The sequence below is a fragment of the Benincasa hispida genome, chromosome 4 (assembly GCF_027475165.1).
Source record: "Benincasa hispida cultivar pf3 chromosome 4, pf3_genome.v1.1, whole genome shotgun sequence".
Classification (NCBI taxonomy): Eukaryota; Viridiplantae; Streptophyta; class Magnoliopsida; order Cucurbitales; family Cucurbitaceae; genus Benincasa; species Benincasa hispida.
In genome coordinates this window covers 21,188,637-21,260,725 of record NC_143481.1, presented here as the reverse complement: position 1 = coordinate 21,260,725, position 72,089 = coordinate 21,188,637, and the positions used below count along the sequence as shown (strand labels likewise).

General features: G+C 31.5%; 1 protein-coding gene, 1 long non-coding RNA gene and 1 pseudogene across 3 annotated transcripts; 1 reads left to right on the top strand and 2 right to left on the bottom strand.

Annotated features, from left to right (window-relative positions):
• The first annotated feature begins 39,473 nt into the window (after positions 1-39,473).
• LOC120076653 (uncharacterized) lies at positions 39,474-40,797 on the top strand. Its single transcript, XR_005481595.2, has 2 exons — positions 39,474-39,765; positions 40,560-40,797. It is a non-coding gene; the product is annotated as an uncharacterized LOC120076653 (long non-coding RNA).
• A 7,376-nt stretch (positions 40,798-48,173) lies between these two features.
• Positions 48,174-49,215, bottom strand: LOC120075977 (ethylene-responsive transcription factor TINY pseudogene; annotated as a pseudogene). Its single transcript, XR_016529241.1, has one exon. The product of XR_016529241.1 is annotated as an ethylene-responsive transcription factor TINY pseudogene (transcript).
• A 10,397-nt stretch (positions 49,216-59,612) lies between these two features.
• On the bottom strand, positions 59,613-63,754 carry LOC120075630 (uncharacterized). Its single transcript, XM_039029200.2, has 4 exons — positions 63,279-63,754; positions 62,822-62,950; positions 62,664-62,734; positions 59,613-60,072 (listed from the first exon to the last, which is right to left on the bottom strand). Exons 1-4 carry the CDS (start codon positions 63,438-63,440, stop codon positions 59,826-59,828), a joined length of 609 nt encoding a protein of 202 aa, XP_038885128.1. The 5' UTR covers positions 63,441-63,754; the 3' UTR covers positions 59,613-59,825.
• Between the last annotated feature and the right edge of the window lie 8,335 nt (positions 63,755-72,089).

Here is a 72,089-nt window from a genome sequence, read left to right as displayed (position 1 = left end):
AAATTTTCTTAGGTTTGTGCTTGCACAAAAAATGTATCCCATAAGTTTAGAAACAGTTCATGAAAGGAGCCTCGAATCAAATAGGAATAGAGAGTTAAAAATACACTGGGCAAGTGCAATGTTGTCTTAACATCCAACAGATTTTCTGCCAAGGGTGATTGGTTTTTTTAATAGTGGCAGCTTACGTCATATGAACGAAGAGAAACTATATTTCTGATCTAAAAGCTATAAGATCAAGGCGTGTCACTTTTGGAGATGAAGGTATAGGAAACATAATAGAACATAATAGGAAAAGGTAAATAAAACTACCTTGGTCTTCCTTCACTCAATGATGTGATGTTAATTGAAGGACTCACTACAAATCTGATCAGAATCAACCAGTTGTGTGATCAGAGCATGAATGTGAATTTTGTTAAGGACTAGTGTATTGTCACAGACAATGATACTCTTGTTATGACATATACTCGCTCATCTAATAATTGTTATTTGTGGTCTCCTAATGAATCATTTCAGGTTTGCAATCTTTCTCGCCGAGATGAGACAATATAATCAAAAAGGCTATTCCAAAGGATGCCATCAAAGATATTCCCCCATTGCAGACACAAATGGTACTGTTTGTGGAGCCTGCCAGGTAGGCAAACAAACACATGTCTCTCACAAAGCAAATTCTCACGCTATCACAAGTCACATCTTAGAACTCTACACTAGGATCTGATGGGTCCTATATGATCTAAAAGCTTAGGTGGAAAAAGGTATGTTCTGGTTTGTGTTGATGATTTCTCCAGGTACACTTAGATTTGTTTTCTTCGTGAAAAATTTGAAACTTTTACTATGCATCAAACTCTCTGTATTGAACTTCAACGAGAAACAAATGTGTATATTGTCCTGATCAGGAATGACCACGATTGGGAATTTGAGAATTCTCACTTTGTAGATTTCTATAGTTGTGCAGTATACATCATGAATTTTCTTCTTCCATTACTCCTCAACAAGCAAGAATTGTAGAAAGAGAGAATCACACCCTTCTAGAGATGGCTAGAGCCATGTTACATGTGTAACAACTGCCTGTTCACTTATGGGTTGAAGCTATCAACACAACATGTCACATTCACAAAAAAGTTGCTTTTCGTCCCGACACCTCTTGCATGAATTATGAAATATGGAGGGAAGAAAACCAAATGTTAAATATTGTAATATATTCAATAGTACCTGTATATCTTGGTGGATAAGGAATTGAGGAGGAATTGAGACTCAAAATATGATGAAGGTATTTTTCATAGTCAAGCCAACCGTGTGTACAACAAACGCACTCAATGCGTGATGCAATCAATAAATGTGGTGATTGATGATACTGTAGATCTGCCAACTCCTGTGTCTGAGGAAGAAGAAAATTGTATGTCTCCACTTGTCAATAAAGATGTTGATAATATGTCCTCTGACATGAACCATGAACAATAGGTTGAGAACTGTGAGACAATGTCAGAAGCAGTTGACACTCGTAAAAAGCATCCTTCTATCAGAGTGAGCAAAAATCATCCCTACAGAAATATCATTGGGAATCTTGAAGAAAGGGTGTCCACTCGAAAGAAAACAAAGTAAACTATTTGGAAATGATAAGGAATTTGTGTTTTACTTCTAAAACTAAACCAGAAAATGTCAAGGAAGTCTTGGTGGATGAATATTGGGTGCAAAAACTTGATAGGTCACTTAAGTGTACATATCGCAGCAATAAATACTGAATGGGGTATCGTCCTTAGAGATTGGTGTTGAAGAATTTGTGGTTAGCTATTGTGATATACTAGCTAATTTTATTTGGATAATCGACAAAGAAGGTTTGTTGTTGAAGCTATTTAAAACAAGAAAATTAATCTACCAGTTCAATGGGAAAACAATTCTAGGGTGTCGTTTCGCAATGAATTTCTAACCATCATTTGCAAATGAATAAATTAATTAGATTGAATAAGCCTATAAGTTTAAATTCATGATATTCTTTGGCAAGCTCAATCCGTTATTGCATGAATATACCAATTCGAATTTCTCCCTAATGGTTACACCAATGCTACATTGAGACTTTTCAATTTCAACTTCTATTATTATCTAATCATTCTTTTCATTAGCAAATAACAGTTTAATCACTCAGATCCGACAGAAATTCTCTTTCACAAACAGAAATTTCAACCTAAAACACAATTGTTTAATGGCCAATCAAACAAAGGAAATTGCACAGAGAGATTAAAATCCAATCATCAATTATTGATCCAAAGGCTAACAAACAGCTTAATATAAATTCATAATAAGAATAATACCCTAGAATTCAGGGAATTAGCCACTCATGGCAGTAAATAAAGTGAATTTAATATAGAAATTCATCATGGAAAACAAGGTAGAAAAGTTGAGAAGTAATTGAACTCCCTTTACCATCACTGTGTTGCAATCTTGATCTCTTGACTCTCGTTGTTGAGCTCTGGATAGATCTCCAACAGTGGTTACCTTGTTCAAACGTCTCTTTTCTTCTTTAGGTTGAAACCTCCAATGAAAACCCCTCCTCAATCGTGTAAGCAACGAGGATTTTGAAATAATTTTGTGTCAGAACGCCGCTGCGCTTGTAAGAAGTGCAACCACACTACGCTGATGTATTAAGCACAAAAGATCAGAGTGTTGCGATGCTCCAGACTAGCGCGCGATGCTCACTAAAAGTGTGCTCTCGAGTCTAGAGCGTTGACCTCAACGCCGATCTCAGCGCAGCTACTGTTGGATTTAGTGTCCTAAATCTTGTTTATCTTGTAGTTTTTAATTTGTAAAAAATACAAATTATTTATTTTAAAAAATAAGTATTTTATTTGACATTTAGATAGCATTAACTAAATCCATTTTGAAGATCCAAGGTTATTTAATGAAACTTGAATAGTTTGTGGTAGACATACATGATGATCATGTTAAAGTAATAACCTAAAAGGTCTGCGGTACATGATTAAGGTTCGATGCCTTATCTTGGTGACACTGCGGATACGACCCATTTTGTAATTCTTACACTAGTTGTAAGTGTTACAAAAAATACGATCCATATTGTTCATGTGGAGACATGTGAGTGGGGATATCCTGTATAAAGAGTTTATATAAGACTAGACCAAGAGATGATTAATTTCTCAGTATAACACTATTGCTTGAAGAAACTAACTTTCAACTTGGATGATTATAGGTAACTTGATCTTAATTATGAGTGATTTGTGAACTCCTATCTATAAGGGCAATCCTTTGATATGTATGGGTGAGAGTGGCCAGTTTCGCCGACTCAAAATATCTACCATTTTGCGAATTTGTTTGAGTAGGGAGTTCAAAATACAACTACACAAGATGAAGTTTACTCCTTCCCGTCATTAGAAAAAATAGATAAATTGCTCCCTTAATAGCTCATTCCGAGTCTTGAACAATGAGGTCCCACCCTCTCATTGCCCTGAGAGGGGTTAATTTATAGTTAGACTATACATTGTTTGTTAATAAGAGGAATTAGTGGAATTTAAGGAGTTATATGCAACTACAGGGGTAAAACTATACTTTTGATCCAGCTGTAGTTACGAGCAATTTGGGAAGAGTCAACCTACTATTAATTGGTTATATCCATGGACACAAAAATATATCTACAGTGCAAAGAGTACAGTTGTCGGTCTTTAGTGGAGTGACTGGTGGTCAATGAATGTTGATTAATCTAATTAAAGAGTAATTAATTAATCTCGTATCATTCAAGCTTCTAATCTGTAGGTCCATAAGGTCCCTTTGTTAGCTTGTTAAGGATAAAAAACAAGGAATAATTGATTTTGGAATGATTTGAATTGTTCGAATTATTTAAGGAATTTAAGTTATTAGTTATATTAATAGGATTCATATAATGTATAATGTATATAGTTACTAGATAATTATGAATATGATTTATAATTAAAACTATATATATGTGAGAGATAAATATTTGAATGAGATTCAAATATTATTTATATAAATAAGATTTACATAAATATTATAGGTTCAAATTTAATATGAATATGATTCATATTAAACTATAAGTTATGTGAGAGAATATTAGTTGAATGTGATTCAAATTATATTAAATATATGATATTGAATATAATCTTTATTTAATTAATTGATATTATTAATTTTTATATATATACATTGATATGATTTAATGTATATTTAATCAATATTATTATAATATTATATTAACATTATTAATAGGAATAAGACCCAAAAAGGAGTTATTCTTTTTACGTGGAGTGGGAAGTTATTGAGATAATTTCCCTCGTTCCTCTCACATATCTGATGGATTAAGGATTTAGCAGAAGGTGTGTTGATTTAGTATTCTAGAAGATCTTCTGTAAAAACCATCTCTATGCTTCCCATCTCAAAATTTCTCTCTACCAAATCTCTTGGAGGCCACACATCCAATTTCTTGTTCCTTAAGTATAACAAAGAATATCACATTGGAAGTGTCTTATATGCTCTTTTGGTTTTGTGGATGAAGTGCGTATAGTGAAGTGTTTGTGATAAAAAAAACCAAGAGGAGTTACATGAAAAAGGGAAGTGATGAATGAACACATGCACAACGAAAGTAATAAAGGATCTAAAGTACTCTAATTAAGTTAATCTGTAAAGAATAAGCATGCAATAGAAAATAGAGCAAAAAGATAGAAGAAATACAACCTTTGTAGCTTCAAATTTTTTCAAATCCGATCCAACCTCGTCACGAACCGTTAGTAGACCACCACAAGAGTCTTCTCGACTATTCTCCGGCCTTAGAACGAGATGGTGGGACCCCGTGAGTTACTATTTTGGAGAGGAATAGGTTAAGGTTTGAGGGAGAATTAGGCTCAAGATTTTTTTCCTAAAAATCTCATAAACGTCCACTTTGCCAAGAAGAAACATATATCATAGAACTCTTTTATTTATATGTCATTTCATACATGACATGCAATTTTGAGTTTGATGAGAATTTGACACTCCATAAATCACTAACTCAAAGTGGGATTAAGTGGGGCAACTGTCCTCAAATTGAAGACAATACTTAGCAATACAATAGTTGAAATTTCCCACTCAAAGTGGGATTAAGTGGGGCAAGTGTCCTAAAATTGAAGACAATACTTAGCAATACAATGGTCAAAGGTCAAAATTTTGATTTAAAAAGTCCAAAGTCTAAAATTTGACTTGTTGACTATCAAAGTCTACAATCAACATTTTGACTTCTTATTGCATATTTGACTTAGTCAACAACTTTAACTTTAGATGCAATTTTGACCGTTTTTTTTAATTTAAAATTAATTCTAATAGTTAATTTTCAAAAAATAAATATTAAATAATCAATTAAAAATTTTAATTAATTTAATTTAATATTAAATCCAACACTAATCCCATTAAATTTAAATGATATTTAAATCTTATTTAAAAACTTCTATTCTCTCTCTTTATATTTAATTTACAATTAAACATTAGGTTAAATATATCAAATATACTTAACGATTTTCTCCAAATCCTGAATTTGAACACTTCAAATTCGTTCGTCACACTATTCTAAGCTTTATTCCGATAAGAACTAGTAGGGGGACCTCATGGACCTAAAGATCTTGGGCTCCAACGATCTGAGATTAATAGGCTAAACTCTTTAAACCAATATGAGCTAGTAGGTGAGTGTATGTTGATCCTTCACATGTTGTTCGTATTTACAGCTAGGTCAAAATTATCGTTTTATCCCTATAAACACATCTTGCTCCTTAAGCTCCTATTGATCCTCCATTTGAACAATTGGTTTATTGTCCAACTTATAAACCATAACCTTCTCGATCATGAGAGGGCGGAGCCCCATTGTTCAAGACCATGAATTAGTGCTTAAGAGAATAACCTATCTACTAACCCTAAGTCAGGTAGAACTGAATTCCATCTTGTAGAACTATATCCTCAGCTATCTATCCGGTCTTAACCCAAATTGGGAGGCTTATTGAGCAGTGTTGTTGGACTACTCTCATCTATACAGATCAAAGAATAATCCCGAATAATTGAAGTTCACAGTTAGCTCAGGATTAACATCGAGTTACCCTAAGTCATTGAATTTGAAATAGTCAATTTTAACAGTAAACGGTTGTTATAAAGAGAAATGACTATTTTGAGGTCTGGTCTTGTGCAAACTTATTGTATAGGATGCCTCCACTCACATGTCTCCACATGAATGATTTTGGGATCACATCATTTGTATCAGTATATAAAATGGGTTGCATCCAATAGTGTCACTAGGATGAGGTACTCAATCTCATCCATATACTTATAGACCATTTTGGCTATATACTAAAACTTGATCCTCTTTTATGTCGCCACATAAAGTTAAAGTATTCATATTATAGTCATTGATTAGTTTATTGAATTTTTATAAATGAATGCAATATCAATAACAATTTATTGAAAAATACTCAATAATACTTTTATTGGTAAATAGAATATGTTAACAATATTTATGAACTGCGAGTTCCCAACAATCTCCCACTTGGACTAAAGCTCCAGTGAGATATAAGTATATAACGTTTACAATGTTGAGAAAAATAGAGAGAAAATACAATAAACTAGGGCATCCAAATACCCTTGATATTCTCCCACTTGCCCTAGATTAAGATGCTCATAATCCTAGTCCGACCAGGTGGCCTCGAACACTTTAGTCGAGAGGGCCTTTGTAAAAGGATTAGCAAGGTTGTCTTCGCAGACTATCACGTCTCCTCGATGTACTATCTCCCTAATGAGATGGTACTTTGTTTCGATATGTTTTCCACATTTGTGACTTCTTGGTTTCTTGGAATTGGCAATTGCACATATTGTCACAATATAGGGTAATGGGCAAATGCATATTTGGAACTACTTCCAAATCTGATAGGAACTTACATAGCCACACTGCTTCTTTAGCTGCTTCGCATGCAGCTACATATTCTGCTTCCATCGTGGAGTCAGCTATACAACTCTTTTTTATGCTTCTACACATTATAGCTCCTCTGTTAAGAGTGAAAACTGATCTTGAAATAGATTTCCTAGAATCTACACTAGTCTTAAAATCAGAATCAGTGTATCTTATAAGGATCAAATCCTTAGTCCCATACACAAGCATATAGTTCCTCGTTCTCCGGAGATACTTGAGGATATTCTTGACAGCTATCCAATGATTGTGTCCATGGTTAGATTGGAACCTCCTGACGATTCCTACTGAAAAACATATGTGAGGATGTGTACACAACATACGGTATATTAGAATGCCAACTACTGAAGCATATGGAATTATTTTAATTTATTCAACTTCTTGAGGCATCTTAGGACACTGTTTCTTTGATTAATGAATTCCATATTTAAAAGGTAACATACCCTTTTAGGAATTTTGCATATCATACCTTGACAACATCTTTTCAATATAAGATGCTTGAGATAGTGCTAGAGACCTGTTCTTGTGATTTCAAAAAATTTGGATCCCAAGAACGTATTGAGCATCTTCCAACTTTCATTTGGAATTGTGATACTAACCATCTCTTTACATCAGCAACGAAACTTGTCTCATTCCCAATGAGCAAGATATCATCAACATAAAGGACTAAGAAAGCTACAGATCTGTTGACTATTTTCTTGTATACATAAAGTTCGTCAACATTCTTTTCAGCGCCATAAGACTTGATTGCAGTATCAAATCTTATACTCCAGGATCTAGAAGCTTGTTTTAACCCATAAATGGATCTATTAAGCTTACAAACATTTTGTTCTTGACCCTATTCAATGAATCCTTCTAGTTGAGACATGAAAATACTTTCATCTAGACGGCCATTCAAGAAAGTTGTCTTAACATCCATTCGCCATATTTCATAGTCATAATATGCGGCAATGGATAAAAGTATTCTAATTGATTTTATCATGGCAACAGGAAAAAATGTTTCTTCATAGTAAACCCCCTCCCTTTGAGTAAAACCTTTTGTCATAAGTTCGCCTTTATAGGTTTTCACCTTGCCAATTTGGTCTCGCTTTCTCTTGTAGATCCATATATAACCCTATGTGGTTGATCTAGAAGTTCCCAGACAGAATTGAAGTACATTGACTCAATTTCTACGTCCATGGCTTTTATCCGTTGTTCCCTATCAACATCATCCATTGCTTGTTTAAAGGTCAATGGATCCTCTAGGCCATCATCAGGTATGATGTCTTGAGTTTCTGTTAAACCCATGTAGTGTTCCATCTAATGAACAACCTTCCCACTATGTCGAGGCATTTTCAACTCTTGAGAAGGATGTGATGGCGCAATAACTGTTGTTAATGGACCAGCTTGATCAACAACTTTTGTTGATTTGTCTGTAGTATATTTGGTCATTTCATTCAATACTAGTTTATTGCGAGGTTGATGATTACTAATATGATCTTCTTCCAAGAATGTAGCATTTGTTGATACAATTACTTTATCATCTCAGGTATCATAAAACAATCCACCTTTTGTTTCCTTAGAGTATCCTACAAATAAGCATATTTTGAACGCCATTCCAATTTCTTAGGATTTTGTACCAACACGTGAGTCGGGCATCCCCAGATATGGAAGTGACATAAACTACTTTTACGTCCTCTCCATACTCATACGGTGTTTTTGAAATATTTTTTAAGGGAACCATGTTCATAATATATACTGCAGTTTGTATCGCATACCCCCAAAAGGATTGAGTTAACTGAACATACCTCATCATCAAACAAACCATGTCTATTAAGGTTCAATTTCTCCTTTCTGCAACAGCATTTTGCTGTGGTGTTCCTGGTACTGTGAGTTGGGATTGAATTCCATGATCTACTAAATAGTTATGGAATTTAAAATCCATATACTCACCACCTCGGTCTGATCGAAGTGTTTTAATTCTTTTACCTAATAAGTTTTCAACATCTGTCTTAAATTCTCTTAACTTTTCGAGAGTTTCAGATTTGTGACTCATTAAGTAAATATAGCCATATCTTGAATAGTCATCAACAAAATTGATGAAATATTCATATCCACCTCAAGCTTTCACATTCATCGGACGACAAAGATCTGAATGTATAAGTTTTAGGGGTTCTTTGGCATGAAGATCTTTTCCAGAAAAAATATCTTTGAGTCATTTTCTTTTAAGACATGATTCACATGGAGGTAAAGAACTATATTCTAACTGATTTAGTTGACCGGTTTTAACTAATCTCTCAGCCTTGTTGAGATAGATGTGACCAAGTCTGAGGTGCCAAAGATAGATGCTAGGAGAAATTTTTTATCTTTTATTTCTTGTTTCTGCCATTTTAAACATTTCTATATTTAAAATGGCTTTTACTTTAGTTGGTTTTAATACATACAAGTTATTTTCATGTCTAGCAGAACAAATATGAACACCTCTTGAAAAAACGAACACTTCATTGATTTTAAAAGATAATTTATACATATTTTCTAACAGACAAGATGTGGAGATCAAGTTTTTTTTTTTTTTTTTTTTTTTCATTTTGGGTACACAATATACATTCTTTAACAAAATGAAAAATTCTCCAAATTATAACTTGATGTCTCCCACTGTTTCAGCTAAAATGACTTATTCTATTCCAACATTAAAAGTCATTTCATGTTCTGAGAGTTGAGTCTAAGAACTAGTTTCCTGTAGAAAAGTGCAAACATTGTTAATGACGCCTGAATCTAATATCCAGGTTAAGTGAGAACTTTCCACTAAGCATGTTTCAATTAGAAGTAAATCTTATTTACCTTGTTTTTCCTTTTCTGCTCTCCTTTCAACTAGATATTTCGGGCAGTTATGTTTCCAATGCCCGTCTTCTCCACAATGAAAACAATTTCCTTTAGGAGCCTTGGTTTTCTTAGCAGCAGGTTTCTTCTTCCATTTTCCCTTCTTCTTCATTTGGATATTTTTATCTTTAGAAGAGAAAACGGCAAACTTCTTTTTGTCTGAAGACTTTGTTCCCAAAGATGATCCCTTTAGAAATTTTTTTTGTGAAACAATATTTGCTTCACTCTCTTTTAATTTCATCATCGATTGGTAAGTCTGGAGTTCGTTCAATAGAGTAGTCAAATTGTAATTAATCTTATTCATTAGTGCATTAGTTTGGAAGGTCAAGAAGCACATTAGAAGAGACTCCAAGATCATACTAACTTGACTAGTCTCATCTAAGACAGCGTCGTGAGCTTTTGTAATCTTAAAATGGACTATCATGGCCAGGACATGCTCTCTAACCTTGGTTCCATCTTTCATGAGTGAGTTATAAACATATTTTATAGCTTCAGGTCGTACTAAAGATGACGGTTGCCCGATCATTTCTTGCAACGATGCCATGATCTCACGAGCAGTGGGCATGTCATCTTTCTTATTGAGCACATCAGATATGCTCGCAAAGACGTAGGCTCTCGCCTTCTCATTAGCCTTTACCCATCTATCATAAACTTCTTGAACATTTCGATTAGTATTTAAAATAGGATGAGGAGGATATTCCTCCATTAAAACAAACCTCGGGTCATCAACTATTAGTATTGTATTTATATTCGATTTACAATAGAGTAACCTTCTTCATTGAATTTTTCGGAAGGAAGAAGTTGTATAATCGAGTTTGACACTGATGAAAAATAAACAAATTCTATTAAATTTATGCATTTAAATTCAATTTTAGCAAAAGTAGTAAAGTGCCTATATTTCTTTATTTATTTGCAATGATACTTTAGTGAGTTGGAATAGATACTACTGAGGGGCAGTCAAACATTCCTTCATTGAAGCAAGACAATATTGACCAAATACTATATCCAGAATAACTCTTATTCTTATAGTTGTTTGGTTACTGTTTTCAGTCAAGAACTTTACTAACATTAAGTAACTTTTGTAAGTGTGACCTGCCATTTTCAGATTTTATAGAACAGTATGAATATGCCCCCGAATTGAAAACAATGTTCAAGACAGAACTATAAAACCCTATTCATTTCTGAAGCTTAAGTTGTTCTGAATCCTATGTTACAACTCTCCGAATGGATCGTCGCGATTAACGACTAGCTTGGGCCGCCTAAAAATGACAGCAGGTGCAACATAGGAATCTCATAGTTCAAACTAATGGAGGAGACCGTACGATATGTTGACACATTTCCTTCACCCACTTACTATGAACTACTTCCCCCATTGACCTTCCATACAAACCTTTTCTGAATGGAGCAGTCCCGGTAAAAGAGACACGAAGTCGAGTATAGATCTCATGGTGTGAACTCTTGGGGACGTGAGAGCTATATCGTATATATTGTTAATCTCCCAATGAAGTTTTCTAAATGTTTGGGTATTCTTTTACTTAGGTATATTCCAGCTAATTAAAACCCTAAGGGTTTATCCAAGTATAACAGTTATATTTGGATTTAACCTATGATGTTTAAGTGAAAAACTAATTTTAAAACCTTACACTACTCATGCAAGCTCATAAAATTGATTAACAACGCTCAGTAATTCGACTATAATCCCAAGTAGGAGGTGTTACGTAAACCTTCAACTTAAATACCTACAACTTTAGACAGGTTTATAAACCGATTGAGTTTGTAACTGAATTTTATGCGTTAACGACCTATTTTAACCATTCAAACATTTGGTTAAATCCTACGTGAGCATGCTTTCATCTTTGTTATAGATTTTAAAGTCTCTCTTTTTTTATAACACTTATAACATAGACAATAAACCTATAACATGAACCTAACATGCTTTATATAACAATTATATAAACATTCATTCCATACATCAATATAATAACTTATATAAAAAAAATAGAAACTTACACATGCATACTATACATTATAGCACTTATAATATACTTGTAATGCATACTACAGTCTTATCCTATGGTGGGATTTTAAATCTACATGGCATACAATATGCACACAATAGAAAAAGATATTTAATCCATACATTCACAATGCATAATTAAATAAACATACAAAAATGGACCGATTTTGGTATCCTAAGCTAGCTAAAAGCTAAAAATATTACAATAATAAATAGAAAACAGCCTCGAACCGCCTCCAAAAACTTCAACCAGCTCAAACCGCTTGAAAAATGCTTGAATTGGCCTTCAAAACAGCAGAACAACCCAAAATCGGTCAAAACTGGTCAAACCAGCTTGAACCAGATCGGTCCAGACCATCAGAACCGGCTGAGCCACTAAACCGGGTGCGGGGGTCAGACGGCGGGTCGAATGGGGCACCTGGGTCGACGGGTCGACTTCTTCGTGAACCGGGGTGAATGCGGGCTGGCGACTGGGTTGAAGATGCAGGCCGGGTCATAGATAGGCTTCGTGGGCTAAGTGCTGGAGTGGGCCGACACGGGCCAAGTGGACGCAGACGCGGATTCGTGTCGAGTCGCGGGTCGCAAACTGAGGTTGAAGCTACTACACGTGTCAGGCACCACGCTGAGTCAGTTCACGGGTCAGAACTCGGGTCTAGGACTTGATTCCAGGTCTGTAAGCCATTCTTCCTAAAAAAAGATGTTGTTCACTTTACCGTAACCGAACAATTATAACCTTAGATTGACTCTAAAGACTCTAATAAAATTACAGACCGTTTGCAAGACACTAAAGCCCATAAAACACCAGGCAATTACAATAATTATTACAACACAAGAGGAAAAATGGATGCTAAAACCGAAATTATTCATTTTAGATCACAAGCATTCATCACATGAATTAATACCCACCATATGCATAAATTAACCAAAAACTGAGTACTTTAAGCATGCTCTGATACCAACTGATGTAAAAAAAACATGCACAACGGAAGTAATATAGGATCTAAAGTACTCTAATTAAGTTAATTATTAAAGAATAAACATGCAATAAAAAATAGAGCAAAAAGATAAAAGAAATACAACATTTGTAGCTTCAAATTTCTCTAAATCCGCTCCAACCTCCTCACGAATGGTTCATAGACCACCACAAGAGCCTTCCCGACTATACTCCAGCCTTAGCACGAGATGGTGGGACCGGGTGAGTGACTAATTTGGAGAGGAGTAGGTTAAGGTTTGAGAGAGAATTAGGCTCAAGATTTTTTTTCTCAAAAATCTCATAAATGTCCACTTTGCCAAGAAGAAAAATATATCATAGAACTCATCTATTTATAGGTCATTTTATGCATGATATGCAAATTTGAGTTTGTTGAGAATTGACACTCAATAAACCACTAACTAAAAGTGGGATTAAATGGGGCAAGTGTCTTCAAATTGAAGACAACACCTAGCAATACAATAGTTGGAATTTTTCACTCAAATTTGTTGGAACTTTACACTAACATGGTCAAAGGTCAAAATTTTGACTTAAAAAGTCCAAAGTCAACAATTTGACTTGTTGACTCTCAAAGTTTAAAATCAATATTCTGACTTCTTATTGTATATTTGACTTAGTCAATAATTTTGACTTTAGATGCAATTTTGACTATTTTTTTAAAATTTTAAAATTAATTCTAATAATTAATCTTAAAAATAAATTAATATTAAATAATTAATTAAACAATTTAATTAATATAATTTAATATTAAATCCAACACTATTCCCATTCAATACGAATGATATTTAAATCTTATCTAAAAACTCCTATTCTCTCTCTTTTTATATTTAATTCACAATTACAATTTAGGTTAAATATATCGAATATATTTAATGATTTGCTCCAAAAACTGAATTTGAAAACTTCAAATTCGTTTGTCACATTGTTCTAAGGTTTAGTCCGATATGAACTAGTAGGGTGACCTCGTGGACCTACAGATAATGGGTTCCAACAATCCGAGATTAACCGGCTAAAGCACAGTAGTTTCACTCCTCTCACTATATATATATTTCAGTACATTTTAACCATAATTAGTAAGTCGATCCTTCACATAATCCTTCACATGTTCGTATTCACAACTAGGTCAAAATTACCGTTTTACCCCTATAAACACATATTGCTCCTTAAGCTCCCACTGATCCTCTAATTGAACAATTGGTTTATAGTCCAACTTATAAACCTGGACCCTCTCAATCATGAGAGGGCAGGGCCCCATTATTCAAGACCAGGAATTAGTGTTTAAGAGAACAACCTATCTACTAACCCTAAGTCGGGTAGGAGTGAATTCTATCTTGTAGAATTATGTCCCCAGCTATCTATGCGGTCTTAACCCCATAATGGGAGGCTTATTGAGCAGTGTTGTTGGACTACTCTCATCTATGCAGATCAAAGGATAATCCCGAACAGATAGAAGTTCATAGTGAGCGCAGGATTAAGATCGAGTTACCCTAGGTCATTGAATTTAAAATAATCAGTTTTAAAAGTAAACGATCGTTATAGAGAAAAATTAATATTTTGAGGTCTGGTCTTATGCAAACTCATTGCATAGGATTCCCCACTCAAATGTCTCCACATGAATGATTTTTGGATCACATCATTTGTATCAGTATACAAAATGGGCTGCATCCAATAGTGTCACTAGGATGACGTACCCAATCTCATCCATATACTCATAGACCATTTAGGCTATATACTAAAATTTGATCCTCTTTCATGTTGTCACATAAAGTTAAAGTATTTATATTAAAGCAATGGATTCATTTATTGGATTTTTATAACAGAATGCAATATCAACAATAATTTATTGAAAAATATTCAATAATATTTTTATTGATAAATAGAATATGTTAACAATATTTACGACTTCTCACGACACTACCTTCGTTTTAGCTTGCCCACATAGGTTTCATGAATGACATCCAACTATGAGCAATGTCTCAATTGAAGCTCTATAGCTTATTCACTTCCTAATTATAACAGGAAAGAGGAGTAATTTTCTTCTTTTAGACTATTTGCTTTCTTTTTCAATTTCATTTCATTTCATTATCATTATTTTTTCACCAATTTAGTAGAAAATCCACACAATCTATAGAAAAACTCCCAATTTATTTCAAGACCTTTTGTGGTGACAACTTGAATAATTCAAGTAAATGCATGCTTTACTAAAACTACCCTATACGAAAATGGTTACGTGCTTAAATATGTAAGGGATTCAAAGAGGGACCTAAAGATAACTTAATTTAGGAGTATGCTATCCTATTTTCTCAGCAGATCATCTAATGTATCTATACAAAATAACTCAAAGGCAACCCTAGTCAATACATACTCATCAAATTCACAATGAAAGCAAACATCATATATTAGCATTCAAAATTGAAAATTTTATCAAAAATTAAGCCACTCAATGATTAACATGCATAAGTCAATATTTTCCCATTTAACATGCATAGCAAGGTAAGCCAAACATTACAAGTACTCCCCTACCCCAAACTTAAAATTAAATATTGTCCCTAATGCAAGAGAATTAAGACCAGTCTTACAACAGATGAGTGATACAAGCCTCTACATAAGCGGGGATCTACGAAAGTTCACTAGTGAACTCATGCTTGAACGTATATGGCCATGAGAATACTTCTGAACATCAATCAACAATCATGAGAAAACTTCTACTCAATTTATTCAAAACAAGAATAAAGACAACAAAACAAAGAAAAACTAAAAACACTTGGGTTGCCTCCTAAGAAGTACTAATTTTAATGTCTAGCTAGACAGGGTTCACAGGTCAAGCAAGATCACAGATGGTTTTATTATTTCCTACATTGAACCACCTAGAATCAACAATTCTCGCCCACACTGCATTTACATAAATAATTAGCAGTATTGCAATCGCCAGTAAATATATAATGCAACTTGTCCTTATTAATCAACTCAACATCTCCTTTATGAACATAATTAAGAAAATTCAATGTACCATCTTTGCGAGATCTCGCAGGACTAGCCATATCTTCTTTTACATGCTTCTCCATTGATTTTTTACACTCGAATTTAGAACTAGGTTTTAAAGACATATAATCACTAGGAGTTTTAACATAAGTAGAAACATGTTTCTTCTCAAGATATTCTTCTAATTTTTTCACTCCCTTATTTATCATCAAATTCACTATCCGCTCCATCTATTTTATGACAAGTATTTCCAAAATCAACATATTTCAGAGATCGAAAGATATTAAACTTTACCTTTCAACATCAACTTTAAGAATAAGCTTACCTTCCTAGACATTTATCAAGGCCCTACCTGTGGCAAAAAATGGTCGTTTACTCAATCATTTACCAATGCTTCCTGAACTTAAACGATCATTTAGCAACAATCATGTACCTTTGACTATGCGATGAAGCATGAAGGCACGCGATCATATAGTGCCCAACGTGCAATGCAAGCCTGAAGCGAACGACTAAACAACAATGCGGTGAAGCACAATCGTCTAAACAATCGCTAAGCAAGTGCCAAGGTATCATATACCACGTGATCGTGTAGTCAGTGACTATGTGATGAAGCATGCTAGCTACACAATGTTTAGTGCGAGCGCCTTTTATTAAACGATGATCATCAAATGCTCCACGTGATCGTTTACCTCCAGCATCCATGCGATCGAGTAACCAACGCTCTACGACAGAGTAAATGATTTACCACATTGCTTAGCATTAGCTAAATGATCGTTTAGTAAATACTACATGATCGTACATAACTTTTCTTCGTTTAGCCAAATCTCAACGATCGCTTACCTGAGACTACACGATACGCCTAACCTTTAGTCTTCTTCCTCGCTGAGAACCGCATCTCTGTGCTTCGAAACTTCATCATAAACGACTCAAAAAACTCAAAGACTTTGAATTACAGACTCGATTGCTTGTTAATTATGCTAAAAAACTCAGGGGCTCTTATAAATTAACACTTTGTAAATTCAAAGAAAGCTTTAAACAGATGCAATTAACCCGTAAACATTCATCAACATATCCACAAACACATTTAACCCTTAAACGCAATGCAAAAACCTTAAAACTCACCACGACTGTAAAAGAAGTTCAAAACAGAAGTGAAATTTGGAATATCAAAACAACCTAGCTCTGATACAAATTCAAGGAAATCAGACATGAAGATTTCCACGAGCAGCGTAAGGATCGTTCCAACTTTCATTTGAGTTGAACATAAACAATTACAATACAAGAACAGAAACTAACAGGCCATGCACAAAAAAAAATTACAACATGCTAAACGATAAAATCAAGGGATTGAGTATGCATACCTTTGAAGAACCATTCTTCAAACTCCCTCGATCAATCAACAAGCGTCCATAGCACAGCAACACGAACACAACGATTGGTACAACACGATCACCAGCACAAACACAACGATCATGAACCCAAAGAAAAGCCTCCACGAACAAATCGAGTCACACTCGATTCACAAAGTGAGTGCGGATACCACCACAATGGTTACCTTGGTATTCTCGGAGTGAGAATCCAAGAGATGTGGGCTTTGTATGATCTTGGCTTGAGGAAGAGACTGGAGGACAATGATCGTGTAGACAATCGAGCAAGTGGGAGATAGAAAGCTGTCTATCATATAGACGAAATGCTCGATCGTATAGAAGATGGCAGCCTATCGTATAAACAAAGCCACACGACCGTTTAGCTACGATCAACTGATGAACTATCGTATAGTCAAGAATGCACGATCGTTTAGTCTCTGATTAGGTATCGCTTAGTGAAACACTTTCACTTAATAGCTTGTCCGTGAGTTACTTTCCGAATGAGGCAACTCCTTTATTTTAGGAAAATAATTTTTCTTTTATCTACGGTTACCATAAAATCACCAATAACCTCCTAGTCAATTGGTTATAAGAGAAAAAGAAATTAATTATCATATAATTAATATATTATAAATAAATATAAGAACTAACTTACCATATTATATTTATAACCTATAGTTTTAATATTTCATCTCATGAAACATATAAACCATAGTTATTTTTTTAATATCTATGATTTCTATGTAACTGAGTTCCCAACTCCCCAGTCAGACAAATCCTCAAAAAGATAGGATTGTTGAGTTGACAATCTGGCCACTCTCACCCATACCAATCAAAGGACCGCTCTCATAGGCAGAAGTTCCCAAAACACTCAGGATTAAGGTCATGTCATCTATGGTCGTTATAGTGAGATGTAAGTCTCAAGTATTAATGGCGTTATATAAAGAGACTAATCATCTCATGGTCCGATCTTATACAAATTCTTTGTATAGGACACCCCCGCTCGCATGTCTCCACATGAATGGTCAGGATCAAACCATCTGTAGTAGTTCACAACACTTGTAAATCTCTACAAAGAGGGTCATATCCGTAGTGTCACCAGGATAAGGTATACCTCCTTAATCCGTATACTACAGAACTTTTAGGTTATTACTTAAGATATGATCCACTTGTATATCTCATATACATGCTTAAGTTTACATACAATAGCCACAGATCTTTGTTTATTTGATATGAATAAATGTAAAATAACATAACTCTTATTTTATTAATTAACAATGTGTACAAAGTTTAAAAACTACGAGACTCTGGGAGAATTAGGACACCAATCCCAACAGTCGTTGGTTGCACTTCTTCTATATCAAACTTCAAGTACATAGATTGTGAAGCTCCCAAAGTCCTTTAATTTCTGAGGCAACTTCTTTTGTAGTATGACACTGCATTCTTTAGTCGAGCTCACTGTCTCATATTTTTCAAATTTATTCTTCTTTGATAACATGTCCTTCATGAACTTCACATAATTTGATATATATTCCAAAGCATCACATAATGAAAATATTAATGTGAAGTTTTTTGAAAATCTATAAAAACTTTGAAAACTATTCATTCAATTTCTTTTTTCTAATGGATGCTATTAAGAATATTATGTAAGGGATCAGAATTACTCTCTGAATAGGTGGTACAGGAACATCATTTTTTTCCCATCAGCCCTTTTCTCAACACTTTCTTTTCTTGCATCATGCTATTCTTCCTCATTCACAACTAGATTTACTATATTCCTCCCACTTCTCAAAATTATTGTTTTACGTTCTTCCCTAGGGTTCTTTTGGGTAAAACTAGGGAAACTTCCCTTTTACATGGAATTCATCGCAATTTCCATCTGGTTAAGCTAAACTTCAATGTTATGGATGAAGAGAAACGACTTCTTGCAGTGAAAGCGAGCGATCGCTTGTGTCTTTGAAATTATTTTACAAAACTTAATAAAACAGAGCAATAGCGGAAACTATACATGATAAATAATCACCTTTAGCATGCTTCTACAAAAACAAAGAGGAAAAAGGAAGAAATTGGACTAATCCTTGAAGATCTAATCTTCATGTTTCCTCTTCAGTGGTCACGAACAGTGAAAGTTCCTTCTCATCCTAAACACCACAATACAGAACTTCTTGGACACCACTAAAGAAGTTTTCCTTGTTATTCTCAAGGAGAGATTCAAAGGCAGAGTTATGTGGGCTTACCTTTTGGTAAGGGAAAAAGAAGATATTTAGAGAGGGAATTTCTTTAACATAGGAAGAAGATGGTCTAGAAAATAGAGAAAAACTTTTTCTCTTCATTATTTTTATGTTAACCACATCGATCCTCCCTCTCCACTGTAAAAAAAAACTATATATGAGATAATGCGTGAAAAATAACTCTTTAAGTCCCAAAGAAGTTATTTCTCATATTTTAATTATATTAACTATATGTTATATAAACTATAGGTCATATATTATATATGATATAATATATGACCTATAGTTTATATTATATCACATATAATATAACCTATAGTTCATTTTATCTCATATAATTTGTAGTTTTAATATGAATCAAATTCACATTAATTTTAACTTATAGTTTTTATATAATCTCATTCATATAGTTTATATTTGAATTATATTCAAATAACCACCTCTCTCATTAAACTATATAGCTATAATATGAATCATATTCATATTAATTTAACATAAAGTTTTTATATGAGTCATATTCATATACTCAATATTTGAGTCATATTCAAATATTTAATTCTCTTAATAAAACTTTGTATTATAATATATCACATACAATTTAATTTATAATAATATATCAACATACATTATATGAATCGTATCTTATACAATTAATTCTCTTTTAATTAATTTGAACAATTCAAATTAAACCAATATGAGTTTGATTTTCATTAATCCTTATTGTGCTAACAAGAGGACCTTATGGACCTACAGATTGAAGCTCCAATTATACGAGATTAATTAATTAAACTCTTTAACCAGATTAATCAACATTCATTAATTGTCGGTCGCTCTACTAAAGACCGATAGCTGCATTCTTCACACTGTAGATACATTTTTGTATCCACTGGATATAACCAATCAATAACGCGTTGATCCTTTAAAAATTGCTCATAAGTAAAGCTGGGTCAAAGTTACTGTTTTACCCCTGTAGTTACATCTAACTCTTTAAGTACCACTAATCCCTTTAATGAACAACTAGTTATAGTCCCACTATAATTAGATCTCTCTCGGCCAGTAAGAGGGTGGGGTGTCTCATTGTTCAAGACCTGGAATCAGCCTTTAAGGGAGTAATTCATCTACTTACCCTCGAGACAGGAAGAAGTGAATTCCATCTTGTGTAGCTGTGTTTCCAGCTCCCTAATTAGACAAATTCCCAAAATGGTAGGCTTATTGAGTCAACGAATTTGGCCACTGTCACCCATACAGATCAAAAGTTTCCCTCATATGTAGGAGTTCACAACTCACTCAGAATTAAGGTCAAGTTACCTATGGTCATCCTAGTAAAATGTAAGTCTTTTCAAGTAACAATATTATAAAGAAAGACTAATCATTTTCCGGTCTGGTCTTATACAAACTCTTTGTGTAGGATATTTCAACTCATATGTCTCCACATGAATGATCAGGATCAAATATTTGTAAGACTTTACAACTATTGTAACAATTACAAAGTTGGTCATATCCGTAGTGTCACCAAGATGAGGTACCTAGCCTTATCCATATACTACATACTCTTCAATTTATTACTTAAACATGATCTACTTATATGTTAACTACATATATGTCTAAGTTACATTAAATAACCTTGGATCTCATTTTATTAGATTGAATTAATGCACATACCAAAAAAGAATTTATTTTATTAATAACCATTTATTTATAGAAGTTTACAAACTACAAGAATTTAAGAGATTGAGGACACCAATCCTAATACTAGATGGCTTTCCCATGGCTCATTAAAGAGCTTTCTAAGAAGTTTATCTGACTCCTTGATTCCTTAAAAAATTCCCCAAATAATTCCTTCACATATGGTTTTTTCTCAACATGTAGTTGAGAAGCAGAAAAACTTGGAGGGGCCTGCAAAATATTTTTTTGTATTATATATGAAAAACTCTTATGATTACGCAAACATAGATGATAGTGGGTAGGCTGATGCATCTAATATGAATGAAAATGAGAAGACTGGTGTGATCCTTGGAATTGATTGGTTCTACGCACATAATTGGCCTGTTCGGAGTCAAGTATCTCCCATGATGGATTGTGAGTCGCCATTGAAGAAATTGATGGTTGGGTTCCTTTAGATAAATCACTAATCACATTAGTTAAGGAAGCCAATTGTGCTTTTAAGGAATTTACCTTATCGAGCACATAGATCACCACCACTTTAGATGTGGACTGTTCTGTTGGCCAATTATAAATGGTTGTAGCCATATCCTCAATCAATGCTCGAATTGCTTCTGCAGTCTTAGAAAAGATGGAACCACTTGCTGCAGCGTCCAATAAAGATTTCGTCGTGCTGGTCAGTCTGTTGTAAACAACTAAATTTGGAGTCAGTCAAGATATCCATTCTAGGGACCATAGTAATTTCTTGTATCTCTCCCAAGCCTCAAACAATCATTCATCTTCTTTCTGCCTAAATGTTCAAATTTCAGTCCAACCTGTTCATCTTTGATGGTGGAAAATTTTTGTTTAAGAAGGCTTGAGCCAATTCATCCTAGGTGGTTGTTCTTTCTGGTGCAAGTGACTTCAACTAATCTTTTGCCTTGTCCTACAAAGAAAATTGAAACAATCTAAACGAATAGCATCCTTAGATACCCCATTCAATTTTACCGTTTTGTAAATCTCCAAGAAATCACGAATATGTTTATGCAGATCCTCATTCGGTATTCCTCTGAATGCACCATCTTGCACCATTTGAATTAAACGGCTTTAATTCAAAATTATTTGCATTTATCGGAGTTTCAGCAAACATAGGTTACGATACAGGCATAGTCAGCTGGAAATAATCATTAATGGTCCTTGCGTTCACTTAGTTTCCTATAGTTGCAAATTTAACTCTTAAATTTCTCCTCATTCTTCTCAATGTTTGTTCGATTTCTGGATCCAAAGGCGAAATTCTAGATCGACGATTTCGTCGCATACACCGAATACTTCAGACAAAGAAAAATAAAAAAAATAAAAAAAATACAACCCAAATTAAAACTAGCTTCATTTTCACAAATATTAAACAAAAATTCTATTGCCAATCCCTAACAATGGTTTCAAAAACTTGATAGGTCACACAAGTGTACATATCGCAATAATAAATCCCGAATAGTTTATCGTCCTGATAGATTGGTGTTGAAGAATTTTTGTTTAGCTATTGTGATATACTGGCTATTTTATTTTGATAATTGACTGAGAAGGTTCGTTGTTGAAGCTATGTAAAACAAGAAAATTAATCTAACAGTTCAATGGGAAAACGATATTAGGGTATCGTTCGCAATGAATTCCTAAACTATCATTAGCAAATGAATCAATTAATTAGATTGAACGAGCCTATAAATCTAAATTTAGGATATTCTTTGTCTAGCTCAATCTGTTCTAGCATGAATGTACCAATTCGAATTTCTTCCTAATGGTTACACCAATGCCACATTAAAACTCTTCAATTCCAACTCTTATTAATATCTAATAATTCTTATACATTAGCAAGTAATAGTTTAATCACACAGATCCAACATAACTTCTCCTTCAAAGCATAAATTTAAAGTTAAAACACAATGGTTTAATAGCCAATCAAACAAAGGACATTGCACTGAAAGATTAAAATCCAAATGTCAATTATTGATCCAATTGCTAACAAACATTTTAATATAAATTCATAATAAGAACAACACCCTAGAATTCAGAGAATTAGCCACTCATGATTGTAAATAAAGTGAATCTAATACAAAAATTCATCATGAAAACAAGGTAGAAAAGTACAGAAGTAATTGATCTCTCTTTACCATCACCGTGTTGCACTCTTGATCCTTTTACTCTTGTCATTGAGCTCCGGATCGATTTCCTACAGTAGCTACCTTGCTCAGAAGTCTCTTTTCTTCTTTAGGTTGAAATCCTCAATGAAAACTTCTTTCCAATCATGTAAACAACGAAGGTTTGAAAAGAAATATGTGTTGGAGTGGTTGCGCTCGTAAAGAGCGCAGTTACGCTATGATGATGTATCACGCACAAAAGATCGGAGTGTCGCGACGCTCAACAAAAGTGAGCTTTTGAGTCTAGAGCGTCGACCCCAGCGCTGACCTCAGTGCAGCTGTGCTCTCCCGGATCTTCAAGACTTTTTACCTTGTTTCTTCATTTCTCTTTACATGGTTGGTTCTAAAGGTCTTCTATTTTGAAATTTGTACCAATTTTTCATCCAAATAAGATCAAATTTTTCCTGTGACTCGATTTCCTGAAATTAACTAATTTAACCACGTCAAATCACACAAACTAGAATTATTAAATTAAAATTCAAAGGGAAGAAAAGAAATTTTCAGGTGCTTTTCAATGCTATGCCAGAAGATCTCAGTCAATTTTTGAGAAATAAAGTATGATCTCTTGTTCCTAGACCTGAATCTGTGAATGTGATTGGCACGAAGTAGATTTTTAAAAGTAAGTCTGATATTCAAATTGTATCAATGGATGTTAAGAGTGATTCTTCAATAGATACTTAAATGAGGAAGTGTATGTCAAACAATCTAAAGGATTTATGGATTCTATTTATCCTAATCATGTGTATAAACTCAACAAGGCTTTTTATATTCTCAAACAGGCACTCAGAGCTTGGTATGAGCATCTAACCCAGTTTCTTAAAAATAACGACCACAATAGAGGAGAAATTGATAAGACTCTCTTTATAAAAGAATCTCATGGGAATTTTATTATAGTGTAGATATATGTTGGTGGCATTGTTTGTGGTAGGATGTCACAAGAAATGGTTGAACAGTTTGTGAAACAATGAAATTGAAATTTGAGATGAGCATGGTAGAAGACTGTTTTATTTTATGGGGTTTCAGATCAAACAGCTAAGTGAAAGAATTTTTATTTCTCAGAGTAAATACACCAAGAACATTGTCGAGAAGTTTGGCTTAAAATAAGACAGTATTAAACGAACCCCTACTTTCATACATGCTAAAATCTCGAAAGACTTGGGTGGAACTCAAGTTGATGAGAGTTTGTACAAAAGTATTATTGGAAGTTTGCTCTATTTAACAGTCATCAGGCCTGATATTGCATTTACTAATGGTGTTTGTGTTAGGTATCAGTCATGTCTCAAAACCAGTCATTTGCTTAGTGCTAAAAGGATAATCAAATACATCAATAGAATAAGTGATTATGTTTTATTATACACTTTTGATATAAGCAGCTCTCGGGTTAGCTACTGTGATACTGATTAGGCGAAGAGCTCTAAAAATAAGAAGAGTACTTTTGAAGGTCGCTTATTTCTAGGGAACAACTTAATTTCGTGGCTTAGCAAGAAACAAAACTGTGTTTCATTGTCTATAATAGAAGGGAAGTATATTGCAGCTGAAGTAGTTGTACCTAGTTGATGTGAATGAAACAAATGTTGAAGGACTGCGATGTTCCACAAGATGTTATGACTCTCTATTTTGACAACTTGAGTGTCATCAATATCTCAAAAAATCCTGTTCAACATAATTGAACTAATCATATTGACATTTGACACCATTTTATTTTTGAGTTGGTTGAAAGTAAACACATTGTTTTAGACCATTTTCAAACCAAGAATCAAATTGCAGATGTCTTTACAAAAGCTTTGGATGTTGTTGAATTTGAAGCCTTGATAGCTGCCTTTGGCTATTGCATGTTCAGTTTTGAGCAATTAATTAAGTGGGCTGTGGTTGTGAAGATTGAGCCCATTTAATGCTCAAGCTTATTCAACTAATCAAAATTATTTTCTTGTTAATTGAGACGGTTGAGTTGTGTCTCACGATTAACTGTGGTTCAATTTTGAATTTCCTTCATACTTCTTTGACAGGTTTTCAAGTTTGTTCATGATTTGGTTCTCTCAACTGTTCATCTTCAGTCTTTTGTTTTTTTGTCTTGAGGTCAAAAGTGTTCCTCATGGTGAGTAGTAGACAGGGTGCTCAAACCTCAGACACAAAGATGTAAGATACAAGGAGAAAGCGAAACAGAAATCCCTTGTTAAGAAGAATGTTCCTTCATCTTCCACCAACAAATATGGTGTGCACATGCATGGTCTCTCTGTCATGAAGGAAAGGTAGTGAGATACCTCTTTCTTCGGCAAAAAGAAAATGCTCCAACATCGAGGTTTCATCGATTGAAAAAGAAGAAGAACAAGTAAGTACTGCTGCCCTTACTTTGACTGACGGAGTCGGGCTTCGTAGAGAAATTATCATTGAGAATGATGAATCCGCGTCTAGTAATTCTTAAGATACCATGCATGAGTTTATTGTTATGAGTCAAAAGTCTTATAATATTTGTGAGAATGTCGATCCCCTTCGAAGCATCACGAGTTGGTTAGGGTTTTTGTCTGTAAGGATCCATCTATTGATTTGCATATGTCTTTTGTCATTGAAAATGTTAGTGGAGAGAATGTTAAAAAGAGATATGCTTCTGAAAATGATGATGATTTCAGTCTACATTTGAAAGATGTTGTGGAGAGTTGAGTTTCAAAAGATGTTGAGGTAGAACAGAATCCTATGAATGTTGTATCCCATAATGTGGTTGTTTTTTTGTCTATCAGGGATAGTTTACCTAATACTGTTAGTGAGCCTAAGAAACTACTCAGGCTACTTCTAGAACAACTGCAGTCCCGGTTATGGAGAATGTGCATAGTAAAGAGGTTGATATGTCTGATCAGAATGTTATTGATACTGTTGTGAAATATGTGAGTTTGAATATTGTTGATGCTGAAAAGTCTATGTCTGTGAATGGTGAATCTGATAGGTCTAGTGATCAACTGTGAGGGAAGAACCTAGTCCTAATTATGACACTCCTTGTCCAAAATGGGGTCTATGAGGTTGCGAAGGGGGATCGTCCATGCGATCGTGTAGCGCGACGACAGGTAAAAGATTTACCTTGAGTTACTAAGTGATCGTTTATTCAGTTACTAAGTGAGGAAACTTGCTAACCTAAACGATCGTCTAGCGCACGAGCTTTAAACGATACGCGAGCGTCTCATCGTCTACACGATGCGTGCAACCAGGTAAACGATTTACCTTGCGATACAAAGCGATTGTTTAGTCAGTTACTAAGTGACGAAGCTTGCTGACCTAAACGATTGTCTAGCACACCCGCGCGTTAAGCGATCTGCGAGCATCTCATCGTCTACACGACGCGATACTCAGCGATCACGTACTCGATCGTCAACCTGATGTGACCAACTCTTAATCGCATTCACCATCGTTTAACCAATGCGTTCATCAGTGATCGCGTACTCCTTCATCTTTACGATGCGATGGACAGCGATCGCGTAAAACTTCTTCTGCACGATGCGATCAACCCTAAATCGCCTCATTCCTCGGAAAGCCTCAACGCTTGCCCAGAACTTCGACGAACGACTCAAAACTTCAAGCAAACTTTGAATACAGACTCGATAATGATTATTAATGCCTTAAAACGCATGGGCCTTTACAAATAACCGCAAACTTAAAAGGATTTTAAACAAATCGAGGCTAATCATCCCGAAAACATCCATTAATCCAGCACATCCACAACAGATTTAACAATTAAACAGTGTAGAAATGCACCCACCATGAATGTAAAAGTCATTTTGTTGCAACAGATAAAATCAGAATATCAGAACCTGACTCTGATACCAATTGAAGGATCTCATACCGAGAGTTCCATGAACGTGTTCGGATCGCTCCGATTTCACCATGACCGCAATACATATAATATACATTCGACACATACAGTTATGCAAACAAATCTAATTATCGACATGCTACTAACAATAAATAACAAGGAGACAGAGTTCCATACCAGTTGAAGCCTATCTTTAAACTTCAGAACCCCAATGCAGAGGAACCATCCAACAGATCTACCAACGTCCGACGAGAACGTCGATTGCAACAACACGATCAACGCGAGTACGAACGCCACAACGGGGATGACACCACCGCTAATGAGCCCTGAGTATTCTCGGAGTGAAAACCCAAAGGGTGGGCTTTGGGGAATTTGGTAGAGGATGGAGGAAAAATGAGTCGTGTAGGCGATAAGCAAGTGGGAGAGAAAACAACGCTATAGTATAGCATAAATGCTTATCGCATGAGGAGCTACACAATCGTGTAGGAATTACTGAACGATCGTTTTAGAAAAGGTGTACGATTGTTTAGTTAAATCAGCACACTATACGATCGTTTAGAGAAGCTATCCAATCGTGTAGGCGAGAGTGTGCGATCGTTTAATGCGAAGTGGACGATTGTTTAGGCAGAGAAGCGACTATCGCATAGGCTCTCGAGCAATCGTTTTCTTTCACTAACACGCGCTACACGAAAACTTTGGGCGATTGACTGATTATTGATTGCACGATTCAAAATGAAAACTTTTTTCATTTTAACTCATCGGTTACCATAACCAATGTTATCCACTAATCCACGTCCAAACGTGATATTAGGATTAATTATCATATAATTAATCAATCAATTAATAATAAATATAATCATATTATATTTATATCCTATAGTTTGATATCATATAACTACTATAGTATTTTTTCTCTACTTGATATAAATCATATTTATATCTAATTTCCTCCAAAATAATGTATCTCATACATTTAGCCAATTATATCATATATAATTAACCATTCCAATTATATCATATATAATTGTCCTTCCTCTTGTCAATTTGAACATTTCAAATTAACCCAAACACTAGTTATCGACTTTATCCAAGCTACCCAGGTGACCTAATGAACCTGTGGCTCAAAGCTCCAACAGTATGTGAATGGCTGACTAAACTCTTTAGCCACGAGATTCACCATCCGTTAACTGTCACGCATTCCACTAAATACCAACAGCTGAACTCTTCTTACCACAGATAATTTCTGTATCCATCGGATATAATCAATAATGAGTACGATGACCCTTCACAGATTCTCGTATGTACAGTTGGGCCAATTTACTAGTTTGCCCTTGTAGTTATATCTCACTCCTTAAGTACCATTGATTCCTCTAATGAACAATACAACATAGTCCAACTATGTGGGAACACCTCTCGGGCCAGGAGAAGGTGTGTGACGCCACATCGTTCAAGCTCCGAAATCAACCCTTAAGGGAGCCATCTATCTACTTACCCCTGCCTCGGGGAAGGAGTGAATTCCATCTTGTGCAACTGAGTTCCTAGCTCCCAAATCAGACGAATCCTCAAAATGGTAGGTTCGAATCGGCGAGCTGGCCACTCGCACCCATACAAATCAAAGGACCTCAGTGACAGGAGTTCCCAACTCACTCAGGATTGAGGTCATGTTACCTATGGTCATCCTAGTGAAGTGAAGTCTCTGTCATGAACGGTGTTATATAATGAAATGTTAACACTTTGTGGTCAGATCTTATACAAACTCTTTGTATAGGACGCCCCCGCTCGCATGTCCCCAACACGAATGATCAGGATCAGACTATCTGTGACAAGTCACAACACTTGTGACCATTCCACAAAGCGAGCCGCGTTCGTAGCATTACCAGGATAAGGTTTCCCTCCTTTATCCATATACTACGGACCGTTTGTGTTATCACTCAAGACATGATCCATTTGTATGTCACCACATATATGCTTGAGTCACATACAGATAACCAAGGATTTTTTGTTTATTGGTTTGTGGTAAAGCAAATAAAACAAGTAAATGAGCAAAATACAAGATGTGAAGTAAATATCATATATTAACAACACAAGCATTCGTACAAACTATTTACAAACTACAGGACACGAGACTTTAGGGCATCAACCTCAACACAATGGCCATCTATGAAAGATTTGGTTTTTAGTTGACTGGGGGATCAAGAACTCCTTGGCCAAGAGAAGGTCAGTTGTCTACATCCATTATCAGTGTGAAATATGTCATTCTCCTTAAGATTGACATCTTTAACTGGTATCCCTCTTTCCATAAGTCTGGAATCTTTGTCTCTCTTGCCACACTGCTTTACTAGATTGGAACCTTTGCCAAGTTCAACTATGGAGCTTTTTTTTTTAATCATATAAAATGCCATATTGGCTCTCAAGTTCTCAAACTACCTATCTACTATCCAAGGTTGATTTGTGGTATCTTGTTATCTTAGAAACCTGATCTTGTTTCTTCTACAGAACCTGTTGGGCCCTCTCCCTCATTGATCTCCCTTAACCACAAATTGTTTTAGTCCTATTATTTTGCTAACATTGTTGCTCCTGCTCTCTGCTTGGATCGATGGTCTGAGCTTGGATATGGTGGAATCTCCTTTAGGTAGTCGAATCATATAGTTATTGTCTTCTGAATATCAAGACATTGCCAAGCTTATTCGGAAGCTTTAAGAGCGCCAGGTGGAAATGGATGAGGTGCTTCGTGTGACGAGGGAGGTTATCTCCAAGTCTGTTGGTGCTTCTTCCTCTCGAGGATGGGCTGAATAATTTTTGTTGGCAGAAAGGGGGAGAGTAGCTGGTTTTGGTGTTGGTATTTCTTTGACTGTTTAATTTGTTCTTTTGGTTGTTCTGTTGCAATTTTTTTTTGTTGGTTTGTTTCACCTGTACTTATGCCTTTTTTATGGGCATTTGCCTTTTGGTTTGCTTTAGATTGTGTGATCTTCTGGACTTCTTGTTATTTGAAATTGGGTTGCTGTTAATTTTGTTATTGTGCCCTTATGCTTATTTCTATGTTTTGCCTTACAAAATATATAAGCCAAAGAGAGAGTTTGTTAGAATTCGTGATTGATTATATATTTGTTTGAGGCTGGTGTATTATAGTTTTGACCATTTGCATGTTGTCAAAGAAATTGTCTTGATTGTTGTTGTAACAAGCACCATTCTTGTAGTCCAAAGTTTTCTTATTTTGAAAATTCGACAAATTTTATTTTATGGATTCTTTCTTTCTTCATGGCCTACCGAATTTCTTTTAGGGATGTTTTCCTTTTCCAAAGGGATTATTTTTTGGATGTTTGTGCCTTTCTAGGGTTGGCCTTTCTTTTTAAATATTTTGAAAAGTTTGTTTTTATTGTGGTCGTTCTGTACTTCTCTTACCGTGAATTGTATCAATCTATCCATTATGCAAACTTTGGTGAAAGAAGTTCTTCAAAGTAATGAGTTTTTGATAGTCTTAAGGGGAGCTTGATACTTTAATTCGGAGAAAGAATTCTCAATTTTAGGTGGAGCCTAAAACAAAAATATCGCTTGAGGAAGAGTTCACCATCTTAGGGGGAGCCTAAGCTGACAAGCGATTAGAAAGATAACTTCAAGAAGAGAGTGAGTCTCTTACACTACGGTGTGCTGAAGTGTCGACCACTAATATCTATAACTTAGGGGGAACCTAAGTTCATTTAGAGAGGGAGATTCATATCTATGGGGAGCATAGATGTTCATCAAGTTAGGTTGTACATGAGTCACTATAAAAGCCATTACTTTACATATAAGTATTACATTGTAAATGTTTGACTTATTAATACTAGTGGATTATCTTTTCGGGGCACACTGCCTGCCAAACATAGGTGGTTTATCACCGAACTGGATTACCAAACTATGTGTTTTATCTCTTGTTTTACTATTTAGTGTTCTTTGTTGTCACAAAAAGTACTAACTTGTCGGACATTTTTAAAGTTTCAGGATCTATTAAAAACAAATTTAAAAGTTTGTGAATATCTTTTAGAAGCGTTTTTCAAACTTTTAAAAACACAAAAGTCGATCAAAATAAAACATTGAAAATAAAAATAAGATTATAAACCAATAATCAACTATATACAAATTTGAGTCTTTTTCATTTTCTTTTTGGCAACGAATTAAAATAAAGTCAAAACTCAAATTTGTTTTTTCGATATAACCTCGATCTTTTCATAATTTCTTTTAGCATCCTATGTCAGAAAACTACTAAAATTGGAAATTTTAAAAAAATGGTTTTAAATTAAAGTAATACAAAATTATCGATATGGGTGAAGAATATTTGAAGTTGTTCATATATCCTTATTTTAGGCCATTGAAGACATGGACACCCACTCAATTAAACAAAAGGCAATAATTTCAAAAAAAAAAAAAAAAAATACAAAAAACAAAAACGAAGACAAAATCAAAGGCAATAGAACATTATTATTATTTTTTGTCGTTTGTTTTGATTATTTTAATATCCCAATAAGGCAACTTGCCCATTCACCCATTTCAATTGTCCACAAAATGAGGGTTTTTTTTTTCCTTTTTATTTTTATTTTTTTAAAACCATTTCCCCACTCATTTACTCAATTATCTTTTTCTTTTTTCTTTTTTTTTTTTTTTTTTTTTTAAGGTCAACATTCCTATTTTCATGCTTTGCGTGTTGTATTCACGTGCTTCCAATTTTTGACGTATATTATATTAGCTGGTTATATGGTAGTTAATTTTTCATGTGGTTAAGTTTAACAAAAATGTGTCCAAATAAACTTAACTTCGTTGGAATGTCTTGAATCCTAATCATAATTAATTTAGGAGATTTCAAGTCAAGATGAAGATTTATTTGAATATCTAGAATCCTACATCTAATTAGAATTGGTATTTAATATATTTAATTATTTAAATCTTTTCGTTCTCCACTTAGGATTTAGAAAAGTACACTATATAAACTCTCTAATCCTAGGTATTATTTGGCTGATTCTGTATTTTCGATAATATTTTCTCTAATAATATTGTTCTTCCTCTGTCCCGTGGACGTAGCTAACACATTGTTAGTGAACCACGTAGATCAGTGTATCGATCTTCTCTATTTCTTTTTACGTTCTTTCGTATTCTTTAATTGTTGATTTCGTAACAAACTGGTATCAGAGCTTTGTTAGTATTTTTGAAATTTCGCATTTGTTCAACAATTAAAGATGTATGACGTGAACGTAAAAAATGACAAATTCATCGAGAGCAGTGCAGTTCGATTTTTCGGAGACGTCTTCTACAAAGTTGTTTATTTCCAGAGCTTCCACCATTGGATCGTATTTAATTTTGGTTAGCCTGTTAGGGACACCTAAGGTCTTGTTTGAATGGTCTTTTACGTTGTCTGTAGTCACTACTGAACAAAACCTTTAAAACTGCAGTGTAGTTCGATCTTTCAAGAACAACTTACACAAAGTATTCATTTTTTAGATTTTCAACCGTTGGATCATGCCGAAATTTGGTCAGCCTATTGAGGACACATAGAGCTTCGTTTTGAACGATTGGATTGTTGTTTTCAACTCTGTCTTTTTCTGTAGTCACTTCTGAACAGAATCTGTAAAATTGCAGTATAGTTTGATTTTTCAAGAACAACTTTCACAAAGTTGTCGATTTTTGAATTTTCAACCGTTAGATCGTGCTGAATTTTGGTCAGACTATTGGAGGACACCTAGGTCTCATTTTGAACGGTTGGATCGTCGTTTTGGGCTTTGATTTTCTCCGTTATCACTATTGAATAGAATCTGTAAACCTACAGTGAAGTTCAGTTTTTTTCAAAGGTAGCTTTCACAAAGTTGTCGATTACCCGAGTTTCAACCGTTGGATCGTGCTGAAATTTGATATGCCTATTGGGATACATTGCGTCTCATTTTGAAAGGTTAGATCGTCATATTGAGCTCTGGGTTTGTCTGTAGTCATACTGAATAAAATCTGTAAAATTGCATTATAGTTTGATTTTTTAGGGACAACTTCGACAAAGTTTTCGATTTCCAGAGCTTCAACCGTTGGATCGTGCTGAACAACTTGAGTTTGAGGGAGAAGTCTAAGTATGTTTGGAAATGTATTTATGTCGCATCTAGTACATCTGTGGGTTTTCATTTTCGGTCCAAATTTGCTGTTTGATTCAAAATTTTTTTTCTTCGCAAACTAAAGTTCTTCCTCATTCTACCACATTGAGTTTGTGGGAGTAGTTTAAGTATATTTGGCAATATATTTATGTTGCATTTAGTACATATGTGGGTTTCCTATGTCCAGTCCAGATATGCTGATTTGATTTGTAAGTTTGTTCTTCACAAACTCAAGTTGTTCGTCATTGTACCACCTTGAGTTTGAGGGAGAAGTTTGAGTATGTTTGACAATATATATATTTTTCATTTGGTACATCTGTAGATTTTCTATTTTCAGTCCAGATATGTTGTTTTAAGGCATGAGAGAGAAGTCTGAGTACATCTGGCAACATATTTATATTGCATTTGGTACATTTGTGGTATTCTGTTTCCAGTTTAGATCTGTTGATTTGATTCGGAATTTTTTTTCTTTGCAAATTAAAGTTGTTCATCATTCTACAATCTTGAGTTTGAGGGAGAAGTTTGAGTACGCTTGGTAACATACTTAATTGCACTTGGTACATCTATGGTTTTCTATTTCCAATCTAGATCTACTGATTTTATTCGGAAGTTTTTCTTTGCAATCTCAAGTTTTTCGTCATTCTACCACTTTGAGTTTGAGGGAGAAGTCTGAGTACATTTGACAATATATTTATGTTACATTTGATATATCTGTGGATTTTCTATTTCCGATCCAGATCTGTTGTTTTGAGGCATGAGGGAGAAGTCTGAGTACATCTGACAATATGTTTTATGTTGCATCTGATACATCTGTTATTTGTGAGAGAATTCAAGTTAAGGTGGAGATTTTTTGGAATGCCTTGAATTCTAATCTGAATTGGTTTAGGAGATTTCAAGTCAAGGTAGAGATTTGTTGGAATGCCTTGAATTTTAATCCGAATTGGTTTAGGATATTTCAAGTCAAGGTGGAAAATTGTTGGAATGCCTTGAATTGTAATCCAAATTGGTTTAGGAGATTTCAAGTTAAGGTAGAGATTTGTTAGAATGCCTTGAATCCTAATCAGAATTGGTTTAGGAGATTTCAAGTCAAAATGGATATTTTTTAGAATGCCTTGAGTCCTACACCTAATTAAAATTGGTATTTGATATATTTAATTATTTAAATCTTTTCCTTCTCCACTTAGGGTTTAGAGAAGTGCATTATATAAACTCTCTAACCTCGTAGACATTATTTGGCAGATTCTGTATTTTCTATAATATTCTCTCTAATAATATTGTTCTCTCTCTGTAATGTCGACGTAGTAAACACATTGTTAGTAAACTACGTAAATCAGTGTGTTAGATCTTCTCTATTTCTTTTTATGTTCTTTTGTACTCTTTAATTGTCAATTTCGTAACAAATTTAACTAAATTTAGAAGTGTTAATGATAAAAAAAAAAAAAAAACATAAATTTATGCTTTCATCTTAACATAGCTCGCATAATAAAATTGATGGTCATTCTAAAATTCGATGATTCACTCTCGAAATATTAAACTTAACAAGAGAGAAAAACACATAAATTTATGCTATTATATATAATTTAAGGATGGTTGGTAGGGATGGTACTAATTTAAATTTTATTTTAATATATTTGAGATTTGAAAAAGGAAAAAGTGGATGTGATGATGGATATATTATGTTATAATAATAAATAATTTTCAAAGAAAAAAGAAAAACTAATTTAGACGCCGAAATTGATGTATTAAAAAAAATAATATAAATTATAAAATAGGATGATTTGGTATTTAAGGAGCCCGACATAACCGAATAATTATGATTTGGATAAGAGATATTTGATTAAACACGTGATTAGATGCTTCATTACTTCTGTTAACTTTGTGTTGTGGTCCCACTTTCCATGAAACCAACCTTAAATTAATTTCTCCAATACAATCATGTTTACTAAATCCACTTATTCTTTCTTATTATTCTTTTTCTGTTTTTTTTCTGTTTTTTTTGGGTGAATAAGCATAGTTTTCTTTTGAGTGGACATAATTATTACATATTTTTTTAACACGAGCACAATTCATATGATATAAAACTTGTATTATCAATCTTTGGATTAGAGGTTTGATCTTCTTACTTCTCATATTGCAAAAAAAAAAAAAAAAAAAAAAAAAAAAAAAAAAATTTTTTTCCTGAACATCTTAGTGTATTTACATTTTTTAGGAAAAAAATAAGGTGCAATAGGCCTGCATCCATCTTTTGTCTAGCCCGACTAGTATCCAACAAAAACGTGTTATGTGACACTTTTATTTTTTAAAAAAGTATATATTTGTTTTTAAAAAAATCATGTGTGTGACGGAGAGGGGAGCATGAGACTAGGCTGCAACTATAGTTTCTCTTTTTAGTTTTAAAAATGTTAGATGAACGAATACTTTTATATTATTGATATTCTCAATTTACTACAAAATTTAATGCATGTTTTGTAAATGTTGATTTACCTATGTCATAACTAAAAGAAATTTTCTTATAATCGATTTACAACTAAAATTAATGCACGTTCTATAAATATTAATGCACCTATGTTGTACCTAAAATAAATGTCGATATACTTAATTTACCACTAAAATGCACGTGGGCGATGATGTAAATAAGAAAAACTTCCAAAAAAAAAAAGACATAAAATGATGTCATAATGGAAAAAGCAACAAATAGAATGGTTACCAACGAAATGAATGGTTCTACTTTAAAAGTTAATAGAATATATTGACAAAAAAAAAAAAGAATAATAATTCAACTAACATATAACGAGTGCATAAGTACATATTAAGTGATGAATTTAGTATGTCATTATTATAATTTGATATATATTATTGTATATTCCATATATTGGTTGAATGATATACGAAATAGAAAGTATATTAAATATATAATTTATATATTCATTAACAAGAGTAAAATTAGAATAATTAAAAAAGGAAAAATATGACTAAAGAATTTGTGCCATATTTACAAATTTAAAAATTTAAGACTCTGTTTGGTAACCATTTGATTTTTGTTTTTATTTTTGAAAATTAAGTCTATTTCATATACATTTCTTACGATGATTTGCATTTCTATTAATTACAATGGTTAAATTCTTAGCTAAATTCCAAAAACAAAAAAAACTTTTTGAAAGCTACATTTTTTTAGTTCTCAAAATTTAGCTTGGTTTTTTTTAACAAAATAGATAACAAATGAAGAAATTTGGAGGTGAAAATAGTGTTTATAAGCTTAATTTAAAAAAATAAATAAAAAATAAAAAGATTACCAAATAATACCTAAATATTGTGATTTTCTTGTCATCCTTATAATTTCCTTTTCTCTTTTATTTTATTATTATTATTTTGATGCATTATAATAGACAATTCCGTCAAAAAAAAAAAAAAAAAAAGTCTTAAGATAACATTTTTTAATGTCAAATAATTATTAGACATAATGAAGGAATCATTGTCGTATATATTATATAAAATATTTCTTGGATTGTAAAATTGACCAAATTTTGTAACTTCTTTAATCATTCATGGCTTTCTATGTATAAGATGTGAGATTAATCTTTATTTATAAAAAAATAGCATAGTTTAATCATAATTAGAAGTAATTGATATATACAATATTTCTTTTAAAAGGTCGGTTCAAATCCATCATACTCTCATTTATGATTAAAAAGAAACCTTGGGTTTACAAACTTTATTCATTATTTATTATAGGAAGGTTAATGATTTTATGATGTTCAAATACATTATATTAGAAGTGTACATGTTAAACATGTCCATATTGAAAATACATACATTTTTACATGATCCATTTTTATGGCGCGATTTGTCTAACTTGAAATGATTATTAGGATAAAAAATATATATTGAACTATACTATCAATGGTCATTTTAGTAAAGAATATGTATTTTTTCTAAATTTACATGTCATAATTACCCTTTTATTGTTTAACTACTAATAAAGTTTTGTTTGAATTTCATTTTCTTTATTCTTATGTTTACTTTTAGTTTTCAAAGGCTATATGTATATATTGCAAAAGAAGAGGATTTTACAGTGAGATAAAAGCAAGACATATATAATTAGAAAACTAGAAACAAACAATATTACCTTAAGTTTAAATTTGTCTTCTCCTATTGTCTTAAGTTTTTTAATCAATCGATGATTTAAGATAGTATCGAAATAGGTAGTCTAGAGAAATCTTGCGTTCAAACCTCTGTAATGTTATTTCTTCATAAATAATATCGATGTCCACTTATTAGATCTACTTCATATTTCAAGCCATAAATAAGGAGAATATATATATATATATATATAATCTAGTTAATCTCAAGCAAACTTACTAAAATCAAATTAGCAAGTGATATTTCAAAATGAGTATAGGAAAATAAAAAAGTTTAGAAAAGTCCAAGAATAACATTTACATTTTATCATATAATATATATAATATTGTTTTAATAGTATCTAAGAAAATATTTTATAGATGAATATGTTGCCCATCTCAATTTAAATGGGTTTCCATATCTTAAAAGTTTCTTAAACAAATATAGGGGCTCAAATATATAATTTAGTTAATTGCCTTGATTTCTATATATTAAAAGTATTGTGCTTTTTTATAATTAAATCTAAATGAGAAAAGGGACAAACATCCTTATTAAAATAAAAGTTACTCTTGCTATTACTAGTTTTTGCTATTATTATATGATTGAATCTATCTGAGATTTAATTAAAAGAAGATTCTTAAAGTGGTGTTTTTTATAATAGGGAAATTCTAAAAGAGGTTCAAACTATGATTATTGCTCCTAAATTTAGAAACTCTCCCTAACTTTCAAAATATATACTATTAATAAATTGTGTTTTAAATTAGATTAAGGGAGTTCATTTGAAGTTAAAATCACTATGAATTAAAAATTTTAAAAGCTAGATAGCTCATGATATATTTAATAATTTTATATAACATATTATCTTTATATCTCCTCCGCAACATCAACTAAGTGTCTAATAGTATTAATGCAAGCAAAAATGATATTCTTTAAAGTGATAAAATAATATTGTCGAAATTTGAACATAGTACTTTTCGATTAACTATTACTTTACTATGTCAAATATAACATCTACATTTTAATTTTGTGTCGAAAATATTTATGCACTTTATAAAATGACTCATAAGCCAGAATCTATTAGTTTTTTCATTTAACAATTTTCTAAAATTATTTATCAAACTTACTATCAAAGAATAGTTATTTTCAAAATTATTATTACCATATAATAGTTTTATTTTCGCAAGTTAAGGTCGTATGTTCCATAGATAACTTTATTTAATCATGACAATATCTTGTCTTCGAGAGATGATATTAAATGACATGGTAAGAGGATAACTTCCAATTAATAAAAAATTATATTCATTAAGAAAATATCAAGTAAATATATCCGACTCACATAATTAATTAAAGTATTGTCTTCTCAATTTTTTTTTTTTTAATATTACATGACGAACCGAATAACGAAAATTTAAACTTCCAATCTTAAAATGGAGTAAATAAAAATGTTTTACTCACGGAGGTATGATCAAATTTGCAATTGGAGTATCGTTAAAAAATGGTTGGTTCCCAAATAATTGATATTGAAAGAATATAAATTAATGGCACATTAAAATTTAAATTAAAAAAAAAAAAAAGGAATGGAACAATTTATGATAAAAGATTTTTTTTTAAAAAAGGTTTTTCTAATACATGCATTAGAGTTTTTGGTGGGAGGAATGTCGGGATCGAAATAAGGGTTTTGTGATCCAAAAACATTTCAACTCTGATTTTTTTTTTTTTTTTAATATAGAATATTTTAAATGACATTTTAATAAAATATACTTTATATTCCTATATTTGAAAACAAAGTTGAGTACTTTTTATTCATTTTCCAACAATGATCATAGAATGATAGAAGTTTCTGCAAAGAATAATAGGTAGATATGTTTAACTTAAAAGGTCATTTTTGTAAAGAACTTTCCCCCCTTAATAATATATAATTGCAAGTGTGGAATTTTTGTCACTACAAGAAATTGATTATTTAGTGACATATTTTTAGTGACATTTGCAATTTTTGTCACTAAAAGCCTATTATAGCGATGCATGTAAAAATGTCACAAAAAGTTCATTATTAGCAACACATCTTTAATTAATGTCACTAAAAGAATTAGCAACATAACTACCAATGCCATTAAATATTGAATATTTTTAGCAACATAGAAAGGTATCTCTAAATATATATAATTTTATAAAAAAATAAAAATTGCAGGTTTTTTCCTCACTCTTCTTCCCCCCAATTATTTCCCCTCTTCCATTTTCCCTCCTACCATTTTTTATCCACTCACCCTTTCCCTCCCTAACTCTCCATTTCCTCACTCTTTCACTCAACTCTATTGTTGGACAGTCGTTGCACCTGAATGGCCGACTACTGTATTCGAACATAGGAATGTGACTACTACTGCACCTGAACGGACGGATGACGATGACCCTCTTTGACGCGAACGGATAGCGACTATTACTACACTTGTTTAGACGAGTTGCTGCACTCAATTTGGACAGAACGCAAGAATGGTTTGCCTAGAATCCATTCATTTTCAGGTATTTTTATGTGAAGTTTCTATCAATTAGTACACATTTAACCCCAATTTCAAAACTCACACAGCTTTTCGACAATTTTCACCTTCGGCAAATCACAAGATATTTATTTTCAAAGAGTCCACTCATTTTTAAGTGATTTTTTTGGATAAAATTTCTATTGATTGGTATATATTTTATTAGTATCTATAGCCTATCAATTTTTCATCCATTTTTAAATAACGTAAATTAGGAACTTAACAAGTTAACTTCTAAATTCAAGAAAGTTTACTTTCTTAGATTTATGCCTTTTAATTTCTTTATTTATTAATAAATACTTCTTGTATATAGAAGAAAGATGATGAAGAATTTAGAATATTTGTACCAAATCCCTAAAAAAATGGAGTTAAGTTCAAGAATTTAGGGGATATTTTTGATAAAAAGTGTTGGATTAGACTAGTATATGCAAACTTGGTATAACTAAATTGTTATGACTATCCTGTAGTAGTAGTTTTTGCTATGTTATTACTCAAGGATTTTTCATCGTTTCAGTTCTTGATATAAATGGTTGAAAGTATTGAACTTGTAATATCTAGAACCTTCCATAATTTGTTTTTTTTTTTTTGACAATATGTACGTGGCAAAGTATAGAATGGTTTGGTGTTTGTTTTAGAATATGGTTGTACTTTTGATTAGTCATTACTTAAGGTTTTGTTATGTTTGAGTTAGTTTGATAGGTTTTGTTCCATTCTTTATTCTCACGTGCTTATATATTTCACTTCTTTATTTGTCATATTTGATGTCTCAATGGTCTTCAGAACAAGATTTAAAGTTGAATTTTGACGGAGATGGAAAGAGTTTTGGGGTTGGTATTTTATACTTTTGTTTCAAAATGATGTTAGCTTCAATGACATTTGTTGAACTTTTGTTATGCAAACTTGTGATAGCTAGTGCCAGTACTAATTTTGTTCCTTTTGGTTGAAGTAACTTGACAATTATAACTTAGGTTGATATTACTTGAACTCATTAGAAAATTAACGAAGTTTGTTGATATAACTTGTCATGTTAACTTGTGGCCATGTTGATATTATTTCATTTTATTTCAATGATAGTATTGGAAATGTGTATCTTCACTTGTAACTTTTAGTTTAAATGTAAATTGATTAGTTGATTCATAATTTGTTCAAATGATTATTATATTTTAAAATTTTATAACATATATTTATTTATTAAATTGAAAATTATTTTTCAATTACTAAAATACTTTTATCAATGTTTTCTATAATACTAGTAAATCTAATTTTTAAAAATAACTTCTATAATGAAACAAAATATTAATTTTACCGATGCTTAAATATGTTGCAAAAAGGTACTTGTAAAGACCACAAATAAACATTTAACAATAGTTTTATATGTTGCTAAAACTTAACTTTTAATGGTACATTTTTTACATCACTGTATGACAAATAATATGCAGTTAAAAGTGTGCATTTAGTGATGCGTACGTGTCAGTAAAAGTAGCCCTTTAACAGTGTGCTATAAATGCGTCGCTAAATCCTTTAGCTACATAGATACAACAACATTCTTAACGACGTGTACCTTTAGTGGCGCGTTTGGAGCTTTAACAACGCGTTTTATTCGTTAGTAAAAGTAGATTTTCTTGTAGTGTCACTTGCTTAAGCCTATTGGTGATTTAAAGATGGTATCAGAGCCAATGGCAGATCCAGGATTTTATCTAGGGGTTACAAGTACATACAAATTTCATTTTAGATATATCGATGTAATATGCAAGTCATATAATATCGTCAAAGCGAACATAACTAAACTGACGAACAATGATATATCCAAAATTTCATGTTAGAGGGCACGACTTTACATAAAGTTAGAATTTTAGTCCATCACGACTTTACATAAAGTTAGAATTTTAGTCCATTAACTTCTAATTTGGTGTCATATATAGTTCTTGAACTTTAAAAAATATATACTAGATCACTGAAATCTCGATTTGTGTGGTTTATACGTAGTATAAAAAATAATTAACCCTACCTTCACCCTTAAGCTTGTGAGTCAATCGGTAATTTAAGAGTTTTACTTATTGTTATTTTTTTAAAAAAAAAAAAAAAATCCTTAGGTTTAGAGTGTTCAATAAATTAATTAAAAAAATACTACGATTTAATAAAATGTGTTAATTTTCTAAACTTAATTTTAAAAATTAGAAAGAAAAAACGGAGATCAGTATCAACCGGTAATAAAAAGAAAAAAACCGTGTCAAAATAACGTGAAAGTAATAGGAAGCTAAGTTTGTTTGTATCATATATTAAATCCAACCTCACAAAAAAAAAAACAAATAAATAAATCCAAGAAACATGTTGGCATAGCTTTAATTTTTTGAAATGGAAAAAAAATATATTAATTCATGTTGTAAAGAGTTTTCAATCCCAATGAGAAACCAAAATTTGTGAAAAGTATGTTTTTGTGAATTGTCAATAACTATTTATTCGTATTCATCTCCTATTATGGTCCCGTACGATGTCGTTTTATATATCTTATGACATTAAAATTGCATGTGAAAAATGTAATATTTTTATTTATTTATTTATTTTAATATTTTTTGGGACAAGCTTAGGGAAATTGATTTTGACATTAAGTTTTGATTTTTGGATGGAGAGAATATTGGGTGTGGCCAACCAAATCTTGCAAAATCGTGGTTTCACTATATATCGTTTTCGTCAGTTTTTTTTCCCTACATTTAATTATTGTGCTTAATTATAGATAAATTAAATCATTATTATAAATAGAATTTATTTTAAAGGGTAAAATTATTGAAAATATTTATAAAAAATAGTAAAATATCATAGCTAGACAACGAAATTTTGTTATATTTATAAATATTTTTATTCATTTTCATATATTTAAAAACAATCCTTATATCAATAGGTTATTAAATTTTTAATATGACAATCAACTTCACTTTTGTGTTTATTATGCGATCTTGACATATTTGAGTTTTTATAAAATTAATTGATCTATTATATATAATTTTAAATTTTATATCTATTGAGACGATGAATTTTCAATTTTGTGTCTTGTAAATTTGTTAATTTTTAAAAAATATTAATAATTTAAAGAAATAATTGACACAAAATTAAATGTTTAAGAACTTATTAAACACGGTTAAAACTTCAAAAACCTAATACACACAGAATTGAAAGTTCAAGAATTTATTAGATACCTTTAAAAATTGAAGGATCCATAAGTGAATTAAACTTTTATAATTTAATCTTTGGAGGGAAACAAATCAATTTATACCCCAAATTTTGATGATATCAATTTAAACTATAAATTGATCATTATAACAATTTAAACTCTAAGGTGTCTTAAATGAATCAATTTCAATAATTTTTTTTGTTTGTGATTATTTACTATTTTAATCTCATTTCATTTAAAATCAACTCAAAATCATCATTATGAAATTAATATTCACCCAAAATCCAGTCAAAGTAGCAATAAAATTTGTCACATATTTTTCTAAAAAAGAGAAGTAGAGAAAGAGTAGGCATAGACAATTTGAAAAACACCACTCGTTTTGACCCAAAACAAAAAACAAAAAAAACTTATACATGTGGAAATTTTGCATTATGATCTCTAAAAAGAATTCTTCACGAAAACTTTAAATTGATACCACTAAAAATGTTTAGAATTTTTAATAACTCTATTATTAGTTTAAATTTTCAAATAATACGGCGTAAAAGTTTAGGCATATAAGTTAAAATATTTCGCGAAGATAATAGCGGATACAAATGTAATTTCAATTGGGTCAAATAATTTACAATTCTTACCTATATTTACATTTTAGTTAATTAAAAGCTAAAAAAAATAGTTTTGCTGGTTGGTCAATATAAATGGACCTACTTCTAATTTAGCCTAAAAATTTTAGAATTATTGGAAAGATGAAGCTAAAATATGCCATATTCAATAGCTAGATAAGAAGCTGATTAAAAGAAAATTAGGGTAAATGGTAAAAAAAATACTCGAAGTATGGTGGTAATTGCAATTACACACTTAAACTTTTAATAGTAAAAATTGAGTTCTTAGACTTATACAAAAATTAAAATAATCTGTAAACTTATAATAGACGAGGTAGAAACAAGGTCCAGATGATGATGTATAACTGTAATTATATATATATATACCACCATATGTTTTTTTAAAAAAAAAATTATTTAAAATCATTGATGTACTCAAACAATAATAAAATTTGATATTTATTTTTACAAAAGTAAATGCAAATGAAAATTTTCTTTTAGAAAGTATTAGCAAAACATAGCATCAATCCCTGATTTTATTCAATACTTGTCTTTTGCTAATTAAATAATCAACTATTTATCTAAATAATAATGAAAATAATTATTACTATTATAAGAATGAATTATCAAACTTCCTTTTCCTAAAAAAGAAAAAAAAAATCTTACACTTTTATTATTCAATTATTTTAGCTATAGTTTTAAAAATATTAAGCTTCAAAATCATGAGATTTTGCAGCTCACCCCAACCATTTAATTTTTTATGGGGAGAATATATTGATTATAATAATGCATATGCATACTAAAATGTCAACCAATATGACCCATATTTTAGTTGAAATGAATATTTTAGCATTTGTGAGAGGAAAGATGGTATGAGATGCTTTGGACAAATACATATATGGTATATGTTAACACATATAATAGAGTATTTTAAAATGTAATTATATTTGAGATTTTCCATTTTTTGTTCTCTCTTAGCCTCAACTTGGCTATTAATAAGAGTAGATTAGGTATTATGTCACATGGCAACTTTGAAGATTTTTTTTTAATTAAAATATCTTTAGATAAATTAATCATTTATAATTTCATTTGGGTTTGCATTCATTTAATTGTAGACTTGAATGCCCCTCCTAATAAAGAAAACTTATTTGAGAAGGTTGCTACAATATGGTCATCAATTTTGTACTATTAGATATGGTTGGGATTGATGCCCTAAATCTCGTGGTTTTGTAGTTTGTAATTACATTGTACAAACACTTTATTTATCTAACAAAATAAGAGGTATTTTATTTGTTATTTAGTTGCATTAACCCACAAAACCAATAAATTAAGATCCAGGATATGACAATATCCAATTGGTTGGGAAATTTACTACATTTTTTTGTTGCTTGTGAGTTCGAAAGGAATTCGAAGAGTTCACGTTTCGAGAGGAACGTGAATTTTTTTTTGGTCTTCAAGGATATGTTATCTTTGGATCTCTTCTTCCTCTTTAATTTCTATACAAAAGCACGCTTATTAGATTATATATATATCGTTTCTGTCCTCTGTGTTTTCTACATGTTCTATAAAATTAGAATTGAGACACGATTATTTACGCAATAGGTACTTGTGTATCCTTTTAGATATGAGAGAGAAAAAATGACAAAAGTATTTTAAATTTATATCTATTGATTATTGGGATACGTAGATTTTTTTTATCTACATAATATAATGATTATGGTAATACGGTCACATTGTAGCCGTCTTTCTTATCAAATAATTTTTACTTGATAGGAGTAATCTAAAGTTTTGATTTTAACATAGTATGGAAATAACCTCATTTTAGAAAAGGAGAAAAAAAGACATCATTTGAAATAGCTAATAATTATACTATATTCAAATGGATAAAACTTATGAAACAAGTACAATAATTTGTCAAACAAATGTCATGATTATGGTAATTGGTTCAAATATCCAAACATCCAAATACCAATTTATCCATGTTGGTAAATTCGCTAGCTTGTAAAAAGTAAATTCAAATCAAGAATCTTTATGTCCATATTTTACGAATCCAACATCGATTTAGAGAAGATGACATTTTCCATGATAAATGTGACATCTTATTAGTTATAAGAAATTTCATACTTATATGTTACTTTACATATTTTTAGAATTTTTTTATATTTATATTTTTTCAAAAAAATATTCACATATTTTATTAACATTTACATAAATTTGGGCATGTGCATTTTAAAATCACGATTCAATTTTGTAACTTATAAATATAAAGGTCAAAATAAGCATAATTTAACTAATATAATACTTGTACTTTCAATTTTGAAGTTGGAGGTTCAATTCTCTCGGTCCACATATTGCTGGAAAAAAAACTTGGGTTAAAAAATACTTTTGATCCCTAAACTTTCATAAAAGTAACAATTTAATCATTAAACTTTGGTTTGTAACGATTTAGTCTCTGTGCTTTCAACTTTGTAACAATTTAGTCCATGTACTTTCAACTTTGTAACAATTAAGTCCTTAGACTTTGGTATATAATGATTTAGTCCTTGGACTTTTAAATTCTTAACAATTTAGTCTCTAACATAAATAAATTTATCAAAATTAGACGTTACTTTTTATTATTTTATGATGTAGATTTTGTCTTTTATAAAAATTGAGTCTCTAATTAGTTTATCGGTTTACTTATGCAAGTAATCTCATTAAATCTTAATACTAATTTCTACAATAGCGACTAAATTGCTATAAATTTTAAAGTACAAAGACTTATAAATTGTTACATACAAAAGTTTAAGAACTAAATTAATAAAATTAAATATTCAGGGATTAAATCGTTACGATTAAATTGTTATTTTAATAAAAGTTGATGGATTAAAGTGATTTTTTTTTAAAAAAGAAAAACTTATAAATATATTGAGATTTAATTAGTTGATGTGTCATTCCAAATTAAATTTTGCATTTAAGAGTAAAAGAAATATTTAAACTAAAAACAAAATATTGGAACTTACAACTTTCAAGAGAGTTACTTTTAACTCGTTGAACCATATTGCATTAGATTTTGATTCCAATCAAGTCAAAGTGAAAAGAAATATGGAGTATATTCAATACTTGAAACATTATTTGATTTAGCTTTATTTAATTAATATCATTTAGATTATTAAACTAATGTTAAACAATAATGAGATCCACTACAAAAGAACATGATTAAAAAGTTAAGAAATTAACTTTGTTAATATTAATTAAATGATTGAAGATCAAAACTAGTTATTAGTGGAATTAATCATCATCAATTACTTAACCTTGTAGAAAAGAAACAAAAAAATTGCAACAACCCAAGTATGGAAGTGGAAGCCAATTTATATATACAGAGAGAGTTTTTAATTTTATATTTTTAGGAAAAATGGAAAAAAAAATTGGAGATTCATTGACCCTATTGAAACTATAATAATAATATATGTCTTTAAGACCGGACACGTGGCCGCTCATTTTTGTCCTCCAACTATCACATAATAATTATAACAATAATGAAAAAAAAAATATATATTTATATATAGTTCTTATAAATATAAACAAAAATGGTTCATTTAACATTACTGCCTACAAAATTTTTCTTATCATTATGAATCTTCAAGAACCTAATTATGAGAGAGAGAAAGTGAGAGAATCACACACATATATAAGTACATATAGACACTGTTGTTTTTACATATGATATTCTTTTTTTAATAAATAAAAAAAAACTAAAAATCCAAATTTAGGGTTGAATCACTCTCTTTTCATTTTTGAAGTGAACCTCAAGTACTATTTGGCCAAATGGGGAAATTAAAATCCCCAACCATAAATATCAGAATTCAATTAAAATTAAAATAAAAAAATATCTCATAACAAAAATATATTATCAATGTTAAGTTGAAATGGAAATTTATAGCATGATTTTAAATATAATATCAATTTGATATTATAATAATTAGAAAAAAGAAGGTAATTTAAATGTTTGTTCCAAATGTTAAATGGTAAATTTGAATAAAATAATTCACCGAAAAAGGATGATCAATGAAGACGCGTGGATGTTGCATTTCTAAATTTATATGGTTTATTTTAACTTTTTTAAGTAGCAAAATTTTCTATGGCGTATACTCTTGTACTAAAATACTTAAAACAATTCCTACACTGTGGGAACCATTCAATTTTATTTATATGATCCCAGATATTCAATTCTAGCCTTTGCGATTAAAAAAAACTCTAAATTTAGCTTATATTGTTAATTTAATATTGATTTTTTCAATTATTTTTTATTTTATACCATCATTTCTAATACAAATGTTGAAAAGATATTTATATATCATATTTTATTAGTTGAGAGGAGTATTATTATTTAACCAAGTCGAATAACTAATTCAACATTTAGTAAAAATAAAGATATTAAAATTGAATATTTTAAAATACATTAACTAAAATTGAGGAAGTTATATGGCCAAAATGGTATTTTAATTAAAAAAAACTTTCAAGTAGCAATTTTAGTTTTTCAAGTAATTTTAAAATATAATTCAACCGACATAAAGTATATATAATCACCCTAAAAGTCAAATATTCCATTTCTATCTCTCACGGTAAAAAAAGGAAAAATTAATATAAAGAGGAAAAAAAGAAGAGGGAATTGATTTCATTTCATTTCAACAGTCAACACTGTACAGTTGTATGCATTGAAGAAGAGAGAAAAATAAGGCCAACAAGAGAGAAAAACAGAGTTTTTCAAGCCCTTTGAAAGAAAAACCAAAAGGACTGAAAAGCAAAAAAAAAACATTTCGAGAAATATAAACCTTAAGAACTGAAGAAGAAGTGGCAAAAAAAAAAAAAAAAAAAGTTGATGAACAGAACAGAACAAAACAGAGGAAAGTAAAATACAATAGATTTTTCAATAATCCCACAAAAACCCTTTAAACCCATTAGAAAGAAATCCCATTCCCAACTTACCACAATCCCCATTATCATCATGACAATCTTCCTCCAAGCTCTGAAGCCACGGCGGCGCGTAAAGCCACGCACCCGATTCCAATTCCGAGTCAACAAACACAAACTCACCACCACCACCACCACCGTCATAACTCGTTCCAAGACTGGGTAACTCAACGATCTCAGTAAGTTCATCGGAGAAAGCAGAGGAGGAATTAGTATTATTATTATTGTTAGTACTATGATTAGTATTAGATGAAAGATTATGCATATGGGCAGCTTTAGCGGCGGCGGCTTGAACATCACGAGGAGCAAGAGAAACAGGGCGAGGAAGAAGATGAACAAGATCAGGGAAATTAAGAATAGCGGAATTTCCTTTGATGCTTAGAGCTGCAACATCATGAGCTCGAGCAGCCATTTCAGGGCTGGGAAAAGTTCCTAACCAAATGCGGGATTTCTTCCTTGGTTCTCGAATTTCAGATACCCATTTCCCCCAATTTCTCATACGAACGCCTCTGTAAAGTGGGTGTTTTGAATTGGAAGTGGAATTGTTGTTGATTCGTTTGGGTTTTTTGTTTGAGTCTGAGGAAGAAGATGAAGTGGTGGAAGACTCTGTTTCTGAAGAAGGACTCATTTGTTTACTGCTCATTGTTAAGTCGGGGAAAACAGGGGATTTTGGATTTTGAGGGTTCGGGGATTTTTTGTTTGGTTTTGATGCTTTACAATCATACTTATAGAGAGAATATTGTGTGAGCTTGGGTAATTTTTTTTTTTTTTTTAATTTAAACAAAATTTTAAAAAATGTTTTTGTTTGTATTCTAAAATGGGGTCCTCACAGAAAAAAAATAATTTTTTAAAAATAGAAAAATAGTAAAATTTTAATTTTCAGGATAAAGATTGATAGAAGCCCATCAATATTTATTAGGGATAGAAACTGATAAAATCTATCATTGACAGAGTCTATCAATGTTTTTTTTTTTTTTTGCTATTTCTATAAATAGTTTGATATTTTTCTATCTATGAAATTTTTTTAAAAAAAATCTATATGCGTATCATTCCTTAATTTGAAGTTTGTTCTTTTTTAAATAATTTGACCTCAAAGTCATATATTCAATATATTCACACATCTAATCAAGTGCCTTTGAAAAAAAAAATTCAATATATGATTTTTTTTTTTTTCAAATTTTAGAGTAACAGAGCTAATAATTTTTTATTTTTTATTTTATTTTTTTTTTATAAAAAAAAGCAGTATGGGCTAAGTAAAAAAATATGGATTAAAATTGAACATTTGAAAGTTTAAGGATTACGATTGAACGATATTTTAACAAAAAAAATTGCATATATCTTGTAATAATTAAAGAGTCGTTTGGATTGACTAAAAGAAATGTTTTTTTTAAAAAAATCATTTTTATTTAATTTTTTTTTAATAAAAGCGGTTTAAAATAAATTTTGAACTATTTTAAAGATTATTTTAAGTGGTTGTTAAATACTCAAATTTTTTCTAACATGATTTATTTTCAAAATTAAACACTCGAAAAATTAAACCAAACATACCTATATTGCTGAGCGTGGATTAAAAAATAAGTAAGGATATATTTTGGATATACTCATATTTTTACAACTCACTCTAATCATATATTAAAAATAAATAAAAGATATTTGAAAAAATAGAAAAAAAGTTTGTGGTGTGACAAATTGTGGTGGAGAATTAGGTGGATTGTAAAAATATGGGCGTGTAATTTTCTTTGAAAAACATGCATGTTTTTTTTTTTTTTTTTTTTAATGTATATATACAAGGAATGGATATGAATTTATGGCTACTTTTTGTAAAATTGTTGACCATATTGCGGTGAATTAGTAGAATAATTTATCTTAATATTCTATGCAAAATTTTAAGTTTTCTCACAATTTAAAATAAAGCGTAAACGTTTAGATTCTTTACTAGATTATTAGAAAAAAAAAAAATTGGTTGATTTATAAGATTAATTTTAAAAACGAAAACTAAAAACCAAAAACTAAGATCTCATTTAGTAACTATTTGATTTTTTTATTTTTTAATTTTGAAAATTAAGCCTATATATACTATTTTTATCTTCAAATTTCTTTTTTTTTAACTACTATTTACTGATGGTTTAAAATCCAAGAAAAATTTTGAAAACTAAAAAAAAGTAGATTTTAAAATTTTAATTTTGTTTTTAGAATTCGGCTAAAAAATCAACTATTGTATTCTAAGAGATGTGTAAATTTTATAAAAAATTAAGAAAAAATAGACTTAATTTTCAAAATTCAAAAATAAAAAATGAAATGATTGTGAACCGATTACTGAATCATCTGACAATTATCTTCTACCACTATTCAATCTCCCCACATTTTCAGTTTCTTTTGTTTTTTTTTACCCATTTCAAACTGTTCATTTCTCCCTTTATTTTTCACCTTTATTATTGTTATTATTTTTTATTATCTTCTCCTCTTTCTCCTCCAATTTCTAGCCTCTAAAATAGGGTATCTCCTCTCTTCCTAATCTCTCTCTTCTTCTCTTTGCTTCAACTCTTTCTTTCTTTTTTGTATGTTTGGGAATTAATTCTAACCAAAGTTTTGAATGTCCATAAAAATGTCGATATCTCAATTTTGTATAAGATTCAATATAAAATATTGGTAACCAAGAAGAAACTAGAATGTATAAAAAAAAATATTTTGATTAAAAGACAAGGGTTTCACCTTTTTTTTCAAAAATATGTTTAAAATTTCTTTATGATTAGATTAGATCCACATCGTATGATACTTATTAATAGATTACATGATTTTTAAATATATTTGTTTTATTTTTATGTGTGATTTAATTGCTCTTGTTGACATTTTGATGAGAATTCAAAACCCTAACTTTAACATATACGTTCACTCTTTTATTACAAACTTTAGTGTTGTTGTATAAAAAAAAAACAGATTTTTTTTAGTACAAAAAAATCGAATGTATGAAAATGTTAAACTCCCGACTTCATAGGTAAGATTATATGTCAATTAACGTTAAATTATACTCATTTTGTTCATTTAGTTTTAATTAAATGTAGGTTTAAATACTACTTTAGTCCTTATACTTTTGGTTTTTGTTTACTTTGGTCCCTCTACTTTCAAAATGTTCATTTTGGTTCCTATACTTTCAGTTTTGGTTCATTTTGGTCTTTATAATTTAAAAATGTTCATTTTGGCTCTTGTACTTTCAATTTTGATTCATTTTGATCCTTGAATTTTTTAAAAAAGTGACCGTTTTTATCATTTAAAAGTAAAAATGAAAGGATCAAAATGATAACTTTTTAAAAGGATAAGGACCAAAATGAACAAAAGTTAAATGTACAAGGATTAAAATGAACATTCTCAAAGTATATGAACTAAAATGAACAAAAGGTGAAAGTATAAGTGAAAGGGCGAAAATATAGGGACCAAAATGAACAATTTAAAAATATAAGGACCAAAATGAACCAAAACAAAAAAATATAGAGACTAAAGTAGTATTTAAACCTTAAATATAGTAGGTGGTATTTAACCTTATTTTTTTACCCATGCCTTGAATTACCTATATTATATTAAGTAAATTACTATGGTTTTTCTTTTTTCTTTCTTTTTTTTTTTTTAATTACAGTTTTGAAAGTTTAAAGTTACTGTGATTATACTAGTGTGATTTAATTTTTTTTTTTTTTTTTAAATAACAGTACGAATAGTTGGATTTGAGTTTTTTTTTTTTTTTTTTTTGTGTGTAAAAAAATGAATATTATTAAAAGGGTAATACAAGTAAAATTAAGGCTTCAAATTGGTGTGGTAGGGATATTATAGCTTTACAAAGTAGCATTGACCAATTATTTCATTATTATAGTTCAACATAATTGTCCTCATATTCATGATACCTACCAAGCTACTTTTCATAATTTTTTTTTCTTTTATATATATTTTATTATTATTTTCCATTTTCATTTTTCATTTCTAGAGTGATGTATTTGGCTTATTGTAAAAAGGGCTTATATATATTACTTTCCATTTTAAATTTTCATTTCTAGAGTGATGTATTAGGCTTATTGTAAAAGGGAACAAGTGAACTAAATTGCCTTCTTCATTTTGGTCTCCTCAATTGGGGAAGAAACATATACCTAAAAGAAAGTACTGAACTTTAATTTTCTACATTATTAATTATTTTTAATTATTTGCCTATCAATTTCTTATTGCAAAAGAGAAGTTACATTTTTACTTCCTTTATTTATAAAAATCTAGATTGTAATGTTATATAGATGACAATTAGATTGACACAATTGATTGGTTTATGAATTTTATTGAAAATATAAAAGCTCAAACAAAAATATGCTTAGTTAGTATAGTATATATACCAATTCAAAATTATGTTTGACTTATTATATCATACTATTATACCTACCTAACAATTTTTAACATTCATTTTCATATTGATTTCCAAAATTATGTCAGATTAAACAATATAAACAAAATAAAATTTAGGTTAGAGAATAGTTTCTTTTTATGTTCTTGTACTACTATGCACATGCACCTTTTGAGATTGGTCATGGAATGTACTTTTCACTATTTTTATTTTTTAAATTAAACCAATCGTGGAGTTTGAATATTTGAATCTTTGATCTCTTGGATGAAAGTGTAGATCTAACTAGTCGACTTAGTTATGGTAAAGTTGATAATAATACATATATTAATTAATAATTAAAAACGCCTAGTTTTTACCATAGGTAGAGAATTTATTCTCAATCTTGTTGTCTCCAAAAAAGTTGGAGGATTCATGACAACTCACCGCCAACAACATCACGACATTTATTCATGGATATAATTAATGTTGATAGATCGAAGTTCATGAGTTCATAAATAAAAGTAAAATTACACCGTTAATATATTCGAGCATAAGTATAGTGGGTAGGACACTAATTACCATCTCAAAAGTGATAATCATTCGATTTTTAAGTCTCAATAATGATTGAACTTAAAAAAAACAAAAGCCCACACTCTAATTTTGGCTAAAAAGTTAAGTTGAAAAAAAAAATACATAGAAGTTTAGACCTAATTGAAATAAATTGACATTGATTAGTACTAACGATATAAAGAGACTTGTTATATCTTTTTGAACAAGCACGACTTCGTAAATCAAAAAGTAATTGTTGGAAAAGTTTAGGAAAATCAAAATCTACACAAAAAAGAAAAAAGAAAAAAGAAAAAGAAAAATGCAAATTAAAGGGAGGCATTGAGATGGATTGATCTTAGAAGATCTAAATAATGGGGTATATGGAAGTAGTTGGATTGAACACCAAAGTTTTTCAGCCTTACCAAACATTATTCATAACTCACTTTGGGTCCCCAATTGAGTTTTATATATCAATCTTTTAAATTTCATTAATACATTACATTCAATAGCCTTCTTTTAAATCCCTTATTTTTTGTGGTGTTTGACTCAATATGGGCAATGTGGTAGGGTGCAATGCTAGGGTGGAAGTAGAGAGACGTCGTCGTCCTCGTTTAGTCTTCATTGTCTCCTCTCGAGAATTTTACATTACATTTCATTTTTCATATCTCTCATTCCCTCAATAATAGAACAAATCAATTCTTTTTTTTCTCCATCCCCATTCCCGACCCCATTTGAAATTTGAAAAAAATGATCAAACCCTACAGACTTAAAATCTTTATTCATATTCTCTCTCCTGACAAAAATCAAACTATAGGGACCCTCCCCTTACCCTCCCTCTCTCTTGTAGGTTATATATATATATATATATATATTATCATTCACATCATAGAGAAATTAATATTGAATTTCTGAACCTATGATAATCAACTTATTACGTAAGAGTTGAATATGAACAGTAAATGCATTAATATATATCTCATCGGGATGAATGTGAAGTTTAATGCTCTTTTGTTGGGAAAAAAAAAATTGTACTTGCAATAGAAGTTAGAAATATACGTGAATAAGTGAGCTGTTTAGGTAGAAATTCATTTTGAATCCATAAAACGAAAGAAGTTTAAATATTACTGTATTTTCTGTTTCAGTTTATTTTTGTCTATATAATTTTAAAATAAATGAAAATCAATGATCATATATCTATTTTTTAGTGACACATTATAATTGGGAATTTTGCAGTTATATTTAGCTCTAGTTAAAATCATCCTTCTACGTGTATGCGTGCCATTTTATGTGGTCATGATAGTGTGACATCTTGGGTCGATTTTGTACTGCCCTTATCATTTTAACCCGCAAAAATAAGAAATGCCCTTCTTTTGACTTAATATCATAAGGTCGAGCTCATTTTATTTTCAACTTTTAGTATATATCATTGAAGGTCGGCAAAAATGATTAAAATATCCGTTGATATGTTGATATATTCATAAATAAGAGTGTTGCAAAAATCAATATTAAGAATTAATTGATATCTCTGATAAGATATACACTAATAATAAGATCAAAGTAAAGTGAATTTAATTTTAATTTAGAACATTTTTAAAATATATTTATTTTAAAAAATATTTGTTAATATGGACATTTTATCTACACATCCTAACAAAAGTTTATGTGAGGTAACTAATTCTAACAAAAGAAAGAAAAAAGAACAGAGAATTGAGAAAAAAAAATCATAAAAGTAAACTCTATTGTTCAATTGAAATTTCTTATAAATAGAAAAATCCTAAAAATATTAATACTTTTTGGAACTTTTTTTTTTTATATATAAAATTTAAATATTTTTAAATATTTTTTATATTTAAAAAGACCCCTTAGTCTAACCCACAACATACATGTTTATTTCAACTCATTATTATTTGGGTCATTTTGTAGGGTCCATTTTATTTTCATTGTTCCAGTATATTATTGAAATTTGGCACTATTAGATGTCAAGGAGAAGGAAGAATATAGAATGTAAATTAATGTGATAATTTTTCTTAAAAGTGAAAACAAAAACAAAAAATAAAATAAAAAAAAGTTACAAATAAAAAAAAAACCATAATATAAGAGTGAAATAGTAAACATTTCTTTTTCTTTAATTCAAAATAATAGAGATTTTATCTTTTTACTCTTTTAAAGAATGAATGGAAGATTTTCTTGAACCAATCCATTTTTATTGAAAATTTTTCTAATTCCTTTTGTTCATATTAGAAATTTGTTAAATTACGAACTTTATCTCTATATTTGTAGAGTAATGTTCAGTATATTTTGAATTTCAAAAATATTTAAACTATTAATTTTGTGTCTAATAGATCTGTCAATTTTAAAAGTATAGTGAAGCTTTCAACTTTTAATTTTGTATCTGATACGTCTCAAACTTAATATACATGGAATTAAAAGGTTAATGACCTACTGACACAAGACTAAAAACTTATAACTTATGGGCTAAATTACAAAAAAAGAAAAAAAAAAAAGAAAGAAAAAAAAGAAAAAAGAAAAATCACATCTGAATTTTTCTCTTCTTTTTTTTTTTCCAAATCACTCTTAATTCCTTAAAAATTTGTAATATTACTCCATACATTTCATAAGTATTTCAAACCTATCATTAAAAGTGACTTGGAATAGAAGTTAGAACCGCAACACTCTACACCATTCCATAACCAATATACCTATTTTAAGTTTCAATTTCTATTCAAAATTTTAATGAGTTTCTAACACAATGATAGTTTTGAAACATTTACGAGGTTAAGGATAACATTGCATCTTTAAAAAGAATATAAGTATTATTAAAACAATCGACAAAGTTCAAGGATATTTTTGTAATTTAACCAAAATTATTTTGATACTTTTTAAAGTTTAGAAAGATACTAAACATAGTTATAAAAGCTCAAAAACTAAAATTGTAATTTAGTCTCTTATGAGTCCCAAGGTAGAGATTGAGATATCCAAAAGCTGCCACTAAGAGAAAAAGGTTACTACTTTTGGAATAACAAATGCATTGACTGTATGCACATCAGCAGCCACACAGAAATTCTTGGAAGAATAATATTGAAACTTTTTTTCATTACATTCCATCAAAATTCCACCATCACAAGCTCACTTCAGTTGCTCAAACAGCAACAACTCAAGCTCTATGTTGATGAATTTGGGCAAAAAAGATGACACAAATCTCACAATCCCATGTGAGAATGAGACCAAATTCTTGTGTTTTTAGACCAAATTGATTGTTAATTCATTGGTTGTTTAAGGATTTTATGCAACTCATTTCCTTATCTCTTTTGTTGTTTTTTCTTTCGTCGTTTTGCTTTCAGAAATCTCCCTTCACTCCTTTTCTTGAGAAAGAAAACAAACTCCCAGCATGTGCCTTTTTTCCTTTATGTTTTCAGCTTGAAGAGCTTTTTTTTATCATTTCTCCTGTCTCACTTTGCTAAATCATACTGACTTTCTGGTCTGAATTTGAAGTTGGACATTTTGAGTTTCTGAGAGATTTATGCAATAAAAACAATTCCTTCCTTGTGGGTTTCCATTTTGTAAAAGGACTTGTATGTTCCTTTATGAGCTATGCGAGAAAAATGGTTATAATACTTGTTATAATACTTGTTGGATGTTGATTTTGGATAACGGGATGAATCGTATCCAAGTTTTCAAATGGTATTGATAACAAGTTTGAGGGGGAAGACCAAGGGAATCGTGTGGATTGTGAAACAGGGTGGTCATTGATTTAGCCTACGAGATTTGAAACCTACCCAAGTTTTTTAATGGTGCTACAATTCCACGAGGTCAAAAGGTTCAAATCCCCGCCTCATGAAAATATGAAATAGAGTGGATGATGATTTGGATAACGAAATTTCGAATCCTACCTAAGTTTTCAAATGGTATTAATATCAAAGTTTGACAAGAAGAAACTAAAGGGATCATGTGGATTGTGAAACCGGATGGACGTTGATTTAAGATAACGAGATTCATAACCTAAAAAGTTTTCTAATTGTGTTATCTTAAGGAACATAATATTTCCATGAGGCCAAAGGTTCAAATCCCCACATAATGGACATGTGAAATGGGATGGATGTTGATTTGGATAACAAAATTTTGAGTCTTACTAAGTTTTTAAATGGTATATCAATATCAAGTTTGAGAGGGAAAAAACTAAAGGGATCATGTGGATTGTGAAACGGGGTGGACGTTGACATGGATAATTAGATTTGAAACCTACTAAAGGTTTCTTTTGCAGTGGTGCTATCTTAAGGAACATAACCATTCTATCAGGTCGAAAGTTCAAATTCTCACTATATGAGAACGTGAAACGGGTTGGATGTTGATTTGGATAATGGGATTTTGCGTCCTACGCATGTTTTCAGATGGTATTAATATCAAGTCTGATTAAAAAAGAAAAAAGATTATACTGACTGTGGAACAGGGCAGATGTTGACTTGGATAACGGGATTCGGAATCCGTCCAAGTTTAACAGAAAAAAACAGATTATAACAGTTGCTTCAATAGCTACCCAGCCTCTTCATATGGTGTTGATATGAAGATTGATCAAGATGAAGGGAGGGTGGGGATGGAGTATCTATATCTAGTTATCAAGATTTCCAGTTTAACATCAACGCAAATCTAGAACTGTCCCAAACAAATTTCTGGGGCAAACCACAATCAATTCCAATATGGTTAGGTACAACACCCCTCTCTCATAGACTGCAAGATTCCTAAGTTCTCCAACTTTTGGATGTGCATTTAATAAGCTCAAAAAGATTAAAGGCCTCTCTTTCTCCTTTTTTTCCACACAAAGAGATACAGAACACATGCAAGATATTTCATCTTTGCATTTCAGTAGTTTGAAGCCACTTGTTTTTCTTTTTCTTTTCCCTTAAGATCTTAAGATACAGATGGGACTGAACTGAAGATACCCCCCCACCCCTCCCTCCTGGTTCTGTCACATGCTTTGCCTCCCTTCAACAAGTTTTTTCATTTTTCTTTGTTTTTTTCACTCTGAATCAACCCAACATTGAATAAATAAAATGCAAGTGGGTTCTGTTTTTGCTGTAAAACTAAGAAGAATGGCCATTGATATCCTCCATAATCAAAGCAGTTGATGAATGGAAGGGAATGGAGGGAGTAAAACTCCAACGGAGGGTTTTTGTTTTGAATGCAGTAGCTTTCAAGAACGTGTCGTTGTTTGTGTATTAAAGACAGACAGGTGACAAACTCCATGAAACATGTTGTCAGACATGTGTATGTGATGGTTACTTCTCGGAAAATTGGTCCCTTCTTTTAGTGAAAAAAATGGGAATTCCTATAGCCCTGCTTCAAACAACGTACAGTTCCCATTTCTTTTCTATCTCCCTGTATGAACTTTCTCATCATCATTCAATATATGCACAGAAAAAATCTTTGAAACAAATAACAAAAATAGGATAGAACCATATCTATGTGTTTTTTACCAACTAGTTAAGACATATGGCCTCAACTAAAAGGCCAGAGCTTCAAATCCTCTCGCTCCCACTGGTTGAACTAAAAAGACTGCAGGTTATTGTAAATTGAAATCCATCTTCATCTCGTTCTAACTAATCATTTAAAAGGGATAGATGCAGATTTTGACGGCCATGCTAAGTTGGATAGACTCATGAGGAGTTGCCTTCGCTTGTTGGGCCTTTTTTGTAAAGAAAGTTCTCGTTCTAACTATTATAGGTGTGATTTGCATAGTTTGAATCCCTTCTTGTAAAAGGAGCTCTCTTTTTTGTAGGTTTGTTTTTTGTATGTCCGTGTATTCTTTCATTTTTTCTCAATGAAAGTTGTTTCTATAAAAAAAGATTGAATCCTTCAAAATGGTTTCTAAAATGCACCTCTGTAGTTTGTAAGAACTGTTTTAAAACAATGGGCAAATCATACAGGTGTGGTTTTCCATTTTCTACTGTTGAAATCAAGCAGGTGGGAACATATATCTCTCTATCCTGTTGGTTTTCATTTCCCATGATGAAATGTTGTGAAGGAAATGGAATAATGACTTGATAAGAGGGGAAGAAATATGGACAAGCCATGCTGTTTTGTTTAATTTTTCAAGGCTGAGAGGGAAATTAGGCTTGAATATCAGATGGGTCCACTTGTTGATTAAGGTGTCATACTCCACTGGAGGAAATACTGTAGAATATATCAGAATGGAAAAGGAGGGAAATTACACATTATATGAAAAGGATTTGAACCATAAAACTTGTCTCTCCTTAAATTATTGTTCATACACAGGTTATCGAGCATAAAAGAATGTCCTGGTAAATACTGTTGGGTTATGATCATCTCTGTAGTTTTGCAGTTAAACTCTAAGGAAATTGTAATCAAGTAATTCCTCGAAAAGTATGCTAATAGAAAAAACAAGGGCAGGCGTGGGTGTGTTTTTCCTACATTTTTCTTCTCTTGGGGCTTAAAATGAAGTCGTCATCGTCGTCGCTATCATTCATGATCTTTTTCTTTGCTTTCATATCGCCATTCTTAGATGGCTGTTGTGGCTTCTGTGAACTCTCTGGTCTGCTCGGTGGTTTTGCTGATTTAATTGGTGTCCCGGTTCTCTGTTCCTTTTGTCTTCTCAGTTTCTTGTCATACGCCTTTTTAGCCTTTTCGGGAGATAACATGCCATGCTCCATCATCCTAGAAATTTAGACTGGTTATCTCTTCTGATTTCCCAATAAAGAGTAATGCAAGGTTTTACAGAAACCATAAAAAATGTTAAAAAGAGATGGCATTCTTCAACCCAAGACTAACATGGAGGCTAGCAATCTCATTTTAACAGGAAAAAAAAATGCTAAAAGGATAATAGGCCGATTTGAATATTTGACCTGAGATAACAAGGGGCTAGCAACTCATGATAACAATGAAACTATCAATAAACATAATGGCATACTTCCAAAAGCACAATCAGAACCTCAGGTCAAGTTAGTTTTAACAAGACAAGAAATATTGGATATTTTTCATCAAGGGATGTTCCAGTACCGCCAGAAAGCACGATCTAGACTTGTAGGTCTATGGAAAACTGCATCAGTAGTTCATATTAACAGATCTGAAGACTGGATCCTTTAAAAATCCTACAATGATGTACCAACATTTTATTAAACTTAAAAAACATTTCTGATCGAATATCTAATGAAGTAACTTTCACTTGAAAATAAACATTATATGCATATTGAATTCTTGAAGTAGCAAAGATGAGAGAGACAGCGAGAGAGGAATTGGCTAGAAGTGTGCAAAGACTTAAATTGTATTCCAAATGCTTCATCTATGCTCTATCTGCAACCAAGCCTTTAACATTTAGTGTACTTTACGCTCGCTTTAACTTTTTAGGAGACTGTAACAGCAGGCACAGGAAGATTCCATGTTTGATCTCTATTTAGTTAAGTCCTACTATATCAACCTACAGGATTCTTCTGGAATTCCTGAAACTTGCTTCAACTTGAAGTGGCTGAATATTTATGTGGTATCCCGTGAATATAATGAAAGAACTTCTTGCTACTGCCTTATAGTGCCCTAAAATGGTCTTAGAGATGTAAGACCATTGATTGAATTCCAAGTGCAAAAAACACAATACCTTCATGTTTATAATTCATGAGTCCACAGAATTTTGCTTTGATGTTAACCATTATAGAACTGATTACTTCTTTGCTACTGAAGGTCTTATGTCCCATCTTATACATTATAAATTTGGAATTCTTCTTCAAGTGCAGATTCAGATAGAGTATCTTATCTTATAAGGACTTTGAAGGTGAAATTGAATCAGCTTTTAGAACTCTTCTTATCCATTGTAAGTTAGAAGTACTTTTGCATGAACAACCAGGAAGGTAACACGAGAATTTCAAATTCAAAAAGAAAAACCTTGTTCTCAACTCTCCTTGAAGATCATACAACCTCGATTTTAATGTTAAAGCTCCTTAATATCGACCAGTAATCCATCAGAAGACTCAAATTTTTGGTGCATCATTCCCAAAAGCCAACAAATCACACCAGACCTTCTGCCAGTGAAAGAATCCTCATTCTGGCAAACAAAGGACTGGCTCCATGATATGTAACTTAACAGTCCTAAACCAAGATAATCGCCTTTGAACTGCAATCTTGCTGGGGCAGGAAAAAGAGACTCTTCAACCCAAACATAGTTCCTTGAGCTCATTAGAGATGATCCCCAATATATCAATTAAAACCAGTAACAGGTGATAAAAAAATATATGGTTTTTATTTCATTGTTTAATTTGTGGTACCTGTGGAATTCAATCCTACCCAACTACTCCATGGAAAGAGTCGAGAGACTTCATCTGCCCAAATGCTAGCTCATAGAGTGCTCAAAGGTTTTCATTCATTAAGTTTTCTACTTGGAGGCTTGAATCCAAGACCTTCGTTGAGAAACTTCCTCAAACATCCTTACTGCCAAGACTGCCCTTTGAGGGGTTAATATGACAAAATTATTGCAACAATAAACATAAATCTTTAACTTCAAGAACAAATATGTGTATTGGTATAACATGCTCTCTACATGTCAGTCATGTACGTATACAATTCACATTGCACACTTTATACCATATCCGTAAACTCAAGTTACAAAATGAAAAAATTCAGACAGTAGAAAGAACGTAGGATCAGATGCCGGCTATTATATTCAATTCTGATATGTTCCATATAACTTATAAGCAAAGAAACATTAGCTCCTAGCAGGAGGCATCTGCACGAGTTGGATTTGTTCTCATCTAAAAAGCTAGCCACTCGTTCGATCTATCATTTCTAGCATCAATGTTGAATCAAACTTGAAAAGTTTCAGTCTTAACCCAATGGTTCGTCTTGTCTGAGTAACCTACTTATTGAGCATCACATGAAAATTGGAATGACCCATACACAAAAGGAACCACTTCATTAAACATATCTGCCCCTAAAAGACAGCCTCTCACGTATGACGTTGGTTGCATCTAGTCCCTATAATTCAAATTTAGGACCTATAGTAATAGTAGATTAAACCGAAGATAAAAACTGTCCAACTTCACTAATACCTTTAGCATTTTGTCTGACTATAGGAAACTGTCTGCCATTGAAACTCACTCAGATTATCATCGGTCTAGGGGTAATGTATGAATTGAGATAAAAATGAACACGGTAAACGTCCAGTCCAAAGCAACCTCAATTCAATATTCCTAGTTAACGAAGTCCTCAAAGGATTAAATAGACAGTGAATGCTCAAAAGAATATCAGAAAACAAACCGCACCAAAACTCTGCCATTTCACTTGCTGGTATCTGTTTCGACAAGGACTCGTAAAATATCCGAAGCGGCTCTCTCTGTTCACGACATACCAAAGAACAAGAATGATGAGTTCATGAATCATATAAACTACACAAACTATTAAGTAGGAGGAAAGCACAAACCTCTTCAGGTGGATCATATTTCTGACCAGGCAAATTAAACACTTTCTTTTCTCTCACTTTAGCAGTAGTAGTAGTTGTTGTAGTTTTTGTTGTCGTCTTTGAAGAACTCGAAATTGTCTTTGACTTTACCTTCGAAATAGAAAAACAATAGAAACCCAAATTCAAAAATCAGCAATCAGAGCAAGGAAGGAAATCACAATCACTCACAATCACAAATATTCCAAAGCCACCAAGAACAACAGCCCAATGAGAAGAATCCAAATTTCAATAAAACCCCCCAATAAAATACGAAATTAGAACATCAGAAGTAACTGAAAGAACCCCAATAATCCGTTACTCTTACCAATTTCAGATGCGTTTCAAAACATTAAAAAATTCAGACAAAACCAAAAAAACCCCAATTCGCGGCAGCTAAATCTGAATCGAAAATGAAACCTCAAAATTCTCAAATGGGTACCTCGGATTTGGTGACAAGAGAGATGGATTTGTGCTTAGAAGAGGAAATTGAGTTCTTGATGGAGCTGTCAATCTTCTTCTTATGATCAGAGGATTCAAGCTTTAACCTGGAGCCGCCATCAGGTTTGAGCTTCGAAAGAGTGGGTTTGGAGTCTGAAACCATAATGGTTTTTTTTTCCCTTCTAATTTTTGCGTTTTAATTTAGAGGTTTTATCAGAAGAAACAATCTTCTTCCTCTCGTCTTCCTTCTTCTTACACAGAAGATAATCTAATCTCTATTCTTCGAATTCCTTGAGAACATGATAATAATAATAATAATAATAAATGTAGATGAAACCGAAAATGAAAAGTATCAATCAAAACTTCGCTAATTAAAAATGGTTTTTTTTCCCGTATTTAACTGCAATTTCTGATCTAGTTTAATTTAACAGATGATTACCAAAAAAATAAAAATAATTTTTTTTCCCGAAGGAGACTGATTAGAGGATGTAAAAAGACTGTTCTGACCTCATGATAAAGTGACGCGTAGCACTCACTTTCCATTACGGCGTCAACATAACTTTTTCTTCTTATCAGAATACGAGGAAGCTTGTCAGAAAAGATAACGGAAAAACTGCCAGCTCTAACTTTCACGTTACCTTGGCTGCCACGTGGCACTGTCTAAATATCCTATCTTTTTGTGTAACAGCTTGAGTTTTTCTTTTTTTGTTAGCCAAATATATTTTAGATTAAAAATCAGCACATGGGAGGAACATGAAGATATAAAAAAGGGGATGCAATCAATTGATTCTAATCTACAACAATAAATTCATAAGCTTAATCAAAATGATACTTTAATTGACATATTTATATTAAAACCTTAAAATCAGAGATTTGATTCCTTCATCTCACATATTATATAAAAAAAGTTCATGAATTTAGTCTTGCTTCATCGTCAAGAAAGTAAAAGAAGACTATTATCTTCAAGTTTAACTCAAACGTAGCTTTACTTCTTTTTGGATGTGAAGTAATGTCAACAAACATTAGCTCTCCTTGAAAAGAATATGATCTAAACACACCTTCCAATTCGACTATCTTGTTACAACTTCACTCGAGTCCTAGCTTTGCCTTTTGCATCTCCCTCCTTGCAGTCAAGGTAACAATTAGTGTGATCTGTTTTTTTTAGGTAACAATTTAATTTCTAAATTTTGATTTGGTAACAATTAGTGTGATCTATTTTTTTTAGGTAACAATTTAATTTCTAAATTTTGATTTGGTAACAATTTATTCTTTATACTTTAGTATGCAAATGTTTAACTCCTATACTTTCAAATTTATAACGAATTAATTAGTCATTTACTTTAAATTTATAACTTAATCTCTATCATTAAAAAAAATTATCTAATTAAAATGTTGTCTTTTATTACAAATCAGTTTTAGACTTTGTAGGTTATAAAAATTAGGGGTGTTCAAATAACCCGACAACCTGAACAACCTGAATTACTCAACCCAAAATGTAAGGGTTGGGTTGGGTTTAACTTTTCCTGTTTTTGTTGGATGAGTTGGCTAAAAAAGATTTGGGTTGACCCGACCCAACCCAACCCGAATTTTATATATATTAATAATGCATATACATCTTTATTTAAAGTTTGATTACTTTGTATTGATCACTTTGTGATTTTTTAATTTTTCTTTTAAAATTGTTATGATATTTGTCTTTGTTTAAAGTTTGCAATAAATATCATAGATATTTGATATTTAGTATTTGAATTTTATGAGATTTTAGTTATTAATCATGTATTATATATAAATTTACATATTTTTAATTAAAAAGAAAAAAAATAAGTTATAACCCAACAACCAAACTCAACCCAACCCAAATTTTAAGGGTTGGATTGGAGAATTTATTTGAGTCATTTGGGTTGTCTACCCAATCAATCTGAATTTTCGGGTTGGTCCTAAAAATATCTTCAACCCAACCTAACCCAACTCATGTACACCCTTAAATATATTGAATTTCTAATTTATTGATCTATCTAGATAAGATATTCTATTAAATCTTAATAAAAAAAATGAATTGATAAGAACTAAATCGTTATTTATTTTAAAATATAGAAACTAAATTGTTATTAAATTGAAAATATAGGGACTAAATCAATATAAATAAACAAAGTTGAGTGATTGAATTGTTACTATGTGGTTCAATGACTAAAAGTGGTATTTAACTATAATTTATCCTATTGTATTATTGCAAATGCACTTTTTTTTTTTTTTGTACAATAAATAAAGATAAGGATGATTTGAATCTCCTATGGCCTTTGAAAATATAGTACACATCAATTACTTCATTCAAATGCACGTTTTTAAACTTTATAGTTGTTGTTGTTTTTTTTTTTTTTTTTATTTCAACTAACTTAATCAATATTTCATTAAGTACATTTTATATATTAAATCAACATTATTATTTTTTAACTAGCATATCAAATTTATCATTAATAACACGTGTTGAAGTAATTTACTTTTGATATTTATTATTAATAAGAGAAAAAAGTTTGTTTCACCTATCTATTATGTCGTCTCTACTGCACCCAATTAAAATTTGGATTTTTTTAAAAAATAATAATGACAAAAATAGGGTTGAGGGAAAGTATTCCCAAAAATAGGTGTTTAAATCATGTACCGGGTACACGATAAGGCCTAAATCGTGTACCGGGTACACGATTACCTAGTCACCTGGCACGCCCAGTCTGACATGGCAATCATGCAGGTTTGATTGAGGGAATCGTGTACCGGGTACACGATTACCCGAAGTCGTGTACCGGGGTACACGACTTACACGCCTTAAAAGCTCCGATGAACCATTTTTCTTCCTCACGGAAATGCCTATTGTTATTCCTCACCGCCGCTTATCATCATTTTCCCTCACCGAAACCATCTATTTCACTGAAATCTTCCAAATTTTCGATTTTGCTCAACTTTCAGTCCTCCATTTGATCCTCACCAAATCCTCCATTGTAGCGGTCGCATTACTCGATTTTCCTACATTTTTGGCTGCCGAATTTTGCTTGGTATATTTCTTTCTCTAGTTGGGCTGATCTGTATTTATATGTATGTTTTTGCATGTTTTTTGACTGAATTTTGCTTGGTATATTCCTACATTTTTGTATGGTTTATGTATAGTTTATGTATGTATAATTTATGTATAGTGTATGTATAGTGTATTATATAGTTTATGTTGTATAGTTTTGTGTATGATTTAGTTTATATATAGTTTGTGTATGATTTAGTTTATATATAGTTTATGTATGATTTAGCTTATGTATGATTTAGTTTATGTATGATTTTGGGCTGATCTTATATTTTTTTTATTTGTTTGGATTGATTTAAACTTAGAAATCTTATATGTATAGCTTATGTATGATTTAGTTTATATATGATTGATTTAAACTTAGAAAACTTAGAAATTAGAGTTTGTTGGGTTGACATATTAACATATTTTTTGTCAACTATAACAGTTGAAAAAACATAATAAATATGTTGATGCGTCCTGAAGATTTAATAATTATTGAACCTGAAAATGATGGAGATAGTGATATCGACGTTGAAGTGGATGAATTATTTGGAAACGACGGTAGTGGTGAACAAGATCTTGAGTTGGTACCGTCGGAAATGTTCAATCAAATAGATTGGGAAATGACAAATTTAACGTTTGAACTAGGGTCTACTTTGGAAGAAAGGAATGTAGGAGTAGATAACTGTAGTTTAATATAGAAGGGAATGTTGTTTAATACCAAAGAAGATTTACAACTTGTTGTAAAAAATATTGTGTGACAGAACACTACGAAATTGTCGTAGTGGAATCAAATCAGGACCTTTGGTATGTTAAATGTAAATCCTGGAGTGACGGATGTGCTAAAAGGCTACGGGCATGTCGGCGCAAAACTCATGGGATGTTCGAAATCACAAAACTTCAAGGAGAACACTCATGTTTATTTTTCAGAGTGAACACAGGATCATTCACAGCTGGATTCAAATTTCTTGAGTATCGAAATTCAGAATTTGGTTAGAGCTGATCTTGGAGTACTTGTGGCTCTACTTCAAGAAGTCATTAAAAGACAATATGACTATAATGTCAATTATAGACGGGTGTGGCAAGCCAAGAGAAAAGCGTTAATTGCTGTGTTTGGCGATTGGGAGAAATCATATTCTTAGCTTCCATATTGGTTGAGTGTTGTTGTTCATTACAACCCAGGAACACGAACAGACCGGTTTTTCCTTCCCTCTGAGGTGCCAGGTACGACTATTTTTGGACGAGTTTTTTTGGTCTTTTGGTCCTGCAAGAGAAGGGTTCAACCATTATAGGCCATTAATCTAGATTGATGAAACTCATCTATACGGAAAGTATAAGGGGAAATTATTGACAGCCTTATCAGTTGATTCAAACGGACATATATTTTTCCTTACTTTTGCTATCGTAGAAGGTGAGAATTTGTCCAATTGGTCATGTTTTTGGTGGGCATTGCGTGAATATGTTACCCAAAGAGAGGGTATTTGCTTGATTTCTGATATACATAAGGGCATTCTTGCTGCCATTAATAATGAAGAAATTGGTTGGAGTGAACCCAGAGCATACCACCGATATTGTCTTCGCTATTTTGCCAGTAATTTCAATACAAAATACAAATCGAAGCAACTAAAAAAATTTGGTGTTTAAGGCCGAAAATCAACACTAAAGGCATAAGTTCATTTGGTGCATGAAAGAATTGAAACAATTGCACCCTGAATGCCTTGAACTTTTTTCAGACATTGACTTAGAAAAATGGACATAGTCACATGACGATGGGTACCGCTATGGGTGGATGACCAGCAATGCAGCTGAATGCATGAACGGCGTTTTTAAAGGTGCTAGAATGTTACCCATTACTTCTTTGGTTAGGCTAACATTCTATCGCACAATATTGTATTTTGAATGTCGGAGACAAGAAATCAGTGAAGCACTCGATCGTGGAGACATATATACAGAATATGCCCTAAAGAAACTGAAGAGATGGGAAAAACGAGCATCGGCACATACGGTGACATCCATTGACAGGGAAAGTCAAACTTTCGAAGTACAAACTGGTATAAGTATGATTTTTCCCTACAAAGGACAACACACCCAAGTTTTAAGCTTAAAAGAAGGGATATGTTCTTGCAATGAATGACAATCATTCAAGATTCCGTGCTCTCATGTAATTGCAGTTTGTAATTACATGCATATGACATACCTATCACTTATTGATGAATGCTACAAATTGTCTAATTTCAAGCGTTGTTATGAAGGTCGCTTCCATCCAATTCAACACCCAGATTATTGGCCAGAATTATCATTTATAGAAGTTCATCCAAATGTGGACTTACTCAGAGAACAAGGTCGGCCAAAAAGTACGCGAATTCATAATGAAATGGATTGGAGAGAAGCAAGCCAAAAAGTGCGATGTACAATTTGTAAAAGAGAAGGACATAACAGACGCACTTGTCCACACCATACACTGGGTGCTTCGTTGTCTTCCGATCATTAGGATTTTTATTTTTATTTTTTTACTTGTATATTTCATGTATTTGTATTCTTTATGTATTTATAATTTTCATGTAATTGTATATTTCATGTAATTGTATTCTTTATGTATTTATAATTTTTTATGTTTCTTTATGTATTTATAATTTTTATGTAATTGTATTCTTTATGTATTTATAATTTTCATATATTTATATTCTTTATATATTTATAATTTTCATGTAATTGTATATTTCATGTATTTGTATTCTTTATGTATTTATAATGAATTTATATAATGAATTTATTTAATAAACTTATTTTATGTAATTGTATTTTCTTATGTACTTTTTATGTATCTTTTATGTTATCGATTCTATTATGTAATATAATTTGAACTTTTTAGGTACTGAAGCCTTGTCCTTCTAATCCTGTCCAATTGTACTAACAAAACACGCATCGTTCACAGACAATATGGGATAGTTCTTCCACTATAGTGTTGAGTTGTCGGAGGAGGGAGGTGACTGCACAAAGTACTATCCCATTTGATCATCGTATCATTCCATATGTTCAGGAGGCGAGTTTTCTTGGGGTTGCACAGATTGGTTTCATTCAGCTTGATTGGCATCTGATTACTGCTCTAGTTGAGCGCTAGAAATGAGAGACCCACATATTTTACCTGTCCTGTGGGGAATGCACTATTACGCTGCAGGATGTTGTCTTACAATTTGGGTTAAGAGTGGATGGGCAACCACTGATAGGCTCACTACAATATGACTGGAAGAAAGTTTGTGAAGAGCTCTTAGGCGTTCTACCAGAGGATTTGAAGGGATCAAGATTGAGTATTCCTTGGTTGGCGTCCCAGTTTCCTGAATTACCTCCCGATGCCGATGACATCAACGTACGTAGGTACGCACAAGCATACATCCTGCAAATTATTGGAGGATTTTTATTTGTCGACAAGTCAAATACTCTAGTGCATCTCATGTTCCTCCCATTATTGTCTAATTTTGAGCACGCTGGTACGTACTCGTGGGGTGGTGCATGTCTTGCATGGTTGTACAGAGAACTTTGTCGGGCTTTCAATGCACGAGCATTGGAAATAGCGGGGCCATTGATACTATTACAAGTATGGGCTTATAATCGATTTCCAATTGTAGCACCATAAGTCCAACTACAGGCCCCAGATCAGCGTCCACTTAGTGCCATGTATTATTTTATTTATATATTTATTTCGTTACCATTTTATGTAAGAATATAAATTAATTATATTTTTTATAATAGATGGAGTGGTGTATTAGCTGTCTCTGAATAGTCAGCAAATATATTACTCGTGTACAGAAAAACATTCGACATGCTAACGCCCAATCAGATAGTAAATATGTATATAAATGAATATTTAAAAAATTTTATATGTATACTTATTATTTTTTTTGTCAGGCTATTTGGACGTCATACTCACAGATTTGGTCATCCTTACCTGATTATTGTCGTGATGGTGAAGACATCTGGTTGACTGTTAGCCCTCTTATATGTTTCCATATAGTAGAGTGGCATCATCCAGATCGTGTGCTGAGACAGTTCGGTATGCGACAAACGATACCTTCGTTATCCTATACACTCCCAGAACTACACCAGATCGATTTAAGAGGTAAGCACGACCAAGACTGGCGTCGAATCCATGCGGAGTATTTATCCTACTGGCATGGACGACATGATCGTTGTGCACAGGGAGAATTAACAGATGAGCCAACTGTATCAGACGACTACTTTCCCTGGTACAATTCGATCACAAGGCGATTTATTCCACCAGACGGCGCTTACTATTACTGCATGGTAAGAGATATCAAATCAGACATTTTTCATATATATAATATGAATATTGTTTAATATTCTTTTTTATTCTACAGAATAATTTTATCGGCGATGTTCAACAATATTCAGTGCAGAACAACCTACCAGAATTGGGTTCAATGTGTCAGCAAACATTGATTAACGTAGAAAGTATTATTCAACAAACAAGACGACTCAATGTTGCTGACACCGATTGAAGACGTATTCGTCGTAGACGACAGCGATAATGGGGTGAACCTAATTTAGAGGGACACGAAGACAACCTCATGAGAAGTAAGGGTCAGGAAGGGTCGTTTTTAAATCCCACATTGTATCATTTTTAAATTGCAAATCTCAAAAGAACTAATTGTAAATGTTCTTTAATATCATGGTTTTTTTTAAATATGAGTGCAAGATGTTTTCATCGTAGATTAAATATAAATTAAGTTTAATAATGAAAGAATTAAGTTTAATAATTAAGTATAACAATTTAAAAAAAATTATAAGCAACAATGAAGGAATTAAGTTTTAACAATTAACTTTTAAAAAATGAAAAAAAAAATTATAAGCGAATTGTGTACCGAGTACACGAGTTCGCTTGACCGGTCAACCAGTCAACTAACTAGATTAAATGGTACTCGTGTACCCGATACACAAGTATGCCACATGAAAATCGTGTACCGGGTACACGATTTCACTACCCTAAATCTATCAATACTTTCCCAAAATACTTATTTTTTAAAATACTTCTCCCAGCTCTATTTTTGTCATTATTTATTAAAAAAAATATTATTTTTAAAAAAATTATAAAATCTGTCACGTGACAATTTTATTTTTTAACAAAAGTTATTAAAAAATTAGTTATTAAAAAAATTATTGTTTGGTGTGTATCAGATTGCACTTATGTATTGCATAATTGATATAATTTTAATTTTATAAAATTAAAATCAATTTTGGAAAGAAAAAAAAGGGTTAGAAAAACGTAGGAGATATCCTTTAACCCTATTTTGAGTTGACATATTTTTTGAAACAATATTTTGAGTGAACATATAAAGATGAGTTTTATTTAAATTGAAATTTTAATTTTTAAAAATTTCACATGAGCTAACTAACGCGAGTATCTATTTTGGCTAAAGAAAGAACCACGAAAGAAAGGTATTTTACCACACAATCAGGGTTCGCAATATATAGGAAGCCACGTGCACGGATGAGTGTATCGACTAATTTATTATTGGCACACCTACAATTATTAGAAGAGAAAAAATCAAGGGAAAATAGATTAAACAAAGAGTCTTCTATTTAAATTACTCATTTCAATCAGATTAGGGCCGTTTGGATTGATTTAAGAAAAAAAAATATTTTTAAAAATTTCATTTATTTGAACACTCTTGATAAAAATTGATTAAAACACACTTGAAAAACTATTTTGAGTTGTGGTCATACACTCTAAAACGACTAATTTTT

What these genes read in the sequence shown, in the direction of transcription:
- LOC120075630 (XM_039029200.2), bottom strand. Translation starts at nt 63,440, where the DNA reads ATGGTTTCAGACTCCAAACCCACTCTTTCGAAGCTCAAACCTGATGGC. An exon ending in AATATGATCCACCTGAAGAG is followed by an intron (nt 62,735 to 62,821) that starts GTTTGTGCTTTC and finishes TGTCGTGAACAG; the next exon opens with AGAGAGCCGCTTCGGATATT. An exon ending in AGTGAAATGGCAGAGTTTTG is followed by an intron (nt 60,073 to 62,663) that starts GTGCGGTTTGTT and finishes CTAAATTTCTAG; the next exon opens with GATGATGGAGCATGGCATGT.